The 72,089-nt window shown below is 38.8% G+C and overlaps 1 protein-coding gene across 1 annotated transcript; it reads left to right on the top strand.

Annotated features, from left to right (window-relative positions):
• The first annotated feature begins 43,790 nt into the window (after positions 1-43,790).
• On the top strand, positions 43,791-63,701 carry SLC5A7 (solute carrier family 5 member 7). The gene is made up of 8 exons (XM_041468560.1): positions 43,791-43,968; positions 51,135-51,248; positions 54,015-54,170; positions 56,763-56,911; positions 58,882-59,025; positions 60,827-60,980; positions 62,132-62,349; positions 63,078-63,701. Exons 1-8 carry the CDS (start codon positions 43,791-43,793, stop codon positions 63,699-63,701), a joined length of 1,737 nt encoding a protein of 578 aa, XP_041324494.1.
• The last annotated feature ends 8,388 nt before the right edge of the window (positions 63,702-72,089 follow it).

Below are 72,089 nucleotides of genomic sequence, written 5' to 3'. Positions count from 1 at the left end.
TCTGCGATCTCTTAGATGCCCCGCTGCTGAGGTGCAGGGAAAGCTCACAGGCTTCCCACAGCGCTGCTCTCTGCTGCTTCAGCAAAGCGCCCTGCTTGGTGTTGTCCATCCAGAAACTACTTCAGCTTCTGTTTGCTTGGAAAAACTACCTCTCTGTAATATTTTATTAGAGGTTACTTTAGTTACGTTATAAAATGCACTCGATTTATTTTCAAACTGTAGCTAGCTGAAAATTCAAGATTCTGGTGCAGAAAACATCTCAACATTAGCTTCTTTAGCCACTAGATCAATTTTCCATTTAATGTGGAATAACTTATGTCACTTGAAGGTCTTTAGGGACCTTTTCATAATAAACCACTTGACAAGTGAGGCAAGTAAGCTTTGCAAGATTTATAATTGATCACTGGTGCTATTGTAGACATGATGGAAATACCATATATAACACAAATATTTTCTAGCAAAAAAATATTATTGCTTCATAATCAGGTGTAGGTGTTAGTCTCCGATTTGGCATCACTTTGGCATAATGAGCCTGTGGTTCTGCATCTACAGAATATAAAAATAATGATGTTTTTATAAGGCTTCCAGACATCTTGCCTGTATATGAAATGTAAATACTGTGTTCAATCTTTAGCCCTTGAAATTGGGTGTGAAGGAGGGATTCTGTTTGGGCCTAAATACAGGCAAAGCTTTATTTGTGGGCTATATTCCTATGGAAGTGCAGCTGTCCAAATGCTCTTAGTACCCAACAAAGACAGCATTGTTCTGTGGAAACACGCTGGCGGAGCTGGTGGGGCTCTGGCCAGCTGTAGGTGGGACGACTGCAACAGCAAGGGACTGTCACTCAGCAGTGCAGCCAGCGATGCCTGGTGGCTTGTGACAGCCCCAACAGACCGTGTCTGGCCAGGGGCGTGAGCAGCAGGGCACGGCTCACCTTGCCTCGCTCAGACACAGCGCGAGCTGCGGGCAGGCACTGGCACTCACGCAGGCGGCAAAGGAAGGCTTGCGATGAGCTTCCAGCTAAGGTGTGTGACTGGAGTGGCCTCTGAGCCTTCACCAGCACCACTTCAGTAGTCATGCTGTTACACTTATTGTTGGTTCAAGGCAGTGAACCACATTTTTGAGCAACTGGGCTAAGGTACCCCTACAAGAGTACTGATACTAACACACTCAGACCCTCATTCAGACTCCATTTTCTCAGATGTTTCTGACATGCTTTTCACTTGGACAAAAAATGGCAAAATTTGGGGAAAATACATTGATTTAGCAAGAAGAAAAGTCAGTGGCATGGAATACAATGTACAGTCCAGCTTGGTCTGTTTTTATTCATACACAAATTTCACAAAACAACCCACAGGAAAGAAAACTTGTTGTTTTCCACTACAAGGAGTCTCAGTCTAGCTGGCAAATTCTGGTCCTCGAGAAGCTGTTCAGATTGGAGAATTTCCTACAGACACAGACACAGACAGCAGGACAGACAGAAAATGTCATCATTTCACCATAAAATAAGTAATCATGCAGCATTTTCTGAATTATTAAATTTTCACTAAAATATCAAGAAACTAGGAAACAATATTATCTTGTGGCACTGCTATAGCAGTTAGAAATTCACTAGAAAACTATAAACCCTCCCATTTTGAAGCATAGGACTAATACTAGTGAGGGGGAATTTATAGGTTATGGCAAAATGCTAGCAAGGATTTCTTGCCCATGTGTTGGGAATATTCACCATTTTCTGAGAAATAATATCAGGCTAGATGGATCACTAATAGAATCTGTGCTGATAACAGTCACCTACCTGCACAAAAAAAAAGAAGAAATAAAAAAGGTTCTTTGTTTGAGGATAACATTTGATTTCAAAGAAAGTCTTCCTATGTATTCACTTGTATAGTTATTGAGTCTGCACCAGGAGAACATCAAGATTAACAGCACTTCCCTGGAGCTTGGCTAAGGCAATATACAACAGTAGTCTGTAAGAATGATAGTTGGGAGGTTTTATTTCTTTGATTGATTATTTCTTTGTTTTCCAGAGACACGTGGAATAAAGCACACTGACACTGTCCCTCTGTCTTTCTTCCAGGAGTGGTTAGACTTCACCTGGAGCTTTGAATCCGCTACTGTCTTTGAAGTAATTAATTGATTCTTTGAGTTCACTTGGGTCATCCTCTCACCTTGAGGTCCTGAGTGTCCTGTTTGCCTCCCACACCAATCTGCCATCATATTGGCAGCATGAGAAAAAATGTACGTTAGGAGAGGAGCAAAGGAGAGAGAATAAAATTAATTTGACACTCTCTCTAAAATGATGACACTTTAAGGGAAGTAACTTATGCAAGGGATTGCCTGAACATGGTGCCCTCTTCAGCACTTCATGTGCAAGCTCCCCTAGGGACTGACTTGCTGCAGCCAAGGACAGAATGGCTATTTCACCTTTTGGCTGCTGCTACCTCAGTATCAGGTCCAGAGCCTCAGCTACAAAACTCAGCTACCTCCCCCAAACTTTTATTTCTCTCTTTCCCATCATCCTTTCATTGGAGAAAATTGAAAGAGTACACTCTAAGTCAGTCGTCTCTGTTTACATTTGTTGCAACACCTATGGGGAAGGAAATACAGAATTAAGTCTGGGGTTTATATTTTCTGCGTCTCCTATTAGCTTCAGTCAAGATCAGCCAAAACATCTTTAATGACGTCAAGGCACAAAGTTACAAGCTGATGTTTTAAATATGGCTTATTTTACTAGTTTGGACTGCCTGCGGTTTTGCAAATTTCCTTAGTTCTTTTGGTTGATGTATCTATAGATCAACCAACTGTCCTCTCCTAGGAATACCTCATGTTTCAAGAGAAACACTGTGATCAACACTATGAAACTCACAACCTGTATCACTTTTTTTTTAGCCAAAATTGGACTTAGTGGCTTCATATTTGTGAGCTTGGAACAGTATGATACAGTTTATATAAAATAAAATTAAAGACATGGGAAATAAGTTTACTTACACACATGCACAAATTGATGGGCCTGGAGTTTCGATGGGGTTATGAATACAAGTTGTTCCCTGTATTTCTCTAAGCTGCATCACAGCGGTTACCTTCTTTAGCATTAAGACCACCTCTGTTCACCTGATTTATACTCTAAATTTATTTCATTTTGAGACAAAACACTTTCTCTTTAGTATTTTCATTCTATTCCCAAGTGACATCTGGCCCCCACTGCAGGAAGTGGGACTTTTGCTTTTATTTCTAGAAGCCTCAGTTTTCATTCCCCTTTTATGCCAAAGGTGTCCTGATGAGTTGATGTGAGCAGGGAAACAATTTGCTTGAAAGAGGCACCTCCCTGAAACTTCGGTAAAGGTCCCTGCATGGCCACAGAGCTGAGCTATGCTTAGCCAAGATGGAGAAACAAGTGACTTCTGTTTCTGCCAGGGTGTGCTGAGACCAACAAGGGCACACGCTATGCCCAGGAGCTCCTTCAGCCAGTACCAGCCAGCTCAGCAACCAAAGGGAGCCCCTTCCCCTCTCACTGCTCTCTGCCCTCACCCTCTCTCACCCTTCAGCAAGAACAAGGACAGGGCACCAGACTAAGGACCTGCTCTGGGTTCAGTGAATTTTAATCCAAAGCTGACTGTCTGCTCTGGTGTGCTTTTTAGCACACCAGCTGGGGACACAAGTGAGGAAAACAAAGTATTTTCATTTGGACCTGGAAGACTGTGGAGCAAGACAAATGTGTGTGGAAGGGAGTATTGCTCCTTTCTGCAGCACATCCCTCATGCCACCTGAAAACATGCAATGACAGTGGGAAGAACTCCCTGCTGCTTCATGCCCTATCTAAAATGTCACACACACAAATGAGACAAACCAATTCCCATCTTTTATTATTTTACAGCAGAGAGTGTTTTACTTATGAAGGAAATGTATGATTTAAAAACTAAAAAAAATCTTGCTGCTACCTGTTCATGCAAGTCAAGAACAATAGTTTGCTTCAACCTTGAGGTTTTGCTCCTCAGACTTCCTGGATAATGTAAGTCAATTATCAGGTGAAGATTTAGACATTTGTCATTCAGGATTGTAACATGAGGAACATGGGACTACAGTGTAGCTACATTGCCATGACCCCAGTTCTACAATCAGACACCAGTGTGGTATGATGCAAGACCTTACCCAAGGGGAACTGACTGCAGACCTAAGACCTAAATTTACCTAGGAGAACTGGCAGCAGTGGTGAGGTCCTGATGAAAATACTTAAGCAAAAACCTCTGTTTCTCTGAATTTTCTGATTAAAGAATGATTTGGATTTTGATTGATTATACAATTTATGATAAAAATAATTTTCTTCTCATGAAAAGTCAAGATTGTGATCATGATGTACATGCATACTTGGTCTTTTTTTGCTTTTATTTTTGCTTTTTTGGTTTTGTTACCATTTGGTTCTTTCATGCTTTCGGGGGCTTTTATTTTCACAAACAGAATCCCTAAAGCTCTGGAGAGTGCTAGTTTGTCACCTGCAGGTGTGCAGGGAAATGAATGCACATTAGACTCGTGGAGAGACTGATGGTCTCTCACCAGCTCACGCATGCACCAGGTCTCATGTGGGTGCCTCCTATCTGGTGGATACTTTGGCCTAACTGCTATTAGGTTTTGAGAATTTGAATAAAAACATATCCTTGACAAAGAGAAGGGTACATCCAGGACCTAGAGCAAATGTGCCTGGGATCAGAAGTCCTCGTGCTGTGCAGCTAAAGAGTAGAGTGCGCAGCCTCAAGGGAGATGGGGGCAGGGTAGTCTCCTCTCCAGTGGATAAGGATGAAGTTTCAGGCTGCCCTGTCACATCCTACATGTGTTGGATATCATAAGGGGATTTTTATTTGATACATGGACAATATTGGTGATTATAATTGGCTTTCCAGATTAAATTCCATGTCCCATTCCATTCTCCACCTTCAATAATGTTTTCTTTGTTTCATAGATGTGGTGCTGTTACAGACTAAACTTGGTGTATACTAGGAGGAAGTATTACATGACAAAAGTATTTAATTTCCCAGGGATCTGGTTGAAAAATCAATCCAATACTCTTTGTTACTTATACAAGAAATAATCCCTAGAAAATTAAATAGGTTTTTTTTTTCTTGCCAGAAGTACCTGAAAAAAAGTTACAAAAGGGTTCTTCTTCTCATTCATTTCTCAGTGGAAAGATACTTCATTATTGCTTTTGTTAGCATCATTATCATAATGAAATCTGAAAAATTATAAAAATATACTTCAGCAAACTGAAAATGAGTAAAGGAATGAAATGTAAAAAAACCTGGAGTGTTTTCTTTTTTGCATAATGTGAAAGTCATATGAACCACTTCTATTTACTTTTCCAAACCAGTTTCTATTAGTATACTAAAAACACTGGATAAGTTGCTTCCCAAATAACCTTCTCAGCCAATATCTAATGGGAAAATAAATCCTCATTCATCCTAATGTCATAAAATGAGCCAATCATAAAATGGCAAGTCTGCATCAAGTTCGTTATCTGATCCACAGACTTTTTGACAACAATCAGCTTATTTAGAATCTGGTGATGCATATCAGCTGCCAAGAGTAGCATACAGTAGTATTAAACTACTTTTACAGAAAAAAACCCCACCATTTGTATAACATTAGTGAGATTCCATTTGTGTGTTGCTGACAAATGGCTCCCCTGCAGTTGTCTCAGCATTAAGTTTCCAGACAAGACCCATTTATTGCTTCATTTATTGATATGCAATGCAAGTTATAGAATAAGTATCATATCAGTGAATCTAAAACAGTAATTTGCACTGTTCTTAGAGACATAATGTCTGGAGAGTCTAAAACTAAACTAACTCCAGGAGACGTTTATGAGTATTGTGAATGAGGGATAAAAAACCCACCCAAGAGTGATAACTTGATGATGGGATTTTAATTTAATTTGAAGTAATGCAACCAAACTGCATGAGAGGAAGGAATGGAGGGAACAATCAAGTCTCTTAACCAACACTATTTTATCCTGCCATTAAATTGTTATAATTACCTAGTATTTGACCAGATGGCAAGTCATTTCTAAAGTCAGACCAGGTGTTCAAGATGCAGAGATAATCACAAAGCTGATGACTGTGGTGAAACTAATTAAAAAGTGTGTTGCAGTGGCACAGTGGTGCTGTGGAGCAAGAGAATGACCAAAAATAACACGATCGAAAAATTCTGAAGTACTACTACAAAAATGATTTGGAAAACACCAAGCAAAACCAAACAGAATTTAATTAATTTGAATGATCAAGTTCAGAGAAACACTCTAATAAACTATTAGATAATATAATCTGTTAGGGGGTTCCTGGGATTTTGTTTCTGTTTTCTAACACAAATAGAAGGACAGAAGTGAAAGGCAGAACTAATAAAGATGAAAACTGTCAACCCAATCAGAAGGGCAAAACACAGGCACAGATGCACATCAAAATGAAATACGGGCACAGAAAGTCCTTTTCATGCAGATGAGCGCTGATTACATGGCCACAGCTGGAAATTACAGAGAGCTTTATTCATTAAAGACTGACTATCTTCAATTAGGCTTTCCTTTCATGGCAAAACAACAGAGTAGCAAAGAAATAAATTGCCATGCTGTGCCTGCAGCTCCCCAGAACACACTGCCCTGCAGCCAGCACACTTCTGCTTAATTGACCCCTTCACATTTCTGGGACCAAAAATCAATTCAGACATGAAGGAAAATGCATTTAACTGGCGGGTAGGGGTGAAAGCAAACTTTCAACACACATAAACACCCCACAACACAAAGAAGGAAATCAAACTGTCTTATTGCCAGCTGGGTGCACACAGGTCTATCCTGCCAGCTCTGTACTTTGTGATCTTCTCTGGCTGTCTGCTCTAAAATGTAGGTGTGAATGCTCATGCTGTGCCCATGGCCCCGAGGAGATCACTAATAGGCCCCGTGCTATGTCTGTACAAGAAGCCTGATGCTAAGGGGACCTGGGCACAAGTAAAAACTGAGATCTATTAAAGACAGCTCTTCATGAGGTTTTCCACTCAGGAAAGGGGGGCGTTCACTGCTGCCCAGCTGGTCAGCCTTGGCAGAAGAGGTGCTCCTCTCTGTGCTCTTCCAACCTGCTCCAAAGTCTGTGGATGCCCATGGTGGAGGAAGGTTCAAACATCCAGCAGGCTGATGTTTGGCAGGACTTAAAGTCCTTATCTTCAGTAAGCATTTTTGCCATTTGCCAAAAGTGATGAAAATTATATGCACCCCTTCACAGTGTGGCTGCCACATTGTGCTGATGATGTATTTTGGCACAGCTGCATGAGGAGCCTTTGCTAGCAATAGCAATTAGATTTCAGAGTCACTCTGCTGCTTGGCTTTTATCTCTGGGAGAACTTTCAGATGTGTGAGCTGACCTTTGGGCAAGGATGCTCAGAGCATTTTCACTCTCATCAAGCCCTCCATCATTACAGAGAGTTTCTTCTTGTTGCATTTGTCTTTGCCTGCAGAAAGGTAGAAATGTCTTGGTGCAGAGGTGCTATGATTTGAAATACTAACAGGTAACAGATGGAGTTGATAAATCTGTTGGTAGTCTTGATTAATTCTGCCAGTAAGAATTTTGCGCTCACGTTAGTTCTAGCAATAACATATTTCTGGCCTCTCTCTTGATTAAGGCTACAGACTGCAGGAGCCCTGCTGCTGCAATCAAATGTTTCTTCATACCTTCTCCAGAAACCAAAAAGGATCAGTAAGTCTGTTAATAAAAAATTATTCATTATATTCATATATATTCAGCATATAAAGTCTGTTAGTGAAAAATTTATATCTGTTGTATCTTGCCTAGTCATGGATGTCCAGCTTGCTAAAGCATTATCTCACTATTGTTTTCATCAGTTCTCCAGCTGACTCAAAAACAGAAAATTCATTTTTAATCTATTCCTTTTTCCCCCTTTTTCTTTCTTTTTTTTTTTTTTTTTTTTTAATCCCATATTTTGGAACTTTTCAGTCAACTCTTGTTGTGACATTGATGTTGGGAAGACATTTCCCTCACCACTGGAATGAGAAAAATAGAGACCCATAATTGGAAACAGGAGTGCAGACCCCAGATAACGGTGCAAGTCTATGGAACACTGTTTACCCAATTGAAAATACAGCTGAATTCATTCCAGCAGTGGTTCCTTAATACAGAACATACACTGTAGGGCATGAGGCTTTCCAAATATTTTTAACCTCTTAGAAATCTGGTATTCTAGCACAAATGTCTCAAGGCATTTCATATTCAGTGCTTTCCAGAGTTTGCACTTCCCAGAGTATATTTTTCTAGGGACAATTGTGAATAAGTAGACCAAGGACTGCAGCTTCTGTGAAAGCTGGTGCAGGCACAGTGTCTTTTACTATTATGGTTATTATCAACAAGTGCATAATTTCCTGCACCAGCTGTTGTTTCTATGCTGTCTTCTTACTGCCATACTTGTCCTGTGTTTAAACAAGCAGGGGGTTGCTATTTTTCAGAATAAGGCAAATAAAGATAGGTTAAAAGAACTTGGAAATAAAAGCTCATATACAAATTCAATAAGGGCACCACAGGATTGAGATAAGCACACTGCTAGGGAAGAGGAAACTTTGCTGTTAACCTACAGATTTTTAATTACAAATTAGAGCACACGTATTTGGCCCTATGACCTAAGGTTCAAGTTTATACTGACCTACATGCAGAGGTCTTTAAGAACCACGCAATCAATTTTAAGTGTTCAATATGCCTTGACACCTGCTCACATTTGCACACAGAATTGATGGAAAGGCCCTTTTTCCTCTGGCTCTGCCATACAATGTTGTCTGCTGGCAGGTGACACTGCAGAATAGATGAAGACTGGGTTAAAATCTGCTGCCTTCCTTGCCCAGGAGAAAGCTGGTATAAATCTATGTTCCCCCAAATCAGGCATGTGCCTTGGCTGTTAAGCATAAAAAAGACAGAAGCTAAAGAGAAGAAATAAAGGGAGAGAAAAAGAAGATCAAGTAAGTGTTTCTTCTTTCATTAATGATAACGGACCATTTCCTTATATGCAAAAATTTTATTTATTATATCCATTTTCCGTATATGCAAAAATAAAAATCTCTGGCTGTAACCTGATACATGATATGCTTGTAGAAGCCCTTTCTGTTGCCTTTCACAGTCGTGTTCAGCCTCAGATGGGCTTTGGCTTACCAAACCTCAACCCAAGGACACTTGGAACATTCCACCTCCTCAGTGTTCAGGCTCATGGCCAGCTCAGAGTTGATATAACCAGGGAACGCCCCCATCCCATTCAGACTGTGGTTCTACATCTCTCCTGTTTTTTTTCATCCCTGCTTCTACTTTCTGTACATTTTGGGTTTATGTCCAAGTTCCATCAGGATCTCCTTGTTCATCTAGCAGACCTCTTGCCACCATTACTTGACTTCTTTTGTGTCAGGATGGAACATGCTTGGAAATTGAGGAAGTGGTTCTTGAAAAGCAATCAGCTCTCCTGGATCTCTCTTCTCTCCAGGGCCATATCCCATGGTACTTTTCCAAACAAATTTTTGACATAACATTTTTGTTATTTTAGGATAACACTTCAGTGATGACTTAGCATGATTTGCCTCATTATTTGCTTTGGAGTGCTCTGTGTAAAACAACCAATTAAAGAAAATTCATATTTTGAACAATATAATAATTTTTTTTTTCCCATCAGGAAACCTAGAGGCTTTGTGCTGATCCCTTGTAGCTTTTCCAAAAATTCAGGACCACTAGCCTTGTGAATGGCTTCAGTCCTGCAAACCTGTTTATCTGTGACAATCTTGGGCAAATTAAAATTTAATGCATGCTCAAGAACCTCAAAAATCAATCTCCACGAGAGTAAGATCAGTCCAAGTAGATGTCATCTACTACTACTACTAATATAATATATAATATAATAATATATAATATAAAATATAATCATATAATAATAATAATAATAGTAATATGTTAATTCTGTCACAGAATGCAGATGGGCATTCCAGTAATAACCACACTAAAGCTAATAAAACCAAGATGTCTAGAGAGGATAATTGCTCTATGACCTTGCTGCTTTCCAGTGAATAACTTTGTAAGATTAGAGAGTGAAGATGGCTGAAAATGTTCTGATACAATGTTTTCCTATTAGAGAATGACCCCAAAACTGGGACATTGCAGAAGGACATATTTATTGTCCTGAAGAATTTGACACAAAATTATTTACCTTGTTTGAATAATTTGCAACTTAATGTGATCTCAAATCTCTGTTTGAACTAGTGCATCAGAATTTGAAATGCATAAGGTACAATATAAAGTTCAAATCAAGAAACTAAGTATGAAGATTTTCAATAAACTCATGTCAATGTTTCTCACCCTTTTTAATTTGCTCTTTAAAAATCTTTGCTTCTCATTCTCAACATGAAGAAGGAATGAAAGGATAAGGTGCTTTTCATTTTTTAACTACTGGTACTTACAGGAGTGTATTAAGGCAAAATGCAGTCCAGCAACTCTTAGATAAAAAAAAAATAAAGATGTCAGGTTTATTGTTTGGGACTTCTTTTTAATTTATATAATTAAGACATTGAGATAATGGCAGTGTTCTCATGGTTTGGGAAGAAATACCTGCACTCTACAGAGAAAACAGATGTTTTATCAAACTCTGAAGATAATCAGCATATTTACATACACTCTTTTATGTTTAACTGCCAATTTCTGTTTCCCAATTAAAGTGGTTTATTTGACTGTTATCTTTAGCTAATTAGTACTTATTTTAGGGAGTGAATACAGAGTAGGTTTCATGGGAAAGTAAACTCATTGGCTTCAAGTAGGGAGAATAGCTTGATGGCTGAAAGAGAATTGCCCCAGATAATGAATTCCTGCGTGTTTTGTAATGTAACCTAATGCCTCATGCAGCTACTAAACTCCCAGATGGCCCAGCAGAGGCGCATACTCATCAGGTGACATATTAGCCAATTTAAAAGATAATTAGTAAGCACCCCTCTTTCTGTATTCTTTAAGCATTAGGAAGATTCACATTCCACTCTTTTATGTACTGGCCTCCAATCCAAAACATATGGAAAATTCCTTTTTTTTTTTTTTTTTTTTTTTTTTCCCTAGAGGTGCTGCTCTCCTGCTGCTCCCATTGACTTCAGCACACATTTATTTCCTAAAGATGTTGCTGTGCATCTTGGCTCATGCACCTTTGATTTTCTAAACATCTTCACTGTCAGGATATCTGCTATTGCAGATGCCTCTTCCAGGTTTCACAGCAGGAGCACTTTATTTTTATCTTTCTTATCCCAACAGACCTGATGTTTAATTTCGCCAAGAGGAGCGTGGTTCAGTTACTGGAGGATGTCAGTGCTGTGTAAGTGCTGGCATTGTGACAGGCCAAAAGTTTGGTAAAATTACTAAAAAAAAACAGGAGGCAGATAGAGGATGTGCAGAAGATGAGGGAAGAGTGTGGCTTAATTCTGAACCATCGTATGGACCTGGCTCCATCTCTTCAGACAAGCATCTTAAAACTGAGCCCCATTAAAGTGACGGTATAAATGTATAAATACAGCTGAGTATAGCTCTCCCAAGGATTTAGGCTGATCAGGCTCTGAACAAAAGGGTACAGCTATTCTGTTCCGGTATTAAGTAGATCACTAGATTCCTCTCCCCATAACATTCCAGCTTGATTTCCTTCCCAAGAAGCAAACAATGAAAGGTGTGAAGTCTTGAGCCAACACTATAGGAGGCATGCGCTGGGACCTGACCCTTCAACATCTGGGTTTCAGATTATTTAGCCTGGATCTTTTTTGCATACCCCAGACTCCCAACCTACATTTAATTTTTCCACAGAATACTCACATTCATTCTAGCAAGTGTTAATAACATGAAGGGATTTCAAGCATACATACATATACTTAAGCATACAAGTTAACATACATAGAATAGTTGCATATACTGGACTCAGTCTTCTGTCTAGAAATCTGTTTAAATCTTTTGATCACAGCTGTTCTCTTCTTCAATTTTTCTTTGCCCAATTGCTTTTCAGTCATTAATTTCACTTTTTTGAAATTTGCTCATATCTGAAGTCTCAATTTTCTACCATTAAAATCCTGACAGGACAATTTGTATAGGTATTATAAATAGGGAATTTTCTTTTGATAGATTGTTATGCACCTACCACTTGGTCTCATGTAAGTGCTTAAGCAAGAAACAAAGTCCTGAAACTACCTCTAGATATGTAATTATTTTATGTTAATCCTTTATATATACATATATAAATAGATATAGATATATAGATATATATAATTTGGGCAGATCCTCAAACCTCCCCACCCACTTGCTCTGTAGCATGTGGTTTCCTGCCAAGTTCAGTGACGTACAGGAAGAGCAGATGGTGATCCCACTCTTCTCCCAAAATTCAGGATCTGGGGCTCTTGCAAGACACTTCATTTCTGAATGGTTAGGTCTCCACTCCAGACAAAACACAGGGTGATTCCATAGGGTGTTATTTTTCCAGGCTGTGGCAGAGGTGGCACCTGGCTGATCAGCCTGGGTGTTTCCATGCTCTGCCACTGCTTCTCTTCTTTGTTATATTTACATATTTTGATATACAGCAATTTCTTCTCAGCCCTCAAGGTTGCTCCTCTCCAACAGCCACTAACTGTCATGGAGCTGTCCATAGCCATGCATCCTCCACATACAACCTGTGCCCCAACTTTTTAGTCCTTAGCTGTTATTCCACACTTAAACCTGACATCAAGCACAAGGACTCCTGGTGCCAGGCTCTGTTTCACACAGCAGACTCTCGCAGCCAGATGGTGACAAGCCTGGCAGGAGAGGGCAGGAGCCTGGCAGAGTTAGCAAAAGGCTTGTGGCTGCTCTTACTGGGCTTGCTACCACTTATAAATGCTTAAGGATCTGTAAGGAGAAGTATCTGTCACAGTGATGTACCAATTACATATCTTCCCAGCCATCACAGGAAGAGAATTCATAGACTTCTCATTGCAAACTCTGTCTCATACTGTGCACGCTGCTGGTGTGCAGCAGGTCTTTTTTCACAGTTGGGAAGGTAGGAAAAATTGTAAAAGTTTCCCTTCCCCATCTTCAGAAGTACCAAACTGTTCTGTCCTAGTACATTGCAATCTGCTGGCAGGGATCAACCACTTGGAATTTCTGTCTCTGTGACTTCTTCTGGAATACTTCCCAACTGAAATCACCAAGGTGCCCACTGTGGATTTCAGGAATACAGATAAATACCTGGATTCCACAATTTGCTTCTTCTACACTCCTTCAAATTAAGGACAACCATATAGACTTCTGTGAAACATTGTTGGGAAAAATGGTCTGAGACTTAGAAGTGAAATGTTTCAAGGCTGTGAACATACACACAGCCAAGTGTTAAAACCTTGAAAAAGAGATTAAACGTATAAATTAGAGTAATTTCAAAGAGAGAGCAACAGAAGTCTGCACAGCAACAATTAGGAATACTATATAAAAGGTGCTATACTGAAAGAGAGAATTTATATGTCTCTGTGAAAGGGACAAAATTTAAACCATAATTATTCTCTTTGGCAGACTAGCAATTTTGCCTGTTGAAAGTTTATTGTTTATAAAAACTGGTGTAAGAGTATTATGTTTAAAAACTCTAATGATCACAGAGTCAGTGGCTCAAACTTTGGGGGAAAAAAAGGTTTAACTATGTTAGAGGCCACATAATAATTATTTGACAGTTATGATTTACAACAAAAATCATTAAACAGGTTTGTTTTTAGGTACCTGTGACATTCAGTGTGAAGAGTGCCAAATAAGTTTTGCTGCCCTTAATATCTTTAGGAATCTGTCAGTAAAATTTACTTTGAAGAGCAAAATTACCTCTCCCTGAAACCAACAGTCACCCACGCTGACTTCATAGGGAGCTGCATCAGGCACTGGTGACAAGCTCTAAAATTCAAAGTCATTTCAACAAGTTTCAGTGAAAGGAGGAGTGTTCAGCAGGACACAGCTCAGGCCTTCAGAATAAATGCATTTACATCTGAATAATTCTATATAATATATATCTATGTGCACTACAATATTTATTAATATGTGTGGAAGGAACCTATAGAACATGTAGCAATGCAGTACCCAGAAGAATGAGGTAGTTTTCAAAACATCTCAAATAAAATAAGTTGACAGATGCTCAGGGAGGTTTTGGGGCAATACTCTGAACAATCTGTACAAATTACTCTTTCAATATTGCAAGTATGATGCATAACTTCTAAGAAGTCACAGAATCATAGAATGGTTTGGGTTGGAAAGGACCTTGAAGGTTATTTAGCTCAAACTCCTCTGCCATGGGCAGGGACAGCTTTTACTACACCACATTGCTCAGAGCTCCATCCTACCTGGCCTTGAGAACTTCCAGGGATGGAGCATCCACAGCTTCTCTGGGCAACTTGTTCCTGCGTCTCACCACCCTCACAGTAGAGAATTTTTTCTTAATATCTAATTTAAACCTGCCCTCCAGTTTATAACCATTCCCCTTTATCTTATCATTACACACCCTTGTAAAAAGTCCCTCAACAACTTTCTTTTTTCAACTCAGGACAGCCCAACAGCTTTATTAGTTTTGGTTTTGATCAAATATATGGAAATGTGTAAATGTGTTTTAATTTCAAATCTGAAATGAAGCCAAGGCTGGGCTTGATTCTGTTGTTTAGTGATAAAACATACATTTCTTCATGTTCTTCTGATGTTCCTTCATAGCTGCAGCTAATGACAGATGTCACATATGATTAGTGTTTCAACACAAGACGGTGCTGAACTGAAACTGCGTTTGAGAAGGTGACCCCTGGACAAAATTTTCTGTGTTTTGCAAGAGCAAGGCCCTTCATGTTCTAGAGCTGACTTTTAATTATAACTGTAAGTTCAGATTCAAACCAAATGATTCAATATGAAGTACTTAAATTTTGAAGAGGTTATATGCTGAGGTTCCATTACCTAGTCCTGCTTCCCTTTCCACATTCCCCTACACAGGAGTGCTTTGCAATTTTTTATTATTATTTTCCATTGTAAGTAGTGCTCTTCTGGTTTCCTTTCCCTTTTTCCTCTCATAATTCCTGAATGTATTGCTTTGTTCAGACATTAAAAAGCTGCAAATATAAAAAATTGCTTAAAGTCATTGGAAAGAAGCACTGGAGCACAGGACTTTGCATTTCAGATCGTAAAACCAACACAAATAATTTAGTTCACATTGGGAGGACTGTAACTCACTGTTCACCAGAGGGGCCCGCTGCTGATCTATATTTTATGGAACGTACATTTTTAATGAAAAAGGAACAGTTTTCCATTTTGAAATGAAATGAAGAACTGATTGTTTCGTAATTTAAAAAGAATTTAAAAAAAAAAAGAAAAATGAAATTTCTTGCTGCTCCTGGTAGCAGTAACCCACCTGATTGCTTATTTTCCTTGTAAGTCTGTTCTAACACCTCATTTCCCTCCTCCCTCAAAGGGAACTCTGCAGCCTCGCATTTTACGCTTCTCCTCCCTTACTTCCCCCTCTCCTGACCCCTCGGTCTATTGCTCCTACCCTTGAAATGCCCAGACTTGTCCACAGTACTCTCCAGAGGGATGTTGCCTCCATGTCCATGCACAGTGGAATAGATTTTCCATTTCAACACCCAAAGGGGCCAACTGTGTCCCCAGGTGCATCAGGCACGGCTTCACCAGCAGGATGAGGGAAGTGACTGTCCCTCTCTGCCCTACACTATGACAGCCTCACTTCGAGTCCTGTGCGCAGTTTTGGGTGCCACAATTCAGGAAAGATATAAAGCCATTAGAGAGCACCCAAAGGAAGCATGCAAAGACAATGAAGGCCCTTGAGGGGAAGCCATATGTGTAGCCCCTGAGGTCACTTGGCTTGTTCAGCCTGGAGATGAGGAGACTGAGGAGAGACCTCATTGCAGTTACAGCTTTCTTACAAGGGGAAGAGAGGGGCAGGCACTGATTTCTCCTCTGTGGTGACCAATGACAAGACCCAAGGGAATGAGAGGAAGTTGTGTCAGGAGAGGTTGGATATTAGGAAAAGGTTCTTCATGCAAAGCATGGTTGGGCACTGGAACAGCCTTCCTAGGGAAGTGGTCACAGCACCAAGCCTGACAGAGTTCAAGATTTGGACAAGGCTCTCCAGCACATGGTGGGACTCTTGGAGTGTCCAACACAGGGCTAGGAGCTGGATTCGATGATCCTTGTGGGTTTCTTCCTATTCAGCATATTCTTTGCTCAGCATATTCTATGCCTTGTCTTGGCCATCTGTGCTGGACATCTCCATGAGTTCATGCCCTGAACAGGGGTTTTATTCAGAAACCAGGATCCCCTCCCACAAATCCATGTGCCCTTCTTTACCCAGGCCACTTTGGACAGGGCAATCTAAAGAGGTTATTGCCACCCTGGGGCTGGAACAAGTGGGGTCTGTGCTGCAAGCTTGATCGGTCATTGTGGGCTTATTTTGATTTAAGGTAGCTACTCCACTATTCTCAGATTGCCTTTCGCTCTTTTCAAGGGGGGTGTAGATTGATGGCATTGGCAAAACAACACAAAGAAAGGCAAACTGCAAATGCCAGCTCCCTGCCTGGCCTGAAGAGAAACTTTCTCCTTTCAGAAGCACAGTACAAATGCCCAGTCATCCATTCCCTAGCAGGAATAAGGGAGAAATTATCCTAGAATATGGCCCAATGCCAGGATATTACAAAGATGCATATACTATATGTACAGGCACTGCACTTTGTATATTTTGAATCTCAAACATTTCTGTGAGAGCCTCTGCTGGGTCTCTTTTATCAGCCATGGGCGCTTGGGAAAGAGAAGGGGAGAATTTAGAAGGCAAATTAACAAGAAGCCTTCTCACAGAAAAAAACTTTCCAGGGGCTAAAAACAGATGAAACAAAACTCTAAGCTGCTGCTCTATCTCCCTCTAGCGAAGCAGCAGTGCCTGGGAGGGGCAGCTGCTGCCGCCTCATGTTTCATTTTGCTGCATCTTCAGGCATTCATCCACCAAACACAGCTGGTTTTCTTTTCTTATTTAGCCTTATGGCACATACTGCCATACTCTTTCTCCAAAAACAAACAAACCAAAAACAAAAAAAAACAAAAAACCCACCAAACAAAAAAATCCAAACTAAAACCAAGCACAAGATCTGCACAGCACACAAAATTTTATATATAGATTTTGCCCTTTTGTTCTTCTCATATTCTTTTCTTTCAGCTAACAGGAGTGGTGACTAAGACTTTCCTGATGATTGCAAAACCCCCGGTGTTTGAAAAAGAAAAATCACTGCATGTTTATTTCTACTAACAAAATGTAAGCAAGATGAATGAATTAACAAATTTTGATGACAGCATCTAGGCAGCCATTGTTATTTCTATGTATCTGACTAATAAATGGGATATGATTATTCCACTTTAAAGAGCATGCTGGAGGATATTTGGATCTGGTCTATCTGTCAGCTGCACCACAATTAATTTTGTGTTATAGAAAGTAGCAATATGGAGACCAGCAGCCAATGTAATTAGTTACATCCTCCTGACATGATCTTATAGTGCAACAGCATGTCAAAAATAGTGATTCATGTTATGTGTCATATGCCTGCTCTTTGGAATGCAGACAGTATATGTACATGGCCATGCAGCATCCTAAAACAGATTAATATGGTCCTACCGGTTTAAAGCCAAGATTACCTTAAAATTAATTTAAAGCTTCATATCTGACCAGTAAGCACAGCACATGAGAAGTTTTCATTCTGCACTCATTTTAATCTTGAGGTTAATTTTTTTTTTTTTTTTTTTTTTTTTTTTTTTTTTGTGACTGCAAAGACAAAAACAGAATCTGACTTCTCGCATTTGGTGAATTGTTCCTTCAGAACCAGGAAAGTAAGAAGCCAACTTGCAAACTCCCCAGCTGCTAAAAGGTGCAGATCTCCATTTTGGACTGGTCCTTCCTTCACACACTGAGTTGACATTTGGTCACTCTAAGGAGCATGGTCGTCAGTCACATTTCAACAGGCCACTGAGGAAATCTGTCCCTATCTTTACATCCTACAGAAGAGCAGTATTTTTCTAAGACAATAATTTGAAATCAAGAGGGAATGCTTAACCAGTTCCACAAGGTGGTATCTCTCTCTTCCATCAAATATGTGATTAACATATAGCAGGAGAGAAAGTGAGTCCCAGGAGGGTAATGAGAGAAGACCAATGCTACCTTTACATCATGGTTAACCTGCAACAAGAATCCACTTAATCCTGGGGATTTGTTGAGCCTTTTCAACTGTACATTTATTCAGCTACAGATTGATTTTTAAATACGTTATCTGGCTCTTTCAAGGAAGAGTGGTGCTTCTAATCAGTTCCCCCACAAAATTAGATACTGTTTATACACTCTAACTGCAAACATCGTTGACTTCGGGAGATTTGCACTCCACACATCTCTGTTGGTTTTTTCTTCTGGTACTGTTATGGAATTATGGAAGCAGAAGACTCAACTGTCTACATTAGTGAAGTTTTTCTTTTTTTCTTTTACTGTCTCTCTCTGCTTTATATATTCCTAACATGCACTAGATTTTTTTTCAAAACGTGCTCAATAATTGGTGTTACTGGTTTTCTCTGCTGCAGGATGTACTGTAAGAATGTACATTTTAGAGAGAAAAAGGAAATCAATTGCTTTCTATCAGGCTGTACAGAGTTTTCAGATGTATTCTACCTTACATCCTATTCAATACCCACAGAAAACAAAAAAAAAGTGGATGCAAAATCAGTGGAAATAATGTTACTAACTGCAATACAACATATTACATATATTATGTTCCTATAACATGTATATTGAGTTTTGATAGGTAAGTCCTCAGCTCCTCTTTCTTCTAGAAGCCCAGCATGGTGGCAAATTCCTGCAGGTGGTTTTGCCACTGTTGCAGTAGGGTTCAAAGGAACTCAAAACAGCACATGCCCCACACAGTGTAATGACAACTTGAAATAAAAACCACAAAGATGCAAAATGTTGGTCCTTGAATTTCCAAAATGTGTCAATTGACGAGGTCATGCATCAAGTCAGGTGGAGGTGCAGAAAATTCAACCTGCTGTATTGGTACTTTGGATAGTGCTTGAAAAGTGACAGAAAATCAGTAATTTATTACCTGTGTTTGAAATTTCAACTTCTAAAAGTGACAAGTTTCCAGGTTTTGTGACACTTGACTGATAAACACTGTCTCATTTCTCCATTCTAGGGCATCAGGTTAGCTCTGACTCACAAGAAAAAATCTTCCTATTAAGTAATGAACATCATGACCTACAACTCTCAGCCCCTATTAGTCACAAGGAAGATGACTTCTTAAGAGCTATATTATTTATTTCAGCAACCCCCATAGAATAGACAGGACAGTGGGGTCTGCATGTAAATAGACCTGAGCTGATTGCTTTTCGGTCTGTAGCTAATTAGGAAATTTGGGAACCTCTGATACTAATCCATTTAACTTCAAGAGAAAATCATTGCAAGAGAAAACATTAGAGTAATGAAATCCCCTTTGCATGCAGCTCTGCTTGCTGATGGGTATGGGCAGCAGAACAGTCAGACCTGCGCTGCTGCTCTCCCTCTGCCTCGCACAGACGAACACACAGAACCGCAGATGGAAACTTCCCCGTTTCAGAAGCAAGTGCCTCAATCGTCTGGCCGGCAGGTGGAACCCTCCTACTTCTTTTTCTCTTCGAGAGTCCCTCGAAACAGAGAGAAAGCCGCCCCTGCCTTTTAGCCGGCTCGGCTTTGCCGGTGGGGCAGCCCTGCTCGCTCCCCTCATCTCTGATGCCACTGCCACTGTCCCCAGGAGGTGCACAGGACCTTTCCAAAACAGGGGAGATAAAGCCCTTCCCTGGGGGCTGTATTTCATTGTCTGCCCACAAATGCAACTCTGAAATACTATGAAAATAGAACATGCCATTAAGCTTTTCTGACAAATGTGTGTTAGCTTTCCCCCCTAAAGGGGTTTACAAGAAATCTGGAGAGGTACTTTTTACAGGGAAAGGTGGATTGGCTTTAAAGTGGGTAGGTTTAAATTAGCTCTAAGGAAGAGATTCAAAGAGTTCAAGACAATGTCCTGGCGTGACTTTATGATGCTTGTATGCCCATCCAGCTGTTTAGCCAAGAAATGAGTTTTGCACCTTAAAGACTGGTTCTTTAGCTTTTAAAGCCTGAGCACTCAATGCCTTTCACATAGAGATTCTTATTCTTATTCACACAGAGCTTTAAACAACTGCTTTAGCAATATAGTTTCTTTTTTATTGCTTTGTTTTCTCTTTTTCCATGTCCTACATAGGGATTTACTTACTTTTCTCTCTTCAAAAACATCACATTACCAGAATATTTATTCTGCTCATCACTAGAAAAATATTTGATCAGTTAATACAAAATAATAACCAGTTCTTTCCTTTGCTGATTTCACCTGTTAACAAATTGCTAGTTGATACTGCTGAGTTCTGTCTTTAATGAAAATGAATTATTTTTCATATTTTAATACATTTACAACAAATCAGTCCCACTTACCTATGGAGTCATTCTAACCATGTGTAAGCAGCAAGGCCTGGAGCAGTAGGCATGTGCAAAGAATGCTGCTGCTTCTTAGCAGCTGATCTATGTCCTCACATCCCCCCTCTCCCCTCCGCCCAGCTGCGTGCTTTACCAGCCTTTTCTTTCTAAGTGATATTGCATTGCAAATGCATCCACATCCTCTTTGCTTTTAGCACTGCTGGTCCAGAGATTTTTTCCTTCCCATTTCATAGATGTGTATTATTTTATCTCCAGATGGATTAGCTTCATGTTTCCAAGTTCAGCATCACTCACTCCTCAAAAATACTTGCAGTGACTCCCCAGTCTCCTTTGTGTGAAGCTCTATGTCTCCTAAGGGTTTCACTGTTTAACGCTCTTACTCCTCTTTTTATGTTTCAATTTTTTCTCTGAGACAGTTCTCTTATTCCCTGGCCTGCCTCAAAAGAATACATAATGCAAAGAATGAGAGACATAAGTTTTAAGTTCTTTTGGAACTTTTTGCTTCATTATTCACTGCTCTTCATGAGCTAACAGTTTATTCTCAGATAGTAAAAGAGATAATGTCTCCACAACTACATTGAACACACATCATATGCTTTACATAGTCCTATATTAAAATTCTCATTTTCTCCTTAAATGATTAGTTCACTATATTTTTTCTTTTACTTTGTTGCTGCAAATTACTTCATGTTTTATTGCAGTAGGCTACTGTTTATAACTTGCTATAAGGTATTTATATACATTTATATTTTCTCCTAAAATAAACAGGATAGGCAGCAACTTCATACTGCTCTGAAAATCTTCCCTTTTTTACTTCCCAATTTTTTTGTTTACTTTGAAATCTGAAAGAATTTCATTCATCATTTGGTGACAAAGGGGTTGCAGCTAAGATTTTTTTCTTCCAATATTTAACGTCTTCTGAATGACCAATGTCTCCACTTAAATTCCCACTGTTTTTTTTTTTCTTTTGGCACTCTGTGAGTTTTCAACTTTTACAATGTCTCTATCTGGCAGCATCAGGAACTTGTTCACTTAACAAGCCTTGCACAAGTGGCAGCATCAGTGCTGCTCTGATGCTGGCTCTGCCATAGAAAGAACAGATCCAGACTCCCCTTTTTATGCACTGTATAAATCATTTCAACTCCAGGGGCAGATGCACCATGTAAACACACACACACAAAAAAGCTTATTATTACAAAAGAAACTATATATTCTTAGAATATGTCATTAAATAATTGTGCCTTTGCTGAAGGTGTTCCTTGTCAGGGAAAGGGGAAGCCACACATGGCGCATGGCAGGAACAAAATTTTGGTTAAAAGCACAAGAATAAGATACTACTGCCTAAAGTAATACATTGATTTGTAACATGTCAGCTCTGTTGTGGTAGCTCTTTGTGTTTACCACACATAATAACAAGATAATTGAGAGGCAGCCTATCCCTAAGTGAAACTGAGATTAAGCTGTTGCTCATCTACAAATGAAGCAGCATATGTCAATGAGCAATAACAGTAGAATAGCTAATAGCAAATCCACTCCTCCTGAGTCTGGTGTCCATGCCTGTAGAGATCTCCTGAGGTATATACAAAGTCCTTGGTGATTAGAATGGATGAATGTCTAACCTGAACTGGAAGCAAGTGCCCATCCTTAATAGCCAGGTCTGGATATAGCTTTGCTATGAGGTCAGTAAAGATTTAAACTAAGAGCCTCAGCTTACCCATAGCAGCCACACAATGCTTACAACATCTGTATTTTCTGCCTACATTAGGACAGAATTGTGAATTCAAAAAGAAACACCTTTTTCCATACTGTCTCTTGTTTTTTTTTGAAGCTTATTTTGCTGTAAATAGTTGCTTTCTCAGATAAGGTTTGGAGGTAGAGGACAAAATAAATAGTGTTGTTCTGTCCTTTTTCCTTTTCCACCTGTGAATATAGAATGTATTTGGTGACATCTAAAACCATTACTCATGGAGGCAGTGAAAAGCTAGGTTTGTAATGAGTATCTAGAGGCACTTGTGCACAACAACCAAGAGGTCTGGGCACCTTCACAACAAATGCAGTTGCTGTGAACTAACAGCGCTGATGGTTTCTGCTCAGAGCTGGGAAGAAGCTGATCAGCTCTCTGTGATGTGTTTGCACACATATTAATTACCAAATGAAGATTTTGCTTCATGCACTAGAGAAAAATATTCCAAAGAAAAAGACTTCATTCCTACTGTGGCCATTCCAGAGAACACCCATTCCCAGAAATGGACACCTGAGCAGGCCCAGATCTGCAGCAGCTCACAGGATTCTTAAGAATAGCTGGGCTGCAGCTCCATAAGATACCAGTGCTTTCAAGCTTGGAAACATGTTAATACAATGAGGACTATAGAAGGAAATTCAGGTCTGAGGGAGATGGTAACCTCTTCAGATTGTAAACTTTGAAGTATGGACAGTCTGGTTGTGCTTTTACTGGATCTTGCTGCCCTGACCCCTGCCCAGTGCCTAAAACTGAGTAAAAAAAATAATTGTGGTGATGATCTTGGGGCCTTGACCTGTTGAAGTCATCAGACTCACCAGATATTTCGGATATCTTCAGTGAAGATTAATAGAAGGGTAATTGTAATCTAGTGTAGATTAGCTTCCCTTCACTAACGTTCTAAGCTCTGTAACACTATACAAAAGAGGTGACCAAATTTTTGCACACTTTCTCTCTAAAAATGACCATAGTAAAAGTCCAACAAGAGTTTCCCATGAGAAAAACCCTACAGTCTTTATATGTGGCAATCTTGATCTTTCCAAGAGTTTTCTCTGGTTTTCCCTGAAGAAAGATACCATACAGCATGTCTGTATAATCTTGTTATCCCAAGACCAGATGGGCTAAAGACCTTAAAAACATGGTTCTATTTTTCATTTCTACTTCTAAATAACAGGCATGAGGAAGAAGTGGAAATAATATTTCTCTTTTCTTTGCTCTTCTTGAGTGATTCAAGGGATAGAAGCCATGTCAATGTATCTCTGATGTCTGGTAAGAAAATCAAGGAGTGAACTTCCCATCCTTGCCCATTTCACCCACCTGGGGAAAGGAAGCCTTGTATTCCACCAGATGTGGAGGAGAGCAGGCAAAAGTTATGTTCCCCCACTGGCTCTGCTGGGGGTCATCACTGCATGGCACTGCAGGAACCCTCCCTTAGCTGTGGGTGCTGCTTGCAGAGTAATTATCTTCTCCAATTCTGGGCTGTTCACACTCCAGCAGATATCACACTCTTGGATATAATCTTTACCACTCTCAAGTGGCTCTTCTCACATGAAAGCTCTGGAATCACAGTACCTTTAAAGTGCTTCTTTTTCTACTCCTAGAGGAGTTTGAGATGTTGGTGGATTCAACTTTGCTTTGTGTTCCTCAGCGAGGAATCCACCTAGACCCCAGGCTCAACACTGTTGATGCACTGCTGATCTCGGCAGACATCATCCTGCAATGCCACTTCCAAACAATAGAGCATACAAAACCCCCTGCAACTGATCAGACTCACACAAATCTTCTTTGGGTCCAGAATGCAAGGAAGAAGCAGGATGAAAGGATCCGTGATACCATATCTTCTTGCACTTACATACTTACAGTGTCTCTAGTTCCTCATTGCTGCACCATGCAGGGCCTTACCTGCAAGTGTTTGTGGCAAATCCAAAGGAATAATCTCAGAGACTGCATGGAAATACAGTATTTCTCAACCACAGTGTAACTTCCCAAAAGCATGCCTGAAACACAAAAATATTCATAAATAAAATTGACAGAAATAAAAGTAACTATGACAGTACAATCCTTTCACCCTTTCTCTGTTTTAATTAAATTTCAGTACCTCAAAGCACATATCAAATGTATCTTAGTACTGTTACTGCAGGAGACTGGTACTTTTAGAACACCAAACCTCAATGCTCTAGCTTAAAAACACTACAACATCAGGATTCTTAGGCCAAAATTTGGCTCTTTATCATGGATAGAATGCCAGACAGACTGGACATCAGAGAATTATTTTCAGAAACAAACTGTTCTAAGAAACTAGCAAATGAAACATTCTGCAAGGAGGCAAAATGCCATTGAACTGATTGATAAACAAGGTCAGGCTGGATGGGGCTTAAAGCAATCTCTTTTAGTGAAAGGTATCACTGCCCATGGCAGAGGGGTTGGAACTAGATAATCTCTACAGTCCCTTCCAACACAAGTAATTCTAAGCTTCTACCTGGAGGAAAAAAAATATTTAAAAAAATCTTTGCCTTTTATGCCAAATAAAAGCTGAAGAAATCACCAGATATCTACAAGAAAACTTAATTTTCCAGTAATTTTGGAAATTGTCAAAGTAGCTGAATTATCCCAGTGGAGTTTGGAAGGTACCTACATTGGCTGAGCTGGGAAATAATCACAAGTCTCCTAGCAGCTTCCCACCTCCATTAATATAAAACAGATATACAATCAGATCCAGTGTCACACACTATCCACTTGTGCTTCTCACAATCCCCAAGGTCTGAACCTTCATTAGGGATTAATTTTACAACACTGAGACATTAATTCTCACCCATGATGAGCACTGCATGTCCCTGACAGAAAAGCAGCAAGGATTTTTGGGGATATGAGATCACACCTATTAATAGAGGGGCAGCCCTCAAATGGGGTGCCAGTAAATAAAGCATCTCAGCAGCCTGCTTAGGGAAATGGCTGTAGGAAAGAGATGGGGACCTCTTTTGTTTGAGGCAAAGGTGGGTTAAATGGGGCAAAGGCATTTAAGGCAGATTAAATGAAGACAGAGGGAAGTTGTCCTGCCTGGGACAGGAAATTAAAATTGGGAGCATATGGCTATGGGGACACAGGGAAGGAGTGACAGGTGGGCAGGGAAGATTCCCTCCCACCAAGCTCTCCTCTGTGCCTTCATTCCTGTGCTGCTGAGCAGAGCTTTTCCTGACAATTCCTATTACCACCTGGTGATTTATAGGCATCTCTCTCTCAGATGAACCAAAACACATCTCTTCTGATGGACTGTGCTCTGCAAAGCATGAGGTTTTACAATACAGCTGCTATGTGTTATCCCACACAGCAAATGTGGGAATATTTATGTAGGTTTTTTAATACAACAAATATATTTCCCTAGATGCTCTTGACTGAGCATATTGCTAATGGGAGTGTGTTCAGCTTTTCAGAATAAAATGCCTTTAGAAAGGAGAAGATGCTAAAATGCTCAAGAGTGCAACGTGGTTTTTTAAATGCAAAACAAGCTTTCAGTTCCACTTGCTATCCTTTCTTGTCAAAACTGCTCTAAAATCTACACGACAATATTTCTCATTAGCTCCTTCTTCTTAAACATGTCATTACCCAGAGGAGATGGATCATAGTAGAAGAAAGGTGTATATTAGATGTTAGGAGGAAGTTCTTTACTCGGAGGGTGGTGAGGCACTGGAACACATTGCCCAGAGAAGCTGTGGATGCCCCATCCCTGGAAATGTTCAAAGAGAAGTTGGATGGGGCACTGAGCAACCTGGTCTAGTGGAAGGTGTCCCTGCCCAGGGCAGGAGTGTTGGAACTGGAGGATCTATCTGGTCCCCTCCAACCTAAACCATTCTATGATTTCATGAATTTTTAAACCTATGGATGCCAGAAACTCAACCTCAAAAGGCACTTTTGAAGATTTCTTATTCAGTACAATTTCCAGATTATACTCAAGGAATTAGGTGATCAGCTGATTTTCATTTCACCAGATCTATGTATTAAATATCCACTGAAGAAACAAAATCCAAGAGGTACATGTTGCTGTTTTTATTGTTGTTAAGAGAAATTCTTTCCAATTCAGAAGCTAAAGGCTAAACCAGAATGGAGTACTGTCTAAATGGCATTTTGGAGTGTCTTCTTGTAAATACCCCTTTACAAATAAGAATACATTATAATTTTTGTATGTTTTCTTATGTACTGCATACTTGCTCCTGATATTTTCACATGCTGCAGGAAAGTTTGCATTTCCCAGGCTGTGTTCATAGCTTCAACAGAAATAGATTTTCAGCTCCATACTTTATTTTCACATCTTCACCATGACTACAAAGAACCCAAACATCAGGTAATACACATCAACAAATTACCACGAATGTCTTGGAAGCATGGCAATTTAGAGCAGTGGGAGATCTAGTCTTAAATTGTAATTGAATGAGAAAAAAGGGGTCTGATCAAGTTTACAAATCTGACACAGAGTAAAATGACTATTAACTTTGTTTAGTATTTTAGTATTTTAAAGGCATGAATAAAAGTCCTTCTATAAGCAAACCTATTTGTTAAGAATTATGTCATGATTAATATCTCCCCTACAAATTTATTTGTGCCTCAGATTTTGAGAATGACAATCATTTGTGTTACTGCCACATCCTCTGTTTGCTCAATTGATTGCCTTGTTATTGTTTTTCTGTCTGCTCATCTATACAAGTGAAATGATCTTGTCCTTCCCCCTTTTCTGCCTTTCTCAGATCATTTAACGAGACACAGTTTCCATGTAGCCCTTTGTGATGAAAAAGGGGAAAAATTTTGGGGAGAGGGACAGAGAACTGAAATCAGTGTCTGATCCATACAAAGTAATTTACTTGCTGACAGTCATTTTTTGCTTTCCAAAAGTCTTTTTCTTTTCCAAAAAATTGTTGTGTTCATGGTTAGATCCATTTCTTTTCTTTTCCCAAGGGGTCATACTTCAGTGGTTCAGTACCACAGTCTAGCTTTATTTGAATCTGAAAATGCTAAGATTGTGTTTGTGTTTGGTATAAAAATAAATAAAAATTACATAAAGATAAAGCAAAACTTTATTGTAGTTGCCATTAAACACACAGAAAGGAACAAAAAGTATAAAAAAATCATTCAACTCCCACTTCTTTGACCCTTTAAAAATATTATTTACAATTTTATTGCCACTTTATTCCTGAAAACCCAAATTTGTTGCAATAGACTTTACTGAGCATTGTCTTGAGCTGCGAGGGTATGTGCTGGACTGCAGCACGTGCCTGCTAGGTAGCACTCATGGTTTGGTGTCACCTCCATCCACCACAGGCTGGGATGCTGGGGGCAGAGGCTGCTGCTCACAACTGACTGAGAAAATGGGTAAGGGATTGGCACATATCTGACACTAATGATCCAGGCATGTTATGTCTGCTTTTTCTCTAGCCTAACAGCACTTGGGAGCAAAGCCAGAACCAAAGTGGAAGCATGCCTGTGTGAGGAGGGATTCCTTCCCTTCTCTGTGCCCACCACGACAATGTGCATCTGCCTTGACACAAGGGAACTGGCAGGCTCACGATGTGTGAGTCCCACAGGCTTAAGCAAATATAAATATCCAGTTCCCTGAGAGGTAATAGGTTAGTCTGCAAATTATCTCTGGCACTAAATTGTAAAGGATAACTGAACAGTACCGTGTGCTGTGGGTAGTAGTTAGGAAAATCATAAGCAGTTTAATTTTATTTTTCTTAATATATCTGTCACTGATCTAGCACACTGGTATAGGACAGTACAACACCACTTTACTTCATCTAATCAGCTTCTAGTGGTACAAGCCATGACACATAAAATAATATTTCTGTAATTTTTGACTCTTCCCCTGTGCAAGTGAACTAGCAATAAACAGAGTGAGGAACAAGGCAGAAGGGGGAATGGCCCCTCAGCATGGGCAGGCTATTGAAGAGTGCAATGCAGTCTAGACACAAAATGAGATTGTCACAAACTATTTCCCCTGAAGAAGTATAGAAACAGAACCAAAATATGTCCATTGTTTTTTCTTATTTGCTATTATTATAGCTATGCCATACTCTGAAATGAGAGGAAAGGGAGGGGAGAGGAGAGGAGAGGAGAGGAGAGGAGGACCTGATCCATTATGCCCACAGGTGGGTCTAAATTCTCTTGCAAGGATTGTGGAGGTGCTCTGGGAAGAATGGGAATGCCACAACAACCTCCTTATGATGAAAAAGTAATACTTTTTTTTTTTTTCATTTGATTTTCATTGGACTGATAGGAGGAAGAGGTTTCACTCAAAGCAGACCCCAAGTACAAAAGAAGGATTTTTATATACTTTTGTATACTTTTGTTTTAATCACCTGATCCTGTAATGTAAACTTTATCTCCCCATTTCACTCTATTTCAGTATTATATTCACTGTATCAATATTACATACCTAAAAAGAAAGAAAAAAAGGCATTTGAATTTAAACATATTTTCAGCTTTCAGCATCTCTTTGAGTAATTTTACTTTTTTTTGTTGAAATCTTTAATAGAAGGGATGTTGAAAGGTGGAATAAACTAAAGACATATAACCAGCATCCAAGACAGTGAGGAGAAAGCAGAGCTAAATCAGTTGTGGTCTCATTTGTAATACTCTTGGCAGAGGCTTACATTTGAGATATAAAATGCATGCAGAGGAAGTTTAATCTGCAGACTTCTGTCATTTGGTTGTATTTCAGTAAGACTGGAAGTATTTTAACAAGTCAGGTACTATCTATCATCTGATGCCATATCCTCCAGGCTAATGACGAGTTGTGTGGAGCTTCCCAGCAGCCTCCCCACCCCTCGATATTTAATCCTCCAAAAGACATTCTTGATGCTTGCCCCGTTGCTTGCACACTGCTTAATGTCAGCTTTTGAGGGTTTTGTCTGGATTAAAACAGGCACCTCCAGTGGGTAAGTCTATTTCTGAGGCAGTTCCCCCAGTGACCCCCTTCAGCCACTAGAAAAACATAAGACCACACTTTGCCTTGTCCTTAGAAAATGTCAAATGTTCAAAGAGTCAGGTGACCTGCATCTTTCACTGCAAGTGAGCACACACTTCACTGACCATGAAGGGAGTCTGGAATGACTAAGTCACATGAAGATGTCTCTGAAGTTAGGTAAGAAGGTTTCATATTTTTTGTTAAGATTGGTACAGTTGAACCACAGACACAATCTACTGCCACCACAGCACCTGAGTTTGATACAGGCTTTCAACTCAATGGATAATTTAATTATTGTCTAAGTCGTTCTTGACTTAGATCAGAATAGAGAGAAATTAAAAATCTGTGACAGGATTTTGGTGGGTTTTGGGAGGCTTTTTAAATAAATGCAGTGTCATATACCCCATATGCATTCACACATCTGTTGTGTGGAAGTCCCACTGCCCAGTGAGACTGTCCACTGTCCATTTTCTCCAGTGGAAGGGAGGAGGAGAAGCAAATAGTCTGTATATTTCACTAGAACCTATTTAGTCCATAATAATTTAATGATTGCTACTTAACAAGTAGGAGCATCATAATTAATATAGCTTAGACCATTATTTTCAAAGATGGGTCCCTTATTCTGTTTTAAGAGTATCTGCAATATGCTTGACATTCTTAAAAACAAACAAAACCCACAAAACACTCAAAACAAACAAACAAACAAAAATAAAAATACAGTCCTTACATCAAAGAGTTAATAGTGTCAATGTAGTTTATTTATCTGGCAAGCATGATTTATTCCATTTTTCATTGCAGCGTTTTCTAAGGTCTTGGAACTTATGAGACCTTCACACAACATAATCTTTCCCTCCTTGCTCCCAACACACGGGTTATTTGGGTGATTGAAACTGATCTATGACACCACGGACAGGTTCTGCTGCAGGCTGAGCGGTGTTTCAGGCAATCAGACTCAGACCTTTGGGAGGCTTTAGACATTCCCATGGAAGGCGATCGGGCGCGGGCGGAGCGCCGCCCGGCACCGCGGCTGCTGTCCATGGTGCTGAAGCCCCCGGGAGCCTGCCTGGCTCCGGCTTCCCTGAAGTGCACGAGGGAGTGGTGCGGAAGAGCAAAACAAAAGTAAAAATAATAGCTTCACTGGAAAGCCAGTGAAATTTTGGTGTAAATTTAGTGAGAGAATTTTATTTTAAATTAATTTAATTGATCTATAATGACTCTTATACACATAAGAATTTAAAACAATTGACCATCTAGTAATTATTCTGCTATTATAAATACTAACAGAATCCTTTGTGTTAGTTTTATATTTCTTGGAATAAAAGCACAAAGCCAGTCTGTAAATGACAAAAAAATATGTTCCAAAAAAAAAAATTAAAATAAAATAAAAACGGAGAGGAGAGGAGAGGAGAGGAGAGGAAAAAATAATTCTAAAAGTGAAGTATGTGCCTTTGGCTTCTTTTTTTTTTTTTTTTTTCTCATGTGTTCCCATGTGTTGATAGTTTTTATTACCCTAAGAAGAGAGGGAGAGACCAGTTAAACCAGTACATAACCATAAATACTGGTTAAACCAGTACATAAACACAAACCACTCCACTGAAGCACTAAGTCAGAGTCAGGAGGCAAGCAGGAAGGGCTGCTGAGTTTCAGAAGAGCCTCTCATTCATTGATATAAGTTTCATCAGTTTTGTAGGTAAATCCCTTCCTTTTATATTGTTTGAAAGTTACTCCTGCTAAAGCCCACAAGGTGTTTTTCTTGTTCTCATTACTTTTAACAGCTGGATGGATAGCCTGTATAGCACAGAGTGTGTAATAAATAATTAATCACTTTGAAACATTGCTTTCATAAAAAACCACATACAAATATGATGTTTACTTGTAATTCATTTAAGTTATAAAAACACTAGCTGAAAGGGTGACTTCCCAATAAATCTGCTAAAGTACTGGGTAATGGAGCCTAGCTTCTTTCCTTTTCTTATTTTTTAATTTTTCACCTCAACTAATTTATGGGCTCTTTCCAAAATGGTACTCTAAGGCACATTTTTTAGCAAATTCCCCAAGTGAAATGCATCTATGGAATTATCACAAGTTCCTCCAATTTTTTATTACCGGTTTTCCCAGTTTCAATTCAATGAGCAACAAATAACAGAAAAATAAAAGATTTCATTATATTTACATTTGCTTCCCACATGTGTCAAAGCACTAATACCTTAAGGATCAGTTAGTGAGCTCAATAATTTATTTCTCTTTTTTTCTTCATAAATAAAACAACAGCAGTAATTATTCTTATTAAAAATGGAATTAATCAAAACTAGTAAAGAATGTTGTACTGAAAGTGTCAGTTTCAGCAGAGCTTTAGTAACATTCATTTGTTTTAAACCAGATACTTAGGCTTTTTACAGAGTCGCAGACTGGTTTAGCTATGCAAGCTTCCTCTTTTTTTTTTTTTTGTCCTGCTCTGACCCCAGGTCTGTAGGAAGCACAGATCTTTAAAGGTCACATTCTCCATTTCTTGAGCACAAAAAGATTAGCAACTGTCCACAATTATGATGATGAAAGGTGGGGTTTTGACACACAGAGAACCTTGAATGCCTTGCCAACATCACCAAGAGCCCAAGAATTAGTGGTAGGTACAAGGTTTTCTGATCAACATTGGCTATTCTACACTCAAACCCTACTTTCAAAATCCTTCTTTCTGTGATGAGATGCTCTTTTATCAAATATTCTCTGTCTCACAACTGGAATATTTTGGTCATTTACACTCTGCTTTGCAGACAAAGAGTCCTGTAACAAATCTATGGTGTTTGGGGACTCTCTTTCATTTCTATAATTCACCATTTTTTTATGTACTGATACAAGTTTCACTGAAGCCAGTTACAGTAATTCTGCCAGGCCCTGAAGTAGCCTCTTTGATATGGGATGATCCTGATACACAGAAGATGCAAAATATTATTTGAAATTTTATCAAAATAGATTTGTGCGCCAAAAGCCTTCTTACTGCATTTTAAATACATACTCAGATCAGAGAAACACAGAAACAAAAGGGTGGGCTTTGGATGAAAGCATTCTTAAATTAAAGAGGAGATTTTTGTCCACAGTCAAGAACTTTTCAATGAAAGCATTTTTCAGCTTTGACTGATCTGCTTCAATATATCTGTAGATACTGAGATTCAGAGTTGAAGAAGTTTGTAAATCTGTCAGTGCAACCACTAAAATCCACAGGATTATCATGATGAGCAATTAGTTATCTGTAGGAGAACTTGAATTACTGAAAGTAGAGCCAAACTGCTACATAGTGATGCAATAACTCAATAGTGATAGCAATAGACATATAAACAGATAACTCTGTTTTAAATAGATGTCATTACAGATGATGTAAACAAGATATTTGTATCTAAGCAGCACTGACTGAAACAAATGGCAAAGTGATAAACACAGAAGAACAATGCCTTGTATCAGATAGATCTGTGTACAAGGGCTAAAAAATGCCAAAACACTTGAATCTCTTGCACCAAGATAAATATGTTTATATTGTATCTTTTAAAATGTCCAGATTATCCTACTAATCCGATTTTCTTCCCTCTCTGTTCCAAATAATTTGAAACTGCTTCAAAAGAAGAGTTTTTTTCTTGAAATTGGAGGTAATTTTTTAATTCCATTGATTCAAACTTGTTTTAAAACAAGAAAAAATATTCTAGCCACCTTCAACTAAGTATTACAGTACTGTGTTCAATAACGTTTCTTAATGTGCATTAGGAAAATAAAATAAAATACCAAAAAAAAAAAAAATCCAAAATAACCAATCAATACTTCTCCCGTGAAGTTTAAAACCACCCATAACATAGTAACTTGTGACTAGAAACAACTAGCATCATTAGTGTCCTGGTGAAACTGGACATTATTTCAGCCCAGAAATATTGACTTTGTGAACCCCATCATTAAATGTGTAGGTTTTCTAATTTGACCATTTTACATAAATTCAATTAAAGTTTTATGAGATTTAACTACCACACAATTTGCCCTTAAACATTATCTTTATAAACTCCTGAACACTCTGTCTAAGATTATGACTAAACCAGAAAACCCACCCACCTTTCCTTCATGTTCCTCCAAGGATATATCTACTATGATACCATTTTCCCACACTAATTATAGGCACTGTTTGAAAATTCCTGGTAGCAGTATATGTGCTTTTCAAATCACCTCCACATCAGCTGACATTGATGAGGCATTACTTCAAAGGTAGTAAAATCAAAATAATTTTACCATTTTCCTTCAATTTGGCTGCAAATGCTATTTCAGGCTCTCTGACTTAACGGTTTAACAGTAGAGAAATAATACATTTTCTATTTTTATTTAGACAGATTATTTCATTTGAAAATACCAAATTGCATTTCTTGTAAATCACTTATAAATTAGATCACAGAGCTAAGAAGCAGCTCTGAAACGTGCCCTGATGGCTGTATGCAGCTTACTGGCTGCTAAAAAGCTGACACTTTTTAACATTACTGACTTTTACAGGAAGGATTTCCATTTTTGTTTTCCTCTGTTCACCCCTGCTCTATACGTTGCTTGTATTATTTAAGACATCTGTACGTAGGTACTGACTTTAATTTTCTTGAAGGAAAGGAGTAGTGGAGTAAGAGAACTGAGATGAATGTTTGAAGAGACACTGACCAATTTTAAAGCCAGAATTTAAAAGCTCTGTAGAAGGCAGGTATCATGTTTACCATAAAAACTTTAGAAGCATGGAGAAGCCTGGTAATGTCATGGTTGAATGGGTTTCTCCCTGTCAACGGCTGATGTGAAAAATGCTTATTTTATGATTGGCTTTTCACAAATATTAAAATTAATATCATATGTGTTCTGTTAGAAAGTTATACTGTATTAATTTTCTTAAGCAGTGTGCTAAATATAGTTTTAGGTTATAACATAATGTTAAAATAGAAACTATGCTATGTAAGGTTTTTTGGTTTTTTTTAAGAGAAGAATGAGGTACTTGCACAAATATCAGGCACTGTACACCTAAATCTTTCAGAGAAAGAGAGTTTACTCCTCTCTTATCAGAAGAAACTTCTTCCTGCCTCACTCAGCCCTGAAGTTGCCATCAGGATTCAGAAGAAGTTGACACTGACCAGACAGAATCCTGTGTTTGAATAGAAATTATGCATTATGTATGAGATGTATGAATATGCAACAGGCTATTGCTTTTAAGGGTTAATCCTCTGTTAACATGTATTCTTTTTCGGGCTTATTTTGACCAGAAAGAGGTACCCAGACTGTCCGTAACTCTTTGTTTTTATTGTCTCATATTGTTCTAACCCTAATTGTCCAAATTTTTATTACTCTATTTTTATAACCATTTTATTACTACTAAACTTTTAAAAAAACAAGTGATTGGCGTTTTTCACCACCGACCATGTGGAACGGGCAGTCGCTCGGTGATCCTACCTCTAGCCCTCACCTACTGGCCCATGCCAGGAGTGGCTGTCCCCTATCCATCCCTTGGGAAGGTCTGGGTGGCAGCAGAGCAGGGCTGCCCAACTCCCAGAGGCAGCAAAGCTGCTCTGTGCAGCTGCTGATAGGAATCCTGAGTCGAGGGAGCCAGAACAAAGGAGATGAGAGGGGCCACTTGTATAAGGTTTCAAGAGGATTTAATCTCTGAGGGGGTCCAGGGACAAGTGGCAAAGCTCCAACAGGGTAACAGTAACATAAGAACAGGGGAGGGTACATGGGGAGGATAACCAATAGCAGAATAGCAGGGGAGGAATGTAGGGTGGGGATCAGAGCCTAGATAACCAAGAGGGGATCACATGGGAGGGGATCAGGCTTGGCACACCAATGGACCTTCGAGGGAAGGGCGATACACAAGGAAGGTTCTAGAGAAAGGGGTGGGGTTACATTTGATGAACAAGGGAAGAGGGCAGTACTTCCAGGATTAGCAGGGAAGGGTCTGGAAATCAGGGAGGTGCAAGGGAGATTGACATGGGGACTGACAGAAGATTAGGCAGGAAAATAGCAGTAAACAACTTCAGGGCAGGAAACCAAACGGGGTACATGGAACAAACGACTATAAACTCACAATAAGGAACACCTTAAGATTACAACAGAAAAATAAGATTAGAACAGAAAAACAATCTACCACAACCACCTATGTATGCTTAACTTTCATAGGCATAAGCAAAAATTAGTTTAAATTATATTTTATGTGGCTTTCACAATAAGCTAAGCAGATGAAGACTTTAATTAGGTTTCTGTAAATATTATATAGGAAAGTTAGGAATTGTTCTGACAAGTGTTTTATTAAAAACTACTTTAAAGCTGATACATTTCTCTTCTTTTTTGAGATTTGCAATTGACTGACAATAGCTTCAACTTTTCTGTTATTACAGACCATGCATGTAGCAACAGACTAATTCATTGCCCAAATAGGGTCGTCTGACTTGTGTGGATAGTTCAGCTATAGTACTCAAAAACTAGTGCTTTAAAAAAAAAAAAGTTTAAAGGTTTGATTTCTCTAATTTTAAAATCCTCATAAAATCCAATCATTTTGTCAAGATTTTTTCCTCCTGAAATAATTTCTGCTTTAGTCAAAATACATGCACACGAATGAAGACAAGCTGAATCTAAAGAGTACCAGTTTTTGATAAAGCAATTTACCCATTGCCACAGAGAAAATGAATTTTTAATGCTTGGGATCTGTTACTGATAGCCAGTTTTTCACGTTGTTCTCACTAAATATTTCCAAGGAAAATGCCATGGTTAAATCACCATGAGACTTTCTTCAATTATTTTTGTCAGTTTCTACTTGGTCAAAATTATGCACTGAAAATCATGTTTGTCATAAGAACATGAGCACCACACCTACTAATAATAGCAACATCTAAAGTAAAGATCATATAGTATCTTTGGATCATAGTGAACAAAATTTATTTTCTGTATGGTTTAGTTTAGTGCTTAGGATTTTTACTATTTATTTTTATTTTTGTTTGGTTTTAATTCTGAACACTAAAGTTCCTGAAATGCTTTTTTTGACTTTTGTTTTCCAATACCACAACAGAAAATTTTCTAGTAAATGATGGATCATTTGATTTTGCACCATTTTGATGCACCAGGTTAACAGCAAGCCCTCGTGACTGACACTGCAGGGCCAAGTATCAAAACGTGAAAAACAGCTGAGTATGGATTAAACTCATCTTAGTTTTTTCTTGCATCCTTTTCAGTTCAAACCCAAACTCACTACAAGCCATCTTCACCATGGTTTCAGAGTGTTCATGTAGTCAGTAATAGCTCCAAAAGTGGTTCAGAAACTTCTCTCCCTCCTTTGGTTTCTCTTTTTGCTCTGGGATTGCTTGGGATATGAGACTTGATTGTCCCCAAGATCTGCAAACAGCCCTGTGGCCCACTTGTGCATTAGTTTGCTCATGACTGTGTGACTTTATTTGCTGGGGTGAAGTGCTGGCAGCCTCCACTCACCACACTTCTCTTTCTGCTTGGAGGTTTACTTGGTTTTCTGTTTCCTGTGTGGATGAAAATTATTAATACAGTTTCAAGATCATAATGCTCATGTAGGCATGTTCCTTCTTTCCTGGGTTTGTGATTGGTCACTGCCACACTGTAAGTTGTCATGCAAGGTGAATTATAAATGGAAGAAATGCTAGCCTGTAGCTGAGAGTGTTCCTATGCCAACTGTCCACCAGTTCAAAGGTCCTTTGCTGTGAGCTTGATAAATGCTGGGTCTCCATTCAGATAGATTTGTTGCTCAGGGAGAGATTTCCCCAGAAATCCAATAAGCATTTCAATCAACTTGATCTCATTTAGTTCATGGTATTCAAAGAAAGGTGGATATCTGGTTTATCTGTTCCCCTTTATTGATCCTAACTCACTGTATTTAAAAAAAATAAAAAATTTTAAAAATGGCTTGCATTACTTTTGAATAGCTGGCCAAATAGATACTTAGCATTGTGTTCTATTAAGACCCCATAGTTTTCATTTTAGTTTCATTTTGTTACAGCTATTTTGGTGATTTCTCATGTTGTTAAGTGATACTGATCAGCAATGCAGGAAAGGATAAGGGAAAATATGCAGCTTCTGCATCATGGTCTTCACTTTACAATACATTTGCTTAGCACTTGTTGCAATGGAGCTTTGGTGTCACTGGCTTCTGGAAGCAACTGGGAATATCAATATTCAATAATTATAATAATGCAAAACTTCCTTACTTTCTTCATTTTAACCAGTATAATTCAAATACAGGAGTTCACCATTAAGCAGTTTATCTGCTATTTTCTTAGTAGATGGCGGTATCTATGGATCTATAAATATCACTCATCTGAAGTTTATCATGAGAAAGAACCAGTCATCAGAGGCTTTACCAAAATTCTTTAGAGGTGCCCTCTAAAGACAGAAGTCCTATCAGAACAAAGTTAAAGCAGAATAATTCTGGGTGGTGCAGGTTTTCTGGCAAAGGTACAGAAGCATGGCTTCCTAAACTCTTCTGAAACTGCTGTTGTAAAGGTCTCTTCCATGCTGTCACCAAAAAAAAAAAAAAAAAAACCATTAAGCAGTTTATCTTTGATCTGATTTGCTCTTATTTACGAAATAAAAAAGGAAAAATAAAGTACAGATAGTGTCAGAAAGAAAAAATAGAACATGCTCTCTTTTCTCTTTCAGTTCCTTAATTTCAATTTTTTAATCACAGCTTTCTTATAACAGGTATTCAAAATCTAATTCAGTTCAGGTTGCCCAAAATTTCTCACAATAAAAGTCTTATTTTTAATTGCATACAACTTTCCAGCCACCAGGCTACAAGCTGAAATTTTTCATGCCAGATGTCTGACTTAGATTGATATTGATTTTCTTCTCTTCAGAACTTCAGGGGAAAAAAAAAAAAAAAAAAAAAAAAAAAGCAAACCAAGATTTGCATAAAGCAGCTACAGAAACTGACTGGACCTATCTTTTAAATCTATAAATCTATACAAAGGTGTCACATAGTGTGCTCTGTAGTGATTAGTGTGCTCTGTAGATAAAATTATCTGTATTTCTTTTCACCAGAGAAACCTGGAGAAAACCACCATTTTCATTGCAAAATTTGAATGAAGTGTATTTGTAAGGCCACATGGTTAATGAGAAATATAAAAAGAAATAGTGAAGATCAACTCTTATTGGAACAGACAGGCATCTCAAAAAAACTTAGCATGTGATTATGCAGTTAAAGACTCAAAAAGTATATGGACAAGAGGACATAAAGATTTCACACACAGTCCTAACTCTGCTTCTCTTATATTTTTAAGTACTAAACTTTAGATTCTTACAATTCTCTATTCTGTTTTGCTTGTTTGTTTTATACTAAAAACTGTCTGGAACTATAGCACAGTATTACAAAATACATCACATAGCATTTGTCACAGTACAAAAAAAGTCTGTTTCTTTGACACTTTATCCAGTTTACTATCAAAAGAGTGACATTAGTGATCTACACTGTCTGGAATCCTAAAAGCTCAGAACTCAGCTGTATCTTCCCAGCAAGGTAACCAGAGATGGCAAATAACCATCAAATATATCTCCCGAAAGAGCTCTCATCTAGGTGGGGTTTTTGTGAGCTGTTGAGCAAATGGATGGATAATTTCTTTGGGAACTCCATGGCTAATCAAGAAACTGTGGAAGGAATCTAAGATGGATGTTAACCCAAAAACCACAAGATAGAGAGGCCCTTTTTTTAGAATAATTCTAAATAAACCTTTCTGTAAGTGTCAGGAAAACTCCAAATACAGGCCTTAAACTAAGCTGTAGTAAAAGCTTTTCTTTATTAAGGGAACACACCTCAAAACCCTGGGGCTGGTTTGTTGTTGTTGTTATTGCTGTTTGTTTTTTCTTAAGAATAATAATGTTTTTAAGTAACTCTTTAATCCAAAATCATAAAATGCAAAATTAGACCATGAAAATTTTAAACATAGAAATCTATGAAAAATTAAAATTTCACCACAAAATTTTATATAGCCATATAGATATTTATTGTTCAGATGTCCTACATCATGACTTAAACTTGTGACTTCTTTAATATTGGGAATTACAGCCCTCCATGTAAATGTTTACTGGCAGTAGACTTCAGTTTCTGTCCCTTACTTTCCTATTATTCAAACTCCTCTGAGACCAACTAGCAGGAAGCACTAAAAAGCAAAACAAAACTGGGTGACTGTTAATCTAATATTTCCTAAAAAAATGGGGTTTTATTTTTATCAGCTCAGTTAGTTGTATTCAGGGTGACCTTTTCCAAAGAAAAGTCTTGGTGGTGGACATACATTTAAAAATGCAAAAAACTGTGCTATTACCAAGAGGAAGCCCAAATAGCCATATGTGGGCTCAATAACTCTTTGTAAATATTGTAATATCTTTGCTTAGAAGACAGGTATTGTACATGGGTATTGTACGGGTATTGTACATTGCTAACTTCCATTGTTTCCCCAAAACACTCCTTAATAGCTGTATCAAAAAATGTGATTAAAAGCAGGAGCCCGTGTCAAATTTCATAAAATCATAGAATGGTTTGGGTTGGAATGGACCTTAAAGATCATCTAGTTCTAATCCTCCTGCCATGAGCAGGGACACCTTTCACTAGAAAGTGTGCCTTTTCTTAAATATAAATAAAACTAAGCTTCAGGATTACTTTTCAAACAGCGTATTTTAAAGCTATGTTCTTTTAAAAAAGAAAATTATGTTTAGATGCAGTGGAATTGCTTTAGAAGACAAAAACTACCGATGTATTTTCTCTTTTCCTGGAAGAGATGACCTCAGTTCTAAGTGGTTCAACAGCAGAAGTTATTCTCTCTGGAAATGTGGTCAGGTCTCATATGGAATCAGTCTTGCAGTTGCATGAAATATCTCGAGCACCAAAGCACATCTTTTCCCAAGGGACATGAAACTTGCTGTACTCATTTGTGCACACCCTCAGATGTCATGAGAACTGAGCTCTGTGGGGTGTGGCTGATGGATGCTGTTGGGTGCAGCTGGCAGAATGCACACAGGGATCCAGCACAGCACAGTCCTTTCCCAAAAGAAAGCACTAGAAATCTACCTGAGACAGAAGAAGTAGATGAGAAAAGACATAGTAAATCCACTAATATTCACTGAAATAATTGTCTCAGTCCTTCTCAGCTTTATCCAGGTGAAGGCAATTTCAAAGCCCAAAGCCATATAAACTGAAGGAATCTAGAGCTTAAATGGAAATCTCAGGAGAGGATGTATAACTTAACTTACTTGTAGTTAAGTAACTACAGGAGTAAAATAGACATGTAAGGCAAAACGTGGACAGAGTTGACCCATTGGGTGGACAGTTGCAAATCATTCTACAGCATCAAAGAGACAAAACTTGTCACAAGAGTCTACATAAATTAAAAATAATAGGTGTTCAGGATTTGTTTCAGTGAATTTCATTAAAATAGAATTTATTTTAAATTTAATATTTTCTGGAAATAATTGTAATGAAAAATAGTTTTCCCATTCCAGTTCCATAAAAAAGTGTTAATATAACCCACTAAGTACAAAAGAAATTTGTTACAGTCTTCATTGAAATCAGAGTTGGGATTTAATTTCAGAAAGGATTTTTTTCCATTGGTTAATATTTTTTTAGTTTGTCTTAGACAGGCTTGAGCCCTGCTTTGCATGGTCATGACTGGTTTTTTTGTATTAAGCTAAACAAAACCACACTAAAATGTAATTAAAACTTTGTGTGAATTTAGTTTAACATCTGTTTTAGCATCCAAGCATTTTCTATCATATTTTAATTGCTAGAATTTGGGTTTTTCCTTCCTAACTGAGACACCTTCATTGTTTCCAAGGAGGTGTATGACTGCTACCTACTATTTATATATAAACCCTGTGTATATATATAAAATACCTCTAAATACCTATTCATGTTTTCTCCATAGCAGTATTTCTGTTTAGGTGGTACCTTGATGCTCACCTGTGTCTAAGATATGTCTCAGCTGCTACTACTGGGAGGAGGTTCTTACTATGCATTCCCAAGGCAAGGATTGCACCAGCAGAATCACAGAACAACCCAAGAGTCCGGCTGACAAAAATAGTAACATTTCTAACCTTTAATTCTTTGGCCACCTTTATGTGGGTTTCTCAAGTGAGGCCAGACCTGAAAGCAGTCTTATGCACACAATCAATTTATGAGTGCACAATCACAATTTATTGCCCGTGAGGCACATAAATGGCTGGGGCTAATGTGGTGTGCTCAGCAGCTCGTGAGCAGGCAGACAAAGCTGCTCTGCTAGCCAAGCTGGCCAGGCAGTTGGCAAATATGCAGGAAAGCGCCAGCCCTTGGGTCGTTCTTTGCTACTGCAAAGACTGAGCTTTTATGAATTGTCACCTTTCTCCCCTCTGACTTTACATCTTCCCATATTGCAGTTTTCCTCTTGAATCAAGGATGATTTCAGATTTTCTGCTTCAAGTTAGTTCTTTTGCCATTAGCTGTTCTGTACTCCTGTGGGCTTTTTATTTCTACTCTTCAACTTACATGAGCCAATGGCCCATGTTAACAGCCCCTCAAGAGCTGACAGAGAATGCCACAGTTCAGCATGATCTTCCCTTTCTCAAAACTGGGGCAAGTGCATATGTGAGTTCTCTTTGCACGTGTACCCTTATTCTCTGCACTTAGAAGCTCACTGTCCAGCACCATTTGGAGACAGAGAGAAAAAGTGCAAGCACAGGAAAGCTGATATGACCCTAGCTCTGCAGGTAGGGTTTATAAGAGGCATGGCAAAAAAAAGGAGTTTCCCAAAGAACTAGCTGTCCCAGATGTGGGAAAGGCCAATGCTCGTTCAGCCAGGTTTGGAAGGGAGGTGTGGCAAAAGATGGTCCTGACCAGCCTCTCATAGACATACCTTGGCTTGGTGCTTGCCCAGTGCCAGGCCCAGGGGTGGCAAGGAAAGGCTGCCAGGGAGGGTAAGGGGCGCACAGAGCTCACCTTCCCTCCCCTACCTCTGCCCTCTTCCCTTTCTCCATCGCTCTTTTCACTATGTCCTTTTAGATCAGGCCTTTCTTTTCTTCCTCTTTCCCGTTGGTTCAATATGATCCTGTTCCTTCCTGTTTCCCCTCATTCCCTTTTGTCTTCTCACCTCAATTTCACTTCCTAACCCTGCTTCCCTGCCATGACACGACAATCAGCCTCCCTTGAGTCATCCTTACTTCCCCCCAACGTCCCCTATCACTCTGACGTCTTTCCCCCTTCCTCCCCCCAGCTCTGACGGACGCGGTCCTCTCACCCCACTGAACCCTCCTCCTTTATAAAGAGATTTTCCTCTTTATTAATCCAGGAGACCCCCGTCGCAGCCTCAGCACTCGGCGCACTGTCGGCACCGCGGGGCGAGAACTATCCTTCCTTCGCTCCTTCCCTCCCCCCGCCAGCGGGAAAGCCCCGGGCGGGGACACAGCCCCCGGCGGCTCGGCCCCGACACCGCCCCGCGGCATGGGCGGCCGTGCCCCGCGGGCTGCGGGGCAGCGCGGCGGCGGAGCGCAGGTGGGCGGCGGGCTCCTGTCCCTGTCCCTGTCCCTGTCCCTGTCCCTGTCCCTGTCCCTGTCCCTGCCCGACGGCGCGGCGGCCGGGCGGGCGGGGGCGCGGGCGCGCACGGCGGCTCGGCGGAGCGCGGAGCCCCGGGAGGTAGGGCTGCCTCGGGCGGCTGGCCCCGCCGGCCGAGCCGCGGAGCCGTCGGGAGCGCGGACGGGTGTTGCCGGCGCGGCTGTGCGGGAGCGAACGCGGAGCTGCGGGGCCGGGATGGGGAGGGGGCTCCGGGAGAGGCTGGGTACGGGGCTGCCGCTGTCTGCGTCGCTCGGGAGTTTTTCCCCGCTGTAGTTCGTGTACTTCAACATTTCTGCCTTCCGACAGCTTTTAAGCTTTCCGTTTGCTTCCCATATTTGAGAGAACAGATTCATACGTTTCATGCTGGACAATTAAGTGTTGCAAAAAAGAAATCGCAGATTTTAAAGTACGGGCGATGTCACAAGGGGGACGAGACTCAGAATTCCAATACAAACACTTAAAATATATGTTTTGCTGTTGTAGCTATTATTTATATGCAGTTTAGTTCTAGTATTACTTAAGGCATTTTGTCTTCAAAATAGAGATTTCTGTAATAGTCCACATGGCCAAGATTTTCTATCTCTTGTACCAAACTGGTCTGTGACTGAAAAGTTCCCAGACACTGAGGGCTTGGTGATACCAATATTTTTCAGTGCTCAATAACTGACTTCTAAGGATAGTTTAGCTTTCAGCCACGTCATTCATTGCCTTTTGTGTTCAGAGACTGTAACCACTGGTTGTTGCTCCACAGGCGTTTTAATTGGCATGTGACATTAATCTCAATTACATCCGAAATTCTCATTTCTTAAATTTACTGGAATAGTCTCTTTAAAAACCATCTGAGGGGTTTTGTACACTGGTTAAAAGCAGGTATGCTAAAAGCAGACTTATTATTGCATTCTCTCCAGAGGTCTTAATGAAATAGTGATAAAAGAAACAGTTGGGACTTCAACATGGCTTTCCATGTGGAGGGACTGGTGGCCATAGTTGTCTTCTACCTGGCAATCCTGGCAGTAGGGATATGGGCTGCTTGGAAAACCAAGAACACCGGCAGCGAAGGAGATCGCAGCGAAGCTATTATAGTCGGTGGAAGAGACATTGGTTTGCTAGTTGGTGGATTTACAATGACAGGTATGTAAAAAAACACCTTGTTGTTTCCCAGTTAGTGTATAACTTGTCAGTTTCCCTCTGAATGAATTGCAATCTGCATGTTAAGTAATGCAAAGTGGGGAAAATATGTATACTTTTTATCCAATTGTTTAATGAACAGCCAAATGTATATCTGTATAAAAACAACAAATATTTGTAAGTCTGACAGGAAGAATACATATTTAATTAGTTTTCATATATTTTCATTCCATATTCATCTGTAGATCAGATATGTTTGGGACAAAAGTATGGAATTAATATAGATTAATTAGAAAGTTTTAAAATAACTGTTATTGTTTTTAAAACCATCCAAATTTGTGTGTTATTCTTGGGTTTGTTAAATCCTAGTGCAGGGAAAAAGACTGGTGGGAAGGGGAGGGTGTACGACATAAATTAACTTTCTGAAAGAAAATTGGCATAACTCCAGACTTGTAACTGTACAGATATCAGCAAACTTATTTTGTGGATTCTTTTAGCTTCTTTTTCAGCAAAATAATGCTTTACTCTCAATAACAGTATCAGTAAGAAAAGCCTGGGTAAAGGAAGAGCTCTTCACTGATTTTGTAAACAGTGCTCTGACTCCCAGAGCCAGTCAAACCAGCCGTCTTACCTGGGTAAATAAGATAGTCACAATACTGTCCAAAATCTCAAAACTCATATTTTGGTATTGGAACAAAAATGCATTATAAGAAGAGTGAATTACCATTATATTAAGGCAAATTAATGTTTAGGCATGTTTTTGTTGTTTTTTTTTTTTTTAATTTAATCTAAATCCTATTCAGGCAAAACCCTTTCAATTCTCAAATTGAATTATCTGACTATATTTATGCATTGCTGTTTTGCCCTGTTCTGCTTTCACAATGATCTAGTAAGGAAGAGTCAGGTAAAACTTGGGCCAAAATTCTGCCTTTTTAATTTGAGATAAATTCACATTCTTTTGCAGGGGCATTTTGCTCATTCAAAGACTGAATGTTTAGATATTGAGTAAAGAATGTTTGTAAAAGTCAATAAAGTTTGAATACAGTCAGATGTTCTACTTTTTACATTATGCTGTAATTTACTGTATCATGCATCCATCAGCTGCTGGTGCATAAGATATGACAACAGTCTGCTCATAGTAAGAGGTGGTTCAACTGCTTTCTGCTGAATGAAATGTTTTCAAGGACACCGAAACCAGAATATTTTGTAGAAATACTGGTTGCCACAAAACAATAAGCATTAAATCAGGGGACTCAAGATTTAAAAAAAGGCATTTTCCACAGAAGTGGCTACGACTAATGGCTTTGCATATAGACAGTACAAATTCTGGTCTCCTTAATCCTGTTTTGCAGGAGTACTTTGTGTAACAGCTGAAGCACAGATGAGACCTGTACTGGGATTTCCTATATCTCAGGCATGTTCTGTAGCCACCACAATGCACACCCGCACATGTTCATCCTGCATTGTGCAAGCTCTAGAGATGGCGCAGTGTCTCATCTTTGCAGCAGAATATCAGACTGATCCCAAAGCCTTTGGGTAGCTAAAAGCTACCCAAAAGCTGAAACTCTTTTTCCGCTATACCTTCCTTAAATCTGGCAATTAAAACTTGATATGGCAACTAACCTACCTTTCAGTTGTAGTGAACCACGCCTGGTGCATAAAGTGAGATCTGAGCACAACTCTGATGAGCCAGGGGTTCGTCCGAGTTTTGTCTCGGTGAGGGTGTTTGGGGCACTCGGTTTCTAAAGTCACAACCAAACAATTATGAAAGCAAGCTGATGAAAATCAACAATAATTTTTACAGGTTGATAATTTTTACAAAATAGACACATTATTCAAGGGCATGCTTGCTTTTTAAAAAATGGTCGATGCTGATTTTGCACCTCACAACCATGACTACTCACAATACACAACTATTCCAACATCATCTCTTTATATTTTTCAGGTTTAATTTTCTAAATATAAATTAGAAAGCAAAGCCTACCCTGCAACAGTAAAACAAGAATTGTTTTAAAGATCTCCAGAAAGGATAATGTTTTTATGTACATGAAGCACTTTGGGTTATGAGATAAGGCCTTATTCTCTCTTTTTTTTGCCTGGGACAAAAACATTACAATATTCCGCAGATATTGGCCACAAAAATGGTAGAGGTTTCTAGGGTTACTTAGTGGAGAGGATGACAGCACTTAGCGTATAAATTTGAAATAAAATTCAGAAAATAAGCATCAAAGTCAAGATTCCAGAGTAATTATAGCTGATTTTCTAAACACCATTGAAAAATCTTAAAGCACTACCTATGAATAACAGCTGTGGATATTTTTGGGTATATGCTATGATCCTGAAGAAGAAAAAGCTGTATCAACCAGCTACTGAAATGCTGAACACAAAGCCTGTTGAAGGTTGAGTGCGTCTGCAAATAAGAAAACAGAAAGAGTAAAAAGGTTGGATTCTGGATGGATCACAGCAGCTTATGTTAAAATGAAATAATATTTTACCATAGTAGACACATTTAATCTGTGTATAATTTTTACATAATTATAGATAAAATGTTGCATTAAATACTAGCATTCCTTATTTTTGTGGATTTTTTTAAAAGAAGTGATATCTCCAACAAAATTGAATCTAATTAGATTTTAGTGATTGAGTTTAAACCTCAAAGGAAATAGTCGAGATTACATAACTAAATGCTCACAAACATGACCCAAAAGGTAATAATCTATTGATGCAATTTTTGCATTTTAGTTGGATAGAGCTACATAACCCTTCCACATGAAAAAAAAATATTACACAATTCTATTTTATTCTAATCCTTGGATCAGAATTTTCATTTTACAGAACTTGACAAGTTTATTAAATAATTTGAGTGCTCAGACAAGGAATTCTACCTGAAGAAGTGCCAAAAACTTTGGTTTCCTAGTATATATCACTATATATCAAGAACTCAGAGATCAACTTCTGTGTGTCTCACAGGAACTAGGAGAAAAATTGCACTCCTTACCCTCAGTATTTGTCTGATCATTTTTAACAGTGCATGTTTTAAATGGATATTGATATTTGCTGCATTTTTTTGTTCTTCAGACAGCAGGCAAAGAGAAGATTACCACATGAATGTTTCCATACAGTATTAGATATTGTATTCCTTTTGGCTGATGTAGCTAAAAACAAAAAGAATTTCACCAAAAATAATGGTATTAAACTAACTTTAAATTGTGGCTTAGCAAATGAGGATCAGAAAATTAATATCTAAGGTTGAAGTCCCATCCTATCTAATCCCTTTATTTCATTTCTAATGTATTTACCTGTGTCAGTGTACGTGCTGACTATCCATTCACCCCCTCAGAAAAAGACATATAACACCTTCCTAGAGCTCTGTGGTCCTTGACAGGTGTTCCAGAATAGTCATGTGCACAGAAAAATTGATTAGCAGCAATTTTTCAATGGCCAATCCAGAAATCAAGAAATAAAATTAAAAATAAAGGCTAAATCCTTCATGCCACCTTACACAGCAATATCTGTCTGCAGGATAGACAGTGGAGGGTAATGACCCCTACAACATCACACAGAAGGGAATTGACTTGATCTCCTCCAGAAGAAATAAGGGAGCTAGGCACGGCATCCAAGTGCCCCTTGGGGAACACCTGACACCTCTGTAGCAACTGTTGGCAAGTCAATGCTGGAGCTGGAAGCCCCTTTCACCACAGCTGCAGCAATATTGGACATCTGTCCTTGACTATAGGATATTATTCCCACCTGTACCCAAGTATATAATTAATGTAGAATTCATACTTAGGCATTTTCTGGGGAAAGAGACAAATAAGCTTCCCTTTGCAAATATTTACTTTTTGATATTGGATACAGGTGCTTATTCCATAAGTTTATGCTGCTTGAGACACAATAGGCAGCACACATCCCAGGTAGTCATGGATTTTTCTGTAGAGAGTGGTGACCTTCAGGGGTCCATATTGGGACCAGTGCTGTTCAACAGCTTTGTCAGGGCCATGGACAGTGGGATTGAGGGTACTCTGAAGCAAGGTTGCAGATGATACCAAGATGAGTGCTGTGGTTGATACTCTAGAGGGAAGGGATCCCATACAAACGTACCTGGCCCAGTGAAAGGGACCAAGTGTAAGATCCTCCATCTGGATCAGGGCAAACCCAAACATGGGTACAGGGTGGGTGATGAGTGGATTAAGAGCAGCACTGTAGAGAAAAACTTAGAATCACAGAATTGTGGAATCGTCAGGATTGGAAGAGGCCTTGAAGGTCATCGAGTCCAACTGTCAAGCCAGCACTACCACTGTAGCCCCTAAACCACTAAACCACACCACCCAGTGCAAGATCCAGACACCTTGTAAACACCTCCAGGGATTGTAACTCCACCACCCTCCTGGGAAAGATATTCCAATGACTGACCACCCTAACAGTCAAAACTGTTTTTCTAACATCTAATCTGAATCTCAGCTTAAGACCATTTTCTCTTGTGCTTTTACTGTAGGCATGGTAGAAGAGACTGGCCCCACACCAGTACATCCTCCTGTCAGGCAGTTGTAGAGAGTGATGGGGTCCTACTCTTCTCAGGACTAAACATACCCACCTGCCTCAGTTGTTCCTCATCAGACATCTTTTCTAGACCTTTCACGAGCCTTGTCACCCTTTGCTGGACACACTTCAGCATCAATGTCCTTTTTAAAGTGAGGGGCCCAGAACTGGGCACAGTACTAGAGATGCCAAGGCCAAGGGGATGATGTCTTTCCCGGTCCTGCTGGCTGCTCTATTGCAGATGCAGGCCAGGCTGCCATTGGCCTTCTTGGCCACCTGGGCACACGTTTGCTCGTGTTCAGCTGCTGCTGATCAGCACCCCCAGATCCTTTTGTGCTGGACTGTTTTCCAGACACTCTCCCCAGCCTCTAGCACTGTCTGGGGCTGTTGTGACCAAAGCCTAAGACTCAGCACTTGGTCTTGTTGAACCTCATGCAGCTGGCCTCAGCCCGTCTCTCCAGCCTGTCCATATCTTACACTCCTGCAGATCAACACTCTGACCCATCTTCATGGTATCTGCAAATTTGCTAATGGTAGACTTAATCCCCTCATCCATATAATCAGTAAAAATATTAAACAGGACTGGGCCCAGCACTGATCTCTGGGACAGGCTGGGAGAGTTGGGGTTGTTTAGCCTGGACAGGAGAAAGATCTGTGCAGACCTGATGGCAGCATTACAGTACCTAAAGGGGGCTTATAGAAAAGGAAGGGATCAGGGCATGTAGTGATAGGATGAGATGTAGAAGTAGGTAATTGAAGGGTAGATTTAGATTATATGTTCAGAAGAAATTCTTTATTGTGAGGATGGTGACACACTGGAACAGGTTGCTCAGAGATGTTGTGGTTCCTCATCTCTGGAAGTGTTTAAGGAGAGGTTTGACAGGGCTTTGAGCAGCCTGGTCTAGTGGGTGGCATCCCTGCCCATCACAGAGGGATTAGAAATAGAAGATTTTTACGGTCCCTTTCAATCCAAACAATTCCATAATTCTAGAACTCTGGTAAACAAAGTATCATACTCCCCTCTATCTTAATTCACACTGTAAAGAGTCACAAAATCCCAAATGTGTGACAACTTTTTATGCAGATTATGTATCCTTGCTCTTCTTGTTAAGAATCAGCCTTAACCCATCTTCCCCATGTGGCCCCATATGGGCATCACTCACCCCTTATCTCTGCAGTACACAATAGCTCTTGATAACCAAAAGTCTACTCGTAACAGGTCTCCTTGGGTCACTTCTTTTGTTGCAGCCTTTCTGTGCATGCACACCCCTCATAAAAGTCCATTATACCATTTCCAGCAACAGAATGGTTCATTCCTGTGCTTCACATTGCTGAAAGGGGGACAATTGTAGTTCTCTGGATGCTGGAGATCTTTGATTCTAAAGGTATAGTGAAATTCAGCAAAATGCCCTCTAGTAGTACTTGAGAGATATCACAGTCAAGCGGAAAAAAGTAGTTATTTAGCTCTTAATGAAATTTCTTAAAGAATTTTATTAAATTTTCTTAATTTGTTTTTCTCTCCAATTGTTTGTCTTAAACACTAAATCAGGTTTGCCTGTACGATGGTGGATGATGGGAAAAGTCTGAGGAATGTTTAAGAAAAATACATTTCGAGCTATTGTGACTTTTTACACAGAAACCCTAACTACTCTTACATGAAAAAGTAAAGGCTTCTGACACAAACCAAAACATCATTACAAAAATCTAGGACTCGTAATGGTCTGTCTGCCCTTGTTCAAACTGCAAACTTGGATTTCTAAAACTTGCTCATTATACATCAGAGATAATAAAAAAAAAATTGCATGGAATCTGCAAACAGGAAGAGATTAACTTTATTACTTGATTTGTTATGAAATATTTTTGCAGATGTAATCACAACACATTTCTGTGTTGGAGTTTTCTCTCATATATACTGCTGATCCCAAATTCTCAAATGTAGAAACTTCCTTAAAAGCAGAGAATCAACTCATTAAGTGTCAGAGGTCGGTATATTAAAAATACTGCTTTTTGGAGAGAGATAAAATCAGAAATATTTGAGATAGCACATATCCTTTGTTGAATATGGCTCAAGGAAGAATAAAATAAATGAATTAAAGTTTAGAACTTACATGGCGACAAAAAAAGCGCCACAACTCTATATAGAAATATTTTGAGAACACAGAGTTTATTACTATGCTTCATGTAACAACAAAAATTTAACAAGGTTTAAAAGGCTTTTTTTTGTTCATGAAGGTCCTGGTAAATAATGTGTTCATTAAATTTTTGCCTATTTTAAATGTTCTTCTTCAGACTCCCCCTTATACCTCTCCTTTATTTGTACTAACACAAACAAAATAGTAATAATGGTAAATAAGTAGTGGGGGATTCAACCCTCACATCTTCACTGGCTTTATAGAGACTTAGACACTTTGATGATTGCCTTAGTCCATTTGACTTCTCTTTTCATATGCTTAGGCTGTAAATTCAAATTAGGGCTGCCTTTAATAAAAGGATGCCATGCCTGGCACTTGTATTGTTCATATAATAAAAAATAACCACGTCATACATAATGATGATTTTATTATACAGTGTGTGAGTGAGCTTTTCTTTCTTTGTGGACATTAAAGACTTTTCCATCTCTTCCTTTTCAGCCACATGGGTTGGAGGAGGTTACATCAATGGAACAGCAGAAGCTGTGTATGTCCCAGACTATGGTTTAGCTTGGGCTCAGGCCCCTATTGGATATTCCCTTAGCCTGATTTTAGGTAAGCAAATACTAAAACTAGTAGTCCCTCATTTTAAAGAGTTCTGATGTTGGGTTCATTCTTTGAAATAAAAAACTAGGGTCTAGTTTTGCAAAAAGGTTGCTGAGGTAAACTGAATCCCTTCTTCTGGTACATTTGGCTGTTGAAAAAAACAAAACAAAAAAATCTCTATAAATAGTTTGATATCTCAAGTCTCCTAAATTGCTTACCAAGACCTATTTGATTATTACAACCATATTCTTCAGGGGTAGGGCATTGTGTTTAAATTGTCTACACCAAGTTTTATATATTCAAGTTTTCTTTAATTGCCTGTATGATCTGGAACATGGCCCAGGTGCCCAGGTATCAGTACACCTATAAATCTTGGAACTAGACAAATATCTTTTTGGGTTAGGAAAGTGATTATATTTTATAGATCTTCACCAAGAATCTAGGTAACTTTTTTGATTTTGTGTAGGAAGTGTGTAGCACATACTGCCTCAGATTGGAAACTGTTTCCTTAAAACTGAAACATGCAACCTTTTAAATGCACAAAACTCTAAATCACATGTCAGAATGCAAATGCAGAATCCTGATATATGCAGGGTCAGAGTGCAAAATACAGACAGCATTAAAAGTTTTAATGCTGCGATAATGATGCAACTGCTTAAAAAGCATGTTGTTTCAGAAAAAAGATACTTCATTTTTCATATTTCCTTAACCTGATATACTCACCTTTCTGATATTACTTGACCTCTCAGTCTATTCTGAGTCTGTTTTCCGGGTCCTCCTACCTAATCTGTCCCTTTGTTTCCTTTGGTTGCTTATCCAGATCCTCTTTCACATTTTATTTCTTCCTCTTTCTTTTTTCCTCTTGAAAATGCTTTCCAATGGCCTGTCCTAGTTATCTTCACTTCCCAGGCAGAAACTTCCCCCACTGTAGGTGATCCTCCCTGGCAGTGGTTGCCACCCCTGAGAGCAGCTCAGTGTGCTGTGAGGAAAGCAGTGCCTGTGGATGTCTGCCTGGGGAAGAGCTGGTGTCATCAGGAGGTCACGAGGGTTACGATCCATCGGTGCCATTAACCGGCTGTTAGGATTGGAGTCACAAGCATCCTCCTGGCTCGCAGCCTCTGCAGAATTGACACAAATTAACAATAGTCCAGAAGAGTTAGCCTCTCTGCTTGTTTCCAGCTGTCTAGATATACCAGCTTGTTTTCCTGAAAATGATAATGGCCACTGCAGAGAAAAGCAGTCCGTATGTGTAACCATACTTCTCTCTGCGGAGCACAGAAAGAAAGAATTTCTCTAGGCATGATCTGTACATGAAGGTTTGAGAGGAGGAATTCCTTATCCTTCTTTAAAAAAATACATCATCAAAATTATAAATACAAGGCTGGGAGAATACTTCCTGCTTCAGACAGGAAGTATTTAAGATTGATGTAATCTCCCTGTTTGTTCTCCATACAATTTTATTTTCCTTACTTTTTTCAAGCAATTTATTTTAAAAAGTTAGAATACCTTCTATTTCCTTTGACAGGTGTTTGAACATCCTAATAGGTTATGGTTTTTTCTTCTTCTTCTGTTGTCTTTTGCAATGATGGCATAACAAGTAGAATAGGAAAAGGATCCATTACCAAACCAAAAATCACCAAAAAAAAAAAAAAAAAAAAAAGCTGAAGCTTTTCTGCATCTACCTGCCTAAACACAGCATTCACATAAGCACTATAAATTGGGACGGCAGTGTGTGACCCAGTACCTTCTGTTCAGGGAACTTGATGAAATAAAGAAATATGAGTTATAAAAAGGCAATACATAGAAATCTGGAAAATCTTCTGCACAATACAATGAATAAATGACATATCTTGTCATGAGGAACCCAATTAAGCTTGCCAAATGCCATACAGTATATCTTACTGGGAACTGACAGGGTTTCCAGTTCGTTATTATACAGCAGTTTTACTGTGGTAGAAGTCTGCTTGGTTGTAGTCATGTGCAGATCTCAACTACACAGATTTCCATACAAGGGCTCTTTCAGCTTTCCTTAGATAGGCCCTGGTTTTTTCCCCAAGACAGAGAGAATTTGAGGAGGGGAGGCCTTTGCACATTTATGTACATATCCAGCCCATATACCAGCCAGACAGAGCAGAATAGTGATATATCAAAATTCCTGAACATATATAAGTGAAATAACTGTATGAGAAATATTCATGGAATCTGACACCAGCAGAACTCAAAAACCTCTGACCTATCCTGCAGGTATAGTAAGATTGTTTCCAACATATATAATAAATCTGAATTGTCCTGAAAGGATCAGATTTGCTGTGTGTCCACTAAAACACATGTGAAATTCTATTTCTGATTCAGGAATCTCAGACAGTTTTATTTTTAGAGTAGGACTGTGTGAACTTTCATGCTGGATTCTGGTCTAAGAATCAACAAGATTAGATAGAAAAGCCATTCTCTTAGGCTAATCCAAAATTAGACGAAACTCTGACAGCAATCCATAATGGGAGATTACATAAACTGAGCCAGAAAAAATAAGAAAAAGCCTTTTTCAAATCATCAGACTATAGATACTAATGGAGTGCATGTGTTGAAGTAATTCTGTAGACATATGTAAGAGTTTCCAGAGGATATTTTAACTGTACTTCTTACTTGCAAACAAACAAACAAACAAATAGTATTGGTGACATTTTTGTACCCTTAGCTGACAATTACTGTTTTATCCCTTAATGGTAATGCATTTCAGAACTGCAGCTGGTGTCTTATGTGGCTTTTTCTTTGTAGGTGGCCTTTTTTTTGCAAAACCCATGCGATCCAAAGGCTATGTGACAATGCTGGATCCCTTTCAGCAGCTTTATGGAAAAAGGATGGGAGGACTATTGTTTATTCCAGCTTTAATGGGAGAAATGTTTTGGGCTGCTGCCATCTTCTCTGCCTTAGGTAAGGAATAAGCAGTATAAATATTACGTTATTACAGGTAGAAATTATCAAGAATGTCAGAAATGTATTAAAATTCTGGCTCCAAATGGTAACTATTTAAGCCAAGTGATTCAGACTGTGACATTTCTCAGACCCATGCTAACTAGCAAATAAATAGTAATGCTACCGCTTTATTATTTTGATAAGGAAACGACATGCAAAGTATCTATTCATTTTCGCATACCTTTAAGTTGTCCCTCTTCAAAGACCATGAAAGTATTTTGGAGCAAATTTCTGTTCATAGTGAGGGTGACATAAGTGATTGCAAGTGCCCCTTTTGTGTCAAATCCGACCCAGCTTTTCTTTGACATCTCTAGGATGAGAGAAGCCAGTCAAAATTTCCCTTAATGATATGTAACAGCATTTCCAATGCATCTAAAGAAAATAATCCTTTGCATATAGAAGATCTACATATAGAGATCATTCCATAACACAAATAATAGAAGTAAACAAGACACTGATGAATAAATTGAAGAAGTCTTCAATTCTAAATGGCTTTCTTCTTGACAAAATGAAGAAAATACTCAAGAAAGGATTTGGAGAATTAGTGAAACTATGACTCAATAGAAAATCACTCAGCTACTCATCCACTCCTGAAAAAAATCAGCTTCCAGGGTTTTTAATTATATTTCAGGCCTGAATTTAGCAACCCCTTTAAGAACAGAGAAAGCCCTTGAGTTGAAGCACCAGTAATTGACTTTTACCAACTAATCATACTAATAATGCACATGCATGTGGTAATGCCTTCTAGCATAAGCTATTTTAACAAAAATAAACTTTGAAGGTACTCTCCAACTGTGCTCTGATGAACTGCAAAGCAATGGGGAGCTTGTTTACCACAATTTCGTCATGAAATTCTTAAAAGATTAAGAAAAAACTGCATGCTGAGGTGATAGGAGTTGAATAACTTGAAGAACACTCAGAGTATTTGCAATATTTTTGATTAAGAACAAGTCATTCTCTTTTTATTTTAACACAAGTAGTGTGAATACCTTTCTAGATTTATATAACAGCCATCAGCTAAAGACTGTCAGTGATTATAAAGGTCATTGGAGATTTTGATTTTAACTATTCTGTGAGTAATCTAGCTCCTTTTTCACACCTATCCTCACTGATGAATGTTTAATCCCAGTATTCTTCACTACTTGCTCTTCATCAATACTCCTTGCTTGGCATGATTGTGGAAGGGAAACACTGATCTTTAAGCTGTGGAAGAGGTCTGAGATTGTAATTCTTGAGCACATTAACTTTGAAGGTTCATTGTGCAGCAAAAGCCACATCTGTCAGCTCCCAGAAGTGCTTATATATCACACATCATGTTGTCTTCTAAGGGCAAAACTCTTTCAAATATGTGCTCCAGAACATCCATCTACAATAACTGCAAGCACTAAAAGTAGTTGCAAGATGTTTCATTGAAATCATCCTAATTAGAAGGAAAGGAATTTTTTTCAACATGGTCTTAAAACATTGCCATGGCTTGAAATAGCTGATACATCTAAGGGAGATGTATAACCATCCTGATAGGTGCCAGAGGGGCAGTGCAGGAGGACACAAGCTTTTCAGGAGGTTTCTTGAGTGCACTGGCAGCAACTTCTTGACACAAATTATCAGAGAGCTGTTGTAGGGAGGTGTTCTGTTGAACTTGTTACTTAGACCCAAGGAAGAACAAGTCAGGTATAAAGTATAAAGGTCAAAGGCAGATTTGGCTGCAATATTCATGAGATGGGGGAGCTCATGGTCCTGAGCAGGGGGAACAAGGCAAATATCACAACTGCAACCATAGACTTCAGAAGAATAGAGCTGGGCCTCTCCAATATTCTGCTGGGAAGAATCCCATGGGAGACTGTCCTGGAGTCCAGCAGAACTGGTTGATATTCAGGGATCACCTCCTCCATGTTCAAGAACATTTCATCCTAACAAAAGGGAAAATGTGGACTGCTGTTGAATGGGATGGGCCACCTGGTGGTAAAAGATGTGAAAAAGGCTGATGTATTCAGTGCTTTTTCTGCTTAATTCTTTGCTGGCAAGATCAGTTTTTAGGAATCCCAGAGAAGCCTGGGAAAGTCCAGTGCAAGGAAGACTTGCTGGAAGAGAACCAAGTGAGGAAACTTTAAAATACACTGGACAGACACAGTTTCATGGGACATCCTGCAAGTGCTGTGGCAGCCGGCTGGTAGCATTGCAGGAGCACTCGCAGTATCCTTCTGAAGACTGTGGCAATCAGAGATGGGCATATCTGTTTTTCCCAGACAGAACAAGAGAGTGTAGTCCTTACGGACCTTGAGCAACGTAAGGAAGTGCTGTTGGGACACTTCTCCATTTCCTAAGAACCTGCAAAATGACAGATGCTAAACTTAGACCAACAGAAGCATCTCTTTTCCCATTCCCTTCAAAGGTGCAGAAAGGGTGTGCAGAATACAGAGGGGGGGAATTATTACTGCTGTTTCTAAGTGTCAGACCAGAACCAATATATGCAACTTAACAAAGGTGGGGTTCTCATCAGACATGCTGTGATACACGCACTAACACACAGTGCTTTGGTTTTCCCCTCAGGTGCAACTATAAGTGTGATCATTGACATTAATGTCAATATTTCAGTAATTATTTCTGCCCTCATTGCCACTATGTATACACTTGTGGGTGGGGTTTATTCTGTGGCCTACACCGACGTAGTTCAGCTCTTCTGCATCTTCCTGGGACTGGTAAGTTTGGCTTTTTTTGCCCTATTTTGTCAAGGATTTTGTTCTGAGCAGCTGGAAGGGCCAAGTGTGCCATGGGGCGTACCAGGCACAGCATTGCTAACCAGTCAGACTCACAGAGTGCTGACTTTAAAAGAGTCTGCATTTGCATCAATGTACAGCCTGTACTTTGGAAATAGTGCTGTCCAAGAGGTCTGATTCTTTGGCTTTTTTCCAGCCAGTCTGGCAGTCCAACCGCTCTTACAATTTTCCTCTTGAGTATACATTTAACTCAGATTAGGACGGGTGCTGACTCCTTTCCTGTCTGTCTATAGGACTGTGACTTGGGCTCTGGAAGGAGGCATCAGACATAGGAAGCTGTTGGTAGTGAAATTCTGTCACTGGACCTGCAGAATTGATACTCTACTGCTTCTCTTTTCTGTGGTTGTCACCTACACAGCTTAGTTACCCTCGTGTTAACTTAGTTACCCTTCTTGGTTTTTCCCTCATTTCCCTCCACCACCCTTGGAGACCATAATATAGGAAGTCTCACCAGATGTCTTGGCTGTTTTAGTGTGGAAGTGTGAATATCCCTCATCAGCTATCAGTGATATGCTAGTGGGTAGCCTTTTATTTTCTGCTGTTCTTTAAGCCCCATATTGAAAAACATCACCGTGACACTGATCACGAGGGTGCAATCAAAGAAGCTGCTGGCTTTATTTGCCAGTGGCAGTACTAGACAGTCACAGGTGTGCAAAGAACTGTGATATGCTAAAATAAATGAAGTGGCTCAAGATGAAGGAGCCAAAGCACACCTTGGAGACCTGGTGCCCTTTGCTTTCAACAGAGTTCTTGTGCAGCTCTAGGGAAATTGCTTCAGCCAGTGCTTACACAGGTGGTCACTAACCAGCTCTCTGTGTGTGCTTACTCTGTGGCATCTTACTGTGAGGACTATGGCCTTTAAGTGATTTAATGGAAATGGTGCTAAATAGCCTGAAAAAGCAAATCCAAGTTCCAGCTGGCCACCTCAAATGAAAAGCTATTCCAGACTTTCTTCCCTCATATCTTTGTTCTTCATCTGGACAGTGAGGAAAATATTGTCTCTTTCCCTAACATAAATGTTAATATTTGTGAAACATTAAGTTTCTACAGATGGCATGCATTACAGAAATTCCCAAAACTGAAGATAAATCAAAGTACAGAAATTGTCTTCCAGTGTGATCCACTCACAAACCACTAGAGAGCCTGATCCTGCAGGAATAACATAAAATCAGCACTAACCTGATTTTGGGGGGGGCGGGGGGGGGGGCAGTGATGGGAAGCAAATAAAGGTTGCATAGAAGTTTTCTAAATTATTAGATCTATAGCTTTATAGTGTTTTGTTTAATTCACATTGGGCTGTTTATGTAATTTCCCATTTGAAATAAACAGCAATAATGTAATGCTGAAAAACCCATATTCATGAACTCAAGAGTGTCATCAGTGAGGCTGAGGAGTCAGTATCTAAATAGTCATGCTCTAGGGAGGCAGGTTTAGATCAGATGGGACACTCTCACAGTAGATGTCACAACAGAGGAGAGCACAGATTCAGTTATCCCAGCTTCTCCTCCAGACTCTGGAGCAGTTTTTAATCCCACTGTCACAGAGCTTTGCTGCTCCTTCCTCTAAAGTCTGGTGGTGCAGGAAAGAGTGTAAACAATGTATGAGGAGGTTAGGTAAAATAGAACAAAGTTGTATAAAAATGTGTCTTTGCTTCTGCTTTTGCAGTTTACATTTATTAATTCTTTGCTCATGCTCTTGACGACACATGTGAGCTATCCACTACCAAGCCCTCTGCACATAATCTGACTTTTTGCAAATCATCTTCATAATTTGGTATTCAATCTTATTCAAACAAGCAAGAATAAGAAAACTAGATGAGTGTTGATATTAGAATTTCACAAATTTAGAATATCTTCTTGAGACCTGAGCACATTTTTTCTCTTTGGTTCCAGTGGATCAGTGTCCCCTTTGCCATGTCCCATCCTGCGGTAACAGACATTGGGCTCACGGCTGTGCACCACGTGTACCAAGCACCTTGGCTTGGATCTATCAACTCACTTGACCTTTACACATGGTTGGACAATTTCTTTTTACTGGTAAGTGGTGATTTGTATGAAGGAGTGAAGCATTTAAGCACTTACACCATGTTACTGTGACAGCTGAAAATGATGGAGTCTAGTTAAGAGTTTCTATCACACTGAAAACTTTTACCCTCTTGACTCCTGCTTGATAATTCTGCACATTTGAATGATTTCAGTGACATATCAGCCAACATTGCCAGGAATGCAATTTAAATATCATCAGGCTGAAAGAGCTGACATGTTAAAATTAAATAAAAGTGTGCAGCTAATGCTTAACTGATGTAATTGTTGGCAGAGGAATTAATAAATTGCAGAAGGCAATAAATACATTATACAAATTATTAAATATGCCTTAGGTATAGGGGAAGAAAACGCTGTACAGAGATGGATGGCAGGATGGATAAATTCATACATGCACATAAGCCAGAATGAACCAAGGTCTTTCATTATATTTATATTACACATGGGATCAGTGGTTATTAAGTACTTTCCATTAGAGGATCTAGAAACACATGCTAACATTTTCCATTCTCAGTGTCCCTATGCAAATTTACACTTGGTTTATTATCATGTTTTATTTTGGGATTACATTTTCTGATTTTTTTCCAAATCCTCACAGCCAAAAATTTTCAGGTTTTTTTTATAATTGGTCTATTAAAACATGTTCTTTTATTCAGCATTCTCTCAGAGACCTAAAGTATGACATTAGATCAAGTGGCTGTATTCTCTCCCGTAAGCCTGAAGGTTTCATTTCTGCTGTTGACCAAAGGAAACTTCGGATATTGCCAGATTATGACACACTTTTTTTCATCTTGTCTGTTTCATTAAAGCTCAAGAAATTTACGCATTCTTGGAAATCTCTGATAAAGGAACATTATTACCAAGGCAGCAAAGAAAAACAGTCATAAATAACAAGTCAAAACCAGACTTGTCTGTGAAACATTAATTTAGTCCCTGTGTGTACATGAAGCTATATGAAACACCTGTATACACACTTTCTAGTCCAGATGCCTCCTGCCTCATTTAGTGTATAGAACGAGGATATGAAATTTGCTTGGCTTTTTTTCCATGCTGTTTAGAGACAGACACTTGGTTACTTAGTGGAGACTGTTCAAATCCTGCTCTCAAGACAGAATTGTTAGCACTCGAGTTTTCAATCTTTGGTAATACTCTTTTATGTCATATTTTGCAGAAATAATTTTAAGTCCGAGCAGGATCATATCCAAATAAAAGAGAAGGGTTTTCACCATAAATCAAAACATTTTCTTTTTTTGCCTGTTTTCTACCACTTTCTATTGGTATTGTATTTTCTTAAGGCAGTGGAAGAATAATTTTTCAGATTCCTGAGTTCAATGTATACAGAATGTCTCACCTTCTTTAAAAGACTACACACATTTACAAAGGAAGATAAAATCTTGCTCTGTTATCATGTCAGTCTAATCTAATTTTAGGGGAAGAGGAGTATTGGAGGGCAAATTCTTCAAATATGAAATATGAAAATATTTATTTCCATAAAGTTGTATCAAGTCAAAAAACTTGGGGATTACAGAGACTATGAAAGTGCAAAGTGTTGATGTTAATTATATTAAAAAAAAACTTGTCTAAAAGAGTGGGATTTAAGTGGATTTACACAGGTTTGACATTGCTTGTGATAATGAAAGTTTCAGTTATTACTGGCTGGCTGATATTCAATAAATAAATTTAAAAGTAGTAATATGGCTTTCAGCATTCAAGTGATCCTTGTGCATGTTCTCTACATGGTGATAGTAAAACAATTCAGCTACACCCCAGTCACAGCATGCTGTTGTGTTTGCAGACATTAGGAGGAATTCCATGGCAGGCGTATTTCCAGAGAGTTCTTTCCTCATCTTCTGCCACATATGCTCAAGTTCTGTCATTCCTGGCTGCTTTTGGCTGTCTTGTGATGGCTATTCCTGCAGTACTGATTGGTGCAATTGGAGCATCTACAGGTAAATTATTAAAAATCAGTAGTACAATAAATGTAAAATGAATAGTGCAACAAGTGTGTGAAAATAAATCTTGTGTTAGATATAGGTGACATACACACCAGGTGGCATCATTTTCAACTCATGACTGCTTCAACAAAAAGCTACACAGAAAAATAATGTTACAGAATATTTCTCCCAAAGGAAATTGCTCCTACTACAGTAGATGAAATTAAATAATTTTGTACATTCTAGATATCTACAGACACAATACTTGTATTCAATGTTTGTGTTAGATTCTGGTGCTTTTATTTGGTTGTTACAGTGATAATGGGGAATGGCTGAGGGAGCTGTGGTTATTTAGCCTGGAGAAAAAGAGACTGAGGGAAGACAGTTTGCTCTCTACAACTACCTGAAAGAAGGCTGTAGCAAGGTACATCTCCCACTTAACAAGGAACAGGACAAGAAAATGGCTTCAAGTTGCAGCAGGGGAGGTTTAGAATGGATATTAGGAAAACTGTGTTCACCAAAAGGTTTGTCAAGCGCTGGAACAGGCTGCCCAGGGAAATGGTGGATTCTCCATCCTTGGAGCTATTTAAAATATGTGTAGATTTGGCTCTTGGGGATGTGGTTTATTGATGGGTTTGGCGGTGCTGGGGTAATGGTTCAACTCAATGATCAAAAAGGTGTTTTCCAACCTAAATGATTCTTCGATTTATCAGAAATTTCTTACCTTATATACCAATATATCCTTGCCAAGGTTTTTTTTTGTCATAGTGAGAGTGATCCCCATCACAGTGACTGTGTAGCTAAACTACTAAAAATAGTCTGTTAAAAATGTTTACATTGCTTTGAGCTCTGTAATCCAAAAGAGTAGTTAAACACAGCAGAAAAAAAAACATGAATCCCAGGCTTATTATATTGAATAAAACTACATTTATGTGCAATTTAAAGTTTATTTTAGAGACAAGAAAAAATGCTGAGCAGAATTAAATCTGCCTAACAGAAACTAGTGTGACACTGCCTCTCTGAAATGCCATTGGTCTGGCCCTGGTAACAGTTTGTTCATTGAATGTGCATGAAAATATGGTAATATGAATAGCTTGCCACACATAAAGTGAAGAGGTGCTGTGGCTGCTAATGTTACTGATAACATACTGGTGCCCATATTGCAGCTTGGAACCAGACTGAATACGGTGTCCCTGACCCCAAGAGCAAAAAAGAAGCAGATATGATTTTACCCATCGTGCTGCAGTACCTTTGCCCGGTCTACATCTCGTTCTTTGGCCTCGGTGCCGTATCTGCTGCTGTGATGTCCTCAGCTGACTCCTCAATTTTATCAGCAAGTTCTATGTTTGCTCGGAACATTTACCAGCTTGCCTTCCGGCAAAATGTGAGACAATGTTTTTGGTTTTACTTTTAGAGAAAATTTTAGATGAGACCTTCTCTAGGTGATACATAGATATAATGTCGTAATGAAACACCTCTTTCATGTTCCTGCCTGTAAGTAGAAAAATAATTTAATTGCTAACAGTATGTTGAACAAACTGAAAATCATAAAAATAATTATGGTTGTGACTGATGACAAAAATGAAAAAGCTGGCTCGCGGAGGGCAGCTGTCAAGAGTTCTCATGGAACTGCAATTTATCCAAACAGCTAATTAGTGTTGCTACAAGTGTAAGTTCCACTTTAATTCTTCACAAAATGAGACATTTTTCTAATCTTTCAATTGGGAAATCATTTGGCAACAGAATGGTCTAATGAGTTGGAGTTTTTCTTAGGAAACAGAGAAGAAATTCTGATGCTGACAGGTTTTTCTAATTGAGCCATATTGTGATTCTATTTAAAAGTTATTTCTAACACTGCTGATTCTTCTCTTTGACTCATCATCAAGGTTTTTGCTATGTTCAAAGAGTAGTGGTTTTGGGACTGGCAACCATAGCCTCTAGGGTTTTTTCTTGGAGATTGAGATTGAGTTAGAGATACTAGTTTGTAATTATTATTGAATTAATCATGCAAAGCTTTCTTTTACAATTCAGTATTTTATATTGACTGTATATAAGTGTAGGTATACATGTATAGACATGAAAAAACCACCTAACACTGCCCTTTTTTTTCAGGCTTCAGACAGGGAAATTGTGTGGGTCATAAGAATCACTGTTCTTCTGTTTGGAGCATCAGCAACAGCAATGGCACTGCTGGCTTCATCAGTGTACGGCCTCTGGTACCTCAGCTCTGACCTCATTTATATCATCATATTCCCCCAGCTCCTGTGTGTGCTATTTATTAAAGGAACCAACACCTATGGTGCCATTGCAGGATACCTGTTTGGCCTTGTCCTCAGAATAACCGGAGGAGAACCGTACCTCTACCTTCAGCCCTTGATCTTCTACCCTGGCTGGTATCAAGATGATAACAACCTCTATATCCAGCGATTCCCATTTAAAACACTTGCTATGCTCACCTCCTTCTTTACTAATGTCATAGTCTCCTACTTAGCCAAATACTTATTTGAAAGTGGGACTTTGCCACCAAAGCTGGACTTTCTTGATGCTGTTGTTGCCAGATACAGTAGAGAACACATGGACAAAGCAACTCTTGTAAAAAGTGACAATATTGTATTAAATGAACTTGCACCTGTGAATCCTCGACACAGTCTAACTTTGAGCTCAACTTTCACAAACAAGGAAGCCTTCAACTACGTTGATTCAAGTCCAGAACTGTCCAACGCTGAAGATAATTAAAAAATCTTGTAGCCACAGGCAAAACAATGAGAAGCAGGATATTCTACAAAGAACAGTAAGAAGCATTTTATCAGAAGAAAAGCAAGAATTAGGAATAAAATGCCGCTGCACATTCTTTAAGTTGTTTCTATGAGCAGGAGCATCCCATGGGAGGAACTCTTTTCTGCTGTTATCTAATATGTTGGATTAGATCACAGAGTGTTTACTAAAGGTGCACTCAATCCCATTCCTTCCATCCAGAGCTATATACTGTACCATTAAAAAATATTTAAAGTTTAAAATATATGTATAAGAAAATGTGCAACAGTTCTTAGCTAGGATATCATATGAAGTGATTATAATACAGTAAATCTGAAATATTATCACTCAGCATTTTATTGGCATTAAGTGAAAATATGTTGCCACACTATAAGTGATTTATTGCTAAAGAGCTAGTTGCTTGAACAAAGACAGATAGATAAATTCCCTCGGGTTTTGGCCTGGTAATTTTTTTACTCATAAAGAAATTTAAATAATACAATCTAGTACTTTATTATTTGTATGAGACAGCAAAATGCACAAATAGTAATAAATTCCTTATAGGAGTGCTAAACATGATATATTATTTTTAAAAGTTAAAATTAAATCACCAGTTTAAAACTATGTTATAGCTGATATAAGGCAACCTTAAGCAAAATACATTAATATGGGTGTTATCTTTCTTCTTCTGTGGTTAGTCACTGTCACCAAAATTCTTACAGCAATAACTGGAGGTGAAATTCAGCTTGTGAAAAATGGCTCTTATAGAAAAACTCAAACTAACTAGAATTTTTCAGTGTTGGGAGAAGACTTATCTTGACTTATCATGAAAATGAACACAAGCAAAGCAGTCTGACACCAAGCAATTTCACCAATGGAATAAATATTGAAAAGTAAAGAGAATCAAGAAGGCTTGAAAAGAGAAATGAGAGGGTTTTCCTTGCAGAAAATTCCCAATTTTCACTTGCTAAAAAAAGCTATTCTTAAAGATGCCAAAAAGTCTTTTGACTTGGTCATGCTGGAATTACTCTGGAAAATCCAGATTTTCCATAGAAAATAACATTTCCTCAAAAATTTCTCAAAAAAACAGGCTTGCTGTACAGCTTTCCACATCTCTTAAGTGTTTGCCTCTGAAAGCAGCTTGGAGAGGAACTGAAAGGAATGGTGAACCCACAAATATAGTGAGAGGCACAGTGGTGTCTTCCACTGAGTGCCGGGCTCCTCCATTGATCCCTGTCCTCCTGGCCATCTCAGTGAGCCTGCAGAGCAGCTGCAGTGGCCAGGTGCAGAAAAGACATGGCTCACAAATGGCAGTGCTGGCCAGAAGCAGCAAAGTGGGGAGTTGAGGCCTCTGCTGACTTTGCCCGGGCCAGCAGGAACACGCAATGTTGTTCCCGCTTGCCCACGGCCAAGATGATTGTGTCTGTCCCCATTGGTATGTGCCTTTCTCAGTGTGAGCTCTAGAAATGAGTCTACATTTCTCTACAATTGAGAATTGTGCTCCAATAATTCTTCTAAAAATCTGTGTATGACACAAAATGTTCGGTTGAAATCCAGATATCCTCCTGTTGCTGGTCACCAGTGAAATTTCTTTTTTTAACCCTCACAGCATGAGGAGTTATACTGGAGGATAGGAGATGCAGGAATGGGTTTTGCTGCTAAAGGAAGAAGCCATCAACTTGTGGATTCAGTGTTGACATAAGCTTTCACAAGGTTGAATCCTTAGATATGTTTTGCTCCTTTTGTGGAGTCCTAACAGCATACATATATATTTAATATGTAGAGAAAATTAATTTCAGAGATGTTGGGGTTTTTTTCTCCTTACGTTGCATTTAAAATAACATTGCAACTCATTTCTGAATATGCACTGTGACCTGCAGTACTACTGTGCTTACCAATATGGAGTGTGCTCTGGGTGGAGGGAATCAAAACCAGAATCTGCACTAAAACCTCAGAAGAGCCACTATAGCAAAGAAATTAAAAATTCCTGCAAGATGAGTTAATAGGCCACCCATGAAATTCAGGGTGCTGAGTATCACAAACCAAACACAAGCCCAGCAGTCTTAATTCCCCCATGAACCATAGAAGGGAGATAAGGAAATAGACTTTGCAGAGGAAAGAGGGAAAGAACAGAAGCACTGCTGAATTATTCTCCATTTTCAGCCCAAATCTGCTAGTCTGAATCCCTTCTTATGGGATCAAGTCACAGTTTTACCTGCTTACATAGCCAATGCCTTATGCTGCCGTTCCAAATTAAGTTAGAGGATCCCATTTTACAGTCACCTGTAGGCCTTCCTGAAAACTTTTCTCTTACCTCAGTTTTGTCTAGGAATTGCTAGAATTCCACTATGAGATGCTGCATAGTGACCAGATGCTTTGAATACAGCAACATTTCGATATTATTTATTTCAAAATGCCCATCTGTGGGGAAAAAAAAAAAAAGAAAAGAGAAGATGGATTGAGCTGGAATAATTTAAGAAATTTTGATTGAAAAATAAATATGTTTTTCTTTTGTATTCCATTGTTGCCATAAAAATTGAAGTGGTTTTAAAATGCTCAAAAAAAGGTAGGTGAAAAAAACAAGCATTAGTCCAAAAACTTCAAACCAGACGCTTTCAACATTATCAGAATATTTTGAACTTTCTATCCTATAGAAATTTTTTTAAATTGATGTAATTTTATGCAGTATTCCTGCTTAGATGGACTACAAAAGCCAAACCAAACAGCCCCATGCAAAGTCTGTTTACAGGTTTTATTGCCTTAGCTCAGCTGTCCTACCATTAAATTTTACAGAGCTGTTCATATAACCAAATGCCATATCTGAGATTGATAGCTGTGGGGAAAAAAAAAAAAAAAAAAACCAAAAAAACAAAAAAAACCCAAAGCAAACAAACAAACAAAAACTGTGTTACTTCTACAAGCAAAATGCCAACAGGACATGATTCTTTAAGCAGATTTTATTTTCAGAGGAATTATCAGTTTTTCTCCCTTTTTGCAATTTGTGGACAGTAGTACTGTGCAGCAAATTGGATTTATAATCAGTGAAGCAAACAGCTCATTTTCAGACACTGAGGTTATTGTTTCTGAGCCTACAATTTTAAGATAAAATATTCATGACACAATCATACATTTTACTTTCATATTCTTAGCATTTGTGAATAACATTTATTTGACAGGGTTTTTTTTCCTCCGTTGCATGAGATATGTTCATAAAATCAAGGTTGATAACATAGCTGACATGTCAAAAAAGTTATTTCATCTCTACTTGTCCAAATGGGATGGTATATGTATTATAAACAAACCATACTTTTGTGAACCTGAACTGAATGTAAACATTAAGTGGATCAAATAAAGTCAGATTTAGTCTTTTATTTTCATATAGTACAAGAATTTAGGAGTTCAAATAGAAGTATCATAGGAAAAAACTGTTATTCATTTTTCCTTCTGCCCTTCAAGTGTATTGGTCAAGTTCCATGTGCAGTTAGTAAGTTATTGTAAGTCTGCTATTAATCAGGGCAGTATTTGTGGATGTAGTTAAAAAAAAAAAAGTATATTTTTGTCTGTGTCAGAAATGCTATATTAAGACTATACTTAACAAAGCAGATAGGAAGCATAATATAGATATATATGTTTTAACTTCATTTGTATTGTATGCAATAGCGTCCATGCATTTCAGGAAAACACTGTCTGGTTTTGGGTCTGTTTTGTCCATCTATTAAAAATAAAGACATTTATTTTATTATCATTCAGCATCACCTGAGGTTCTGTCTCACAAGCACAGCCCCACAGAGATGACGTGGTCCTGGCAAAATGGGATCTGGCCCACACCCTGGCCGTCAGTGTGGTCACAGTGGCTACAGCCCTACCCCAAATCCTGGCTTCAATGTTGGAAATAGAGCTCTCATTTCAGTAATCTCCTCCTTGTTCTCACAGTCACAAAGAAGAAGAGAAGCCCCTGAGCTCCACAATAATCTACATCCAGTGAAATTCCCTCCTGCAGACCCTTGCCAAGGACCTTTTACTTGGGAGTGCCATACTGGAATAGGGGCTGTGAGTTTGACAAGGAGCACAAAATGCACTGTGAGTCAGGAACTCCCACACCTAGGGACTGCAGCTGTGATCCACTTCTGTGGGAACCCACTGGAGATTGAGTCTGATAGCTTTTCCTTTTGTAGAGGGACATGAAGTCATCCTGGGCATTGAATATATTATAATTATTCAGAAATACAAAAATTAGTGGATTGAAAACTAAATCTGTGCTTTTATAGGCCTATTAAGAGTTTGATCATCACAGGAAAGATACAAATGGATGGCTTTCCGAATGCTAATGGCATTGCTAAACAACGGCACATGCTAAATATACAGAGAATTTATCCCCCAAATGCTTTGAAAAAATACATGAACAATACTGTCCACTCATGGGTGGGAAAATAATGCACACTGGTTTTTTTTCCAGGGCACTGAGGTGTTCCCTTATGGAACAAGCACAGCCTGAGGTTTTCAAAGAGTGTTGAACAGTGTAGACATTTCCCTGAGGCGATAACGCTCTGGTCTCTTTTGCAATTAGTAGTTTAATTCCCACCCGTATCTTTGAAACACTGAAGCATGCTTTAAGACAAGACCACTGATATTCTGTAGCTTGTAACTTAGAAAAAAAGCAAGTCCATCATTCTACAGATCCAAAAAAATAAGAAAAATCCTTAAATTAATGTTGCGCTGATGGTTGCAATGGAAACATTAATGAATGGTTTCACCACATTACATTACATGATAGGTAAAATGCCATGTGCAGGCCAGCTCTGGCCAAAAGCACAGCAAAACCCTGCCTAGGAAACTCTGCTTAAGGACCTGGGTCTTTCAACCTTCAGGAAGCGTCCCCAGAAAGAGCATAATTCCCAGGGGTGAGTTTGCACCTGACTGTCTGGAGCACTGACCTTCAGCAACCAAGACTAGAAAAACAGATAAAGAAAAACATCCATCTACATTGCAGGGGACATGTTGTGATTGAGAGACACATAGTCTGTGTAAACAGCTGGTGTTAATAAATAAAAGGTAAATCAATGTAAATGGGGATGTGGTCAGATATAAGGCTATGCCAGAGAATAAAATAATGGAGAGAATGGGGGGGAAAAAATGTATTTCTGTGAATGAAAGAATTGATCAGGTTGGCTATATTCAACTGACATAGGAAACACTGTGAGGTCAAAAGGAAACAATGAAGTTGTTTGTGGACTAATGCAGGAAATGTGGGTAATGAGATGGAAGAACTAGAACTGCAAGCAAGATGTGGAAACCTCTCATGCAGAGCAGAGGAATGACGATAGAATGGCTTTCAAGATGGAAAAGGATTTGAAAAGACCATTTTCTGAGGCTATACAGGCCTAAAGAATTTAATATGAATGTGGAAAAACACACATTAGTATTTTCAGTGAAAGAAATCCTACTTCAAAATGTATGATGCTGTAAACATTTGAAATCTGACAGAAACTGGGAAAGAAAGACTCTTGCAGTGCCCAAAAATTAGCAGGTTTAGTCCAGTGGGTAATAGATTTCTGCCTCAAACAGTCTGATAGCACAGAAAAACACTGCTGGTATTTCAACTTTGTACTTTAGTGCAAAACCATGTCATTAAAAAATATCTGGTGGTAAAAAATCACTTTTTATTGGAAGCTAAGAGTGATAAGATTATCTTTATATACAAAGATTAATGAAAGGACATCTTTAAGATGGAAATATACTAATTAAGTGGAAATACACAACATTAATTATGAAAAATATTACTTAAAAGACATATGAGTATACAATACTATAAAGTAGATCTGCAATGGCAATTAGAAACAAATTCGTTATTATATAATTGAATTTCTGAAATAATTGGGATATTGTACACAAAAAGCAGAAGTAGTGCTAAAATAGATTGTGTGAATGAAACAGGAATGATGGTTAGGTCCTGCAGGTCACAGACCTACATCTCATGTTGTTCCTTGTCCTAATGTGCATCATTCTAGGAGTCTAAGCATACCTGAAGTCAATTTGAGTGGCATCCTTCAATGTATAATGGCACTTAGCCACTTTTTAATTCTTCCAAGGGAGAGTTTTCCACGATTATGACTGAAGCACTAAAATTGACTTACTTCTTTCGAAATGGAAAAGGTCATTTTTTTGCCAAGCTAATGAATTTCATTGCAAGCAAAAGGAATTTAATATATCCGGCCAATTTGCTAATGGAATATAATTTTTATCTATGTATTAATAACGGAGATTAGAATGCTGAACTGCACTTTGTGTTATTCAGCAGTTCACATCCATCAAAACATTGGACACAATTTTCAAAAAGACTGAGAAGGAAAGATGCTCCCAAAACTTATCTGTCACTGAGGACATTGCAGTCAAGGCATGGGGCAGCTCCAGTTATCTGGTTTCTTGTGGTTTCAGCATGTTTAGATAAAACACTGATTATCTTTGATCAGTGCTATTTTGACAACAGAGTCAATTTTTATATTACTAATCACTGCAGAGCCATGACTGAGTAAGGCTTGTCCTCCTGTGAGGCTGGGCAGGAGCATGGCCATGGTGAAAGGAATAAAGAGATGCCTGCTGCCCAGCAGCCTCTAGGTCGTTTTGCTGTCTCTCCAACCTTTGGTACTTGCATTGTTCTGTTCTGTGGGCAAGCATAGTGTGTAAGTCTCAGCATCACGTGAGTTGTCTGGCTATGAACTTGCACATAGCCTACTAACAGTCAGTCAAAAATGGGAGAGAACCATCTTTAAAAACCACATCATCCCACAGAATCACACACAAAAAATATCATCAATGAAGTTCTGCTGGGTTTGATTGCATGTTATGCTGAGCAATTCCATTTTGCTTGTGGAGCTGCCCAGCATAAGATGCAATTGCTCCTTTAACAATGTTAAGGTTTCCCTCTTTTCTTTCCTACATACCAGCATCTTTGGAATCTAGAGTATTTTAATTTGACTTGCCCCACAGTTTGCTCTTCCCACACCAGTAATGATCAACAGCTACTTTTGCCAACACACAAAGTGCAGGCCTCGTTCAGCATGTAAGAGGAACGTAAGTAGTTAGCAATAAAAAAGATTTCTAGCCTGTACAGGTTTTTTTCATACACACAAAGATGAGGTGAAAGAAATATGACAGTGAAGTTAACTGAACACCAGAAGTAATAAAATTTCTCAGGGCTTGTGTATCAGAGAGCTATGTAAACTTTATTATTCCGTGAGACTGTTAGAAAATATTATGCTCCAACAAAGCAATGAACTAATAACTTTTGCTTCATTCTTCTTTCCGGCCCAACAGGAAAGTAATATCTGAAGGCATTCTTTTACGTCAGTTATCTGTTCTGCTGGATATTGTTGAATGTACATATAAATTATTATACACTCAAAACTATATACTAATTGTAGATTAGTGATAAATTTCAATTACTAAAGGTAAGACAACCAACCTAGAAAGGACAACTCTATTCCTTAAGTTTTAAGGTAGGCTATTAAATTTAATTATTTCACCTGTAAAGAACTATACAGAACACCAGGCTCTGGTTTATGAAAACAGGAAAGAAAAATAACTGTGGTTCCTAGATTAGATGGGAGATTGTTTTACTCAAAATAGCACCAAAAAAAACTGACAATAAAAATGCAGATATCTGGGAAGTCATCTTATACAGCCTCTGAACTGTAGCCATTGGACAGTAATGACACCTTGCTGGTGTCACACATGGGAACATGCTGTTGAGCAGGATCAGCTGTGTGAAGCCAGAAGGTGTAGAAACACCTTTTGCAGGAGACAAGGAGAGGAAGATTTGGACTCAATGAGTTAAAACTCTAATTATCCAGCAATCACATAGTGGTTGCTGACAGAGATTGATTGGTATTCTACTGTGTAAGTTAATACGATATTTGCATATTGTCTGATATTTGTGCATGCATTCATATTCAGCAGCTATGCACATAAGGTGTCCATGTTGAGGAACAAGCACAGTTACCCAGTTTTAGGACTGAAAATAAAATTTGTGTTTTCCACGAGTTTAAAATCAAGTTTTCTGCTTCTGGTGAAGTGTCCTTGAGGATTTCACTTAATCAAAACTGCTTGTAATATAAGGGAAATGTCATTTTAGCAGCATAACATAATATTCGAATAAGGAAAATAAACTAGCTATATTTTCATAAGGAGCTTATTTCCCTTCTTAATAAAGGAAGGATGAAGCCTTTATTCCCTAATGGGCCCTCTCACAGGATTTCAATGCTAACATTTTAAGGGGACCTAATTTTTAAAGAGTTGAACATTTGCTCCTTGAATACTAAATCAGCTCAAAGCAGAAATACAAACTTAAGAAAACTTGGATTGTGCAAACAG

This window comes from Pyrgilauda ruficollis, unplaced genomic scaffold, assembly GCF_017590135.1.
Source record: "Pyrgilauda ruficollis isolate IOZ18807 unplaced genomic scaffold, ASM1759013v1 scaffold22, whole genome shotgun sequence".
In the NCBI taxonomy this organism is placed as follows: Eukaryota; Metazoa; Chordata; class Aves; order Passeriformes; family Passeridae; genus Pyrgilauda; species Pyrgilauda ruficollis.
Note: the sequence above shows the minus strand (reverse complement) of the source record. Positions and strands in the feature narration are given on the sequence as shown.

Excerpts from the sequence above, each read along its gene's own strand:
- SLC5A7 (XM_041468560.1), top strand. The coding sequence starts at position 43,791 with ATGGCTTTCCATGTGGAGGGACTGGTGGCCATAGTTGTCTTCTACCTG. Across the intron at positions 60,981-62,131 it reads TGCAATTGGAGCATCTACAG|CTTGGAACCAGACTGAATAC; the intron begins GTAAATTATTAA and ends CCCATATTGCAG. Across the intron at positions 62,350-63,077 it reads AGCTTGCCTTCCGGCAAAAT|GCTTCAGACAGGGAAATTGT; the intron begins GTGAGACAATGT and ends CTTTTTTTTCAG.